This window comes from Equus quagga, chromosome 1 (genome assembly GCF_021613505.1).
Source record: "Equus quagga isolate Etosha38 chromosome 1, UCLA_HA_Equagga_1.0, whole genome shotgun sequence".
Lineage (NCBI taxonomy): Eukaryota > Metazoa > Chordata > Mammalia > Perissodactyla > Equidae > Equus > Equus quagga.
The window spans coordinates 185,991,710-186,059,293 of NC_060267.1; the positions used below are offsets into that span (position 1 = coordinate 185,991,710).

Genomic DNA, 67,584 nt, shown 5'->3' on the forward strand with positions numbered 1-67,584 from the left:
GATCCTGGGTGCGGAAATGGCACCACTTGGCAAAAGCCATGCTGTGGCAGGCGTCCCGCATATAAAGTAGAGGAAGATGGGCATGGATGTGAGCTCAGGGCCACATAAATAAATAAAGGAAGTGAAGCCTGAGCTTGTAATAAACAGTCTGCTCTCTAGAAGAAGCAGAAAAATGATGCCACTAACAAGGATGCTTCAGTGGTGAAGGACATGTCCTAAAGACAATCAGACAAAGGCTGGAAGCATGATGGTGTAGAGAAAATAATAGGGGCTCTAAATTCAGGAAGACGTAATTTGAAATCCAGTTCTGCCACGTACTAGCTGGATGATCTTTTGAAAATTGTTTAACTTCTTTGAGCATCCATCTCCTCATCTATAAAAATTAGGTGTCAGAATACCTGTATCACAGGATTATTATAAATATTCAATGAAATTATGTATATAAAGTGTTTCCCACAGCACCAAACTCAATAATCCTTTAAATTTATTTTTTACTTTTTTCTTTTGAGGAAGATTAGCCCTGAGCTAACATCTGCTGCCAATCCTCCTCTTTTTGCTGAGGAAGACTGGCCTTGAGCTAACATCTGTGCCCATCTTCCTCCACTTTATATGTGGGATGCCTACCACAGCATGGCGTGCCAAGCAGTGTCAGTCTGCACCCAGGATCCGAACCAGCGAACCCCAGGCTGCCAAAGCAGAGTGTGTGAACTTAACCACTATGCCACTGGGTTGGCCCTAATAATCTTTTTTACTTTTTAAATATGAAATCTGGAGTTGTCTACCAATAACCGAAAGAATACAAAAGCTTGATAAGGTCTCAGAGGGAGGAAGACGGGGAGAAAAACAGCAATACAAAAAGAAAGCTGAGGAGGAGCTATCAAGGCTCCTTGTGGCAGGCCCTTGGTTGGTTAATGCAGTATCCATTCCCAAGCCCCTTCTCCCTTGCCAGCACCATGCACTCTAAGGGATAGAAAAGCTAAATGGCTGCTTTCCCAGCCTTCTTTCCACCTAGAGATGGCCATGTGACAACAGAATGTAAGCAAAAGTCTCCTGAGCCTTCTGAGAAAGTTTTTGCTTTCTTGATAACAGAAAAAGATGTAGCTGGCACCTTTCCTTTCCCTCTTCTGCCACCTTGAATGCTATCTGGAGCTACAGCAGCCATTCTATGCCATGAAGAAAGGCCAAGAGAATCAGACTCATCTAAACTATGTCACTGAGCCAGGGAAGCAATGCCAGCAGCCTCCGACCTCCAGAGTTCTTGTGACATGAGAAAAATAAACTGTTTATCAGGTTAAGCCACCACTGGTTGGGGTTTCTCTTACTTGTCACCAAACTCCTCCAACTGTAATACAACAGAGTTATTTATCCCCTACTGTTCCAATGTTCTTTTTCTAACCCCTTAGCTTGCTCTTCTCATCACTGGTTAGTCACTATTATTAAAAACCATAAAATCTAAGGAAAAAAAGACACCAGAACTATAGTCTAAAATTAATAACTTCATAACATACTAATATAAATTTGTATCAATCAATAAACAAATTGCATAAACCAACAACACATCTAGTATTGCGTAAGCAGGACTGGGTCACGAAAGTTAATGAGAATAAAAATGAAAATAATAAACAGTAACTCACTCTGGTTTTAATTATTACCAAAGTGAAGTACTGAACTATATACTGAAAACAACAAAGAACTTAAAATGACCCATAAATGACACGTGAGTTTTTTAAGGACTGACAAGAGAAATGATCCCTCAGCATTATTTTTACCTAAACTCTTAATGAAATCATTTATGATTTTGGCAATTGTGAAAGCTTAAAAATACAAATATCATGGGACATATAGATTATAAAATAAAGAAAAAAGTAGAATGAAAAGAATAAATTTTCAAAAGTTCCATTCTAGAAATATATATATACAAGCTAAAAATGAGAGACTTACAAAATCATGGAGGTGTTATAAGCGCCTACTATATTATAAGATTAAAATGAGTTCAAGGCATTAAAAAAAAAAGATAAGTGTTCTGACATTGGAGTCAGGGGAAAAAGGCAACAGTTGGAAAAGATGTAGAATATTGAGTAATGCTATGTAGCCAATGATAACACTGAAAGAATAGAGAGATGATAAACGTAGGAAATGAATATACATAGAAGCAATAAATCCATGCCAGACGGTAACATGACACTACAATTACATCCTAGTGCAAGAACCTGTTAAATGAAAAAATACTACTAAATCTTGAACTACCAAATGGATTTCCGCAATGTCTCTTATTAAAACATTATTGAGGGGTCGGCCCGTGGCCGAGTGGTTCAGCTTGCATGCTCCACTGCAGCGGCCCAGGGTTTCACTGGTTCAGATCCTGGTCGCAGACATGGCACCGCTCATCAAGCCATGCTGAGGCAGCGTCCCACATGCCACAACTGGAAGGACTCACAACTGAAAACACACAACTATGTACTAGGGGGCTTTGGAAAGAGAAAGCAAAAATAAAATCTTTAAAAAAAAATAAAAATAAAAATAAAACATTATTGAGAAGCCAGCACCATGGCAGAGTGGTTAAGTTCTCTCACTCTGCTTCAGAGGCCCAGGGTTTCCCAGGTGTGGATCCTGGGCATGCACGTAGCATGGCTCATCAGGCCATGCTGAGGCAGTGTCCCACAGGCAGAGCTGGAAGGACCTACAATTAGAATATATAACTATGTACTGGGGGGTTTTGAGGAGAAGAGGAAAAAAAAAACATTACTGAAAGTGAAAAAGAAAACATGGCAATGGAAAACACAAATTATTATTTTTTTTACATTGTACATCTTGCCTGATTCATAAAACAATAGATCTTACAGATTGCTGGAAATCAGAGAAGGTATAAATTGTTCAGCGCTAAGGAACACAGTTCAACTGTGATCTAAATCTGAACCACTACAGAAAACAGTTTTGAGATATTTCACAACGTCTGCAACGCAAATTTGTGATTCCACCATTCTAGGAAACTAAATCCTTTTCAGATTCCTTTTTGAGCAGGAAGACAAGTGATTATGGAAATGTGGGCTGTGCAACCACTTTCCTTAAATCCTATGGATGTGTTACTTTTAAACCAAGATCTTAAAATATACTCATTGATCTAAAATACTATTTAAAAGTTACTAATGTGAATAACAAAATGATGCACTGCTTGAGATAATACCTGTCCGAAGCGAGAAATGATTAACTGTCTAACGCTCACCATAACGGCTTCTCCCTTCTGAACTTACCAGTCGAACACTTCTTAGAAGTAACATCATCCCAGCTGCGGCCATTACGGTGCTGATGTTCTGCAAAAAGAGATTTTACGATTAATTCTAATTATTATTCACATAAAGTATTCACATAAGGTATCAAAGTACTAATTAGAGGGGGAAAAGAAGACCGTCCCCCCATATCTAACAGTCCAAATAAGGCACATCCTTCAACTAAAAGCCCCTTTCTTCCAAACGCCTTTCTTCACCGCCCGCTACTCCGGAGTCTTCTCCTTTCCTCCCACGCGGCTGCGCCTCCAGCAGCCACGCCGCCAGCCTCCTACCCCGGACACGCCTCGCGCGGCGCCCACAGCCCGCAGCGGGAGTCTGCGCGTTCGCTAGAACAGACCACCACCAACACCTTAAGGGGCAGCCCCGCGGGAGACACGTGCGGGTGAAAAGTCGGGAAAGGAGCGATGTTTTTAAGATGAAACAGACCCAAAAGGTTAATTAGAAACAGGAGCTGCGCAGCACCCTCCCCAAGAGCGAGCCTCACACGCTTTCCTTCCAGGAACAGAGCCAGGCACGGGGGTGACACGCACGGGGCCGCCCCGGGCTGAGCCGCTCGGCGCTGACGCGTCCCGACCCGGAGCCCCGAGGCCCCGACGCGCGCTGCGATCCGGCGTCGCCTGACCGGGCGACCGGCCGACCACCCGGTCCCCGGCGGGAGGGCGCGGCGGCCCCGTCCCGGGAGACGCCCCCCGCCGGCCTGCCGCGCTCGCGCCCGAGTCCCCGTCGGAGCCCCGCGCCGCGGCCCGCCCCGCACGCTGCGCCGCGCCCGGCGCCCGCCGGTGCCCGGCCGTCTGTACCCGGACCAGGCGCAGGTGGTCGTCCGCCCACTGCGACACGCGCGCCACCGCGTTGGGCGCCGCCGCGGCCTCGCCGGGCTCCGAGGAGGGAGCCGCGGAGCGCGCCGCCATCTTCCCGGCCTCCCGCGCGCTGGCGCCGCGTTCCCCGCCCCCTGCCCCCTGCCCCCTGCCCCCTGCCCCCGGCGCACGACGGCGGGGGCGCCGCCGGGGGGCGTGGGACGGACGACGGCTGGGGCGCCGCCGGGGACGTGGGACGGACGACGGCTCGGGAGGGTGGGGGTCCTCTAGGCTACAGACGACGGAGGGCTCTTTGCGCCGTGGGCGGGTGGGGGCTCCTGCCTGGCGGACAGAGGCCCCTGTCCGCGTTCTCGGCGGGGACAAACGCCCCCTGTCGCTCCTGCGGTCGCCCGTGGCCGGGCCTCCCAGGCGGCGGTGGGTCTGGACCACAGGAGCCCCGAGCATCTGTGCTGGCGCGGGGGCCCGGCCGCGCTGGCGGGAGTGTCCCTCCGTGACTCGGTTCACCCGGCGGCGCGGGCTCCTCGGCGGTGCCGCCCCCGACCCCCACGTGGCGCGGGTAACCGTGTGGGCTTCTCGAGTTTGAATCCAGTTTCTGGATTGTCGCACAAAGGCCCCGGAGGCTGATGTCAGACGCTGTAAATCTTGGAACTGTTCCTTGATTGAATGTAGGGAACTGCTGTCAAGAAATCAGTACCTGGATAACTTTATGGTGATCATTTTCCTGTATATACATATATCAAATCACTATGTTGTATACCTAAAACTAACACGTTATATGTCAATTGTATCTCTAAGAAAGGAAATCAATACAGTTAGTATATTTTAAAATAAACAAAAATAGAGTGGACAGTGCAAATGATACAGTAACACGTGTATGTAAGCAAAAATGTGTCTGAACCATGAAAGTTATGCAAGAAACCTGTTGCGGTGATTGCCCTGGAGAGAGATGGGGGCCGGAATGGAAGGGAGGGTCACTACTGGCCGGCTCTAACCGAACATTTTGCAATGATGCACCGTCCAATTTCATAGCCATGTGTGGCTACTATGTGCTTGAAATGTAGCTAGTGCAACTGAGGAACAGAGTTTTTAATTTTATTAACTTTAACTTAAATAGTCACATGTGGCTAGTGGCTACCGTATTGGACTGTGCAGGTATAGTGTTTGAATTTTTTTTTTACCTTATTCATATATTACCTTTAAAAGTCAAAACAGAGTATGTTGTATTTCTCAAGACCATACTATGAGTAGTGCCTTCAAGGAACGTATAGTCTTGCTTCTGCAGCCAATGGAAAGTAAACGATAGGGGCCTGCCTGGTGGCCCAGCGGGTACGTGTCCATGTTCTCCTTCGCTGGCCCATGGTTTGCTGATCCCGGGTGCGGACATGGCACCCCTTGGCAAGCCACGCTGTGGTAGATGTCCCACATATAAAAAGTAGAGGAAGATGGGCAGGATGTTACCTCAGGGCTAACCTTCCTCAAAAAAGAAAGAAAGAAAGAAAGAAAGTAAACAATGATAGCTACCACTTAGATCTTGCTTACTATGTGCCAAGTGGTTCACTGTTCTAAATACTTTTCATATAACTCCCTTAATCCTCACAGCAACTTTATGAGGTAGACACTATTATTAATCCCAATTTTAAAGAGGAAAACCCACACAATGATTAAGCCAAAGGCCAAGGTCACCAGCCAAGAAGTGGTGAGCCAGGGTGTTGTGCTGGGATTCCACTCAGCCAGGGGGCTATGTCTGTGCACTTACCCACAACACTGACTCCCATAAGGGCAATCGCTAAATCACATAAATCCCTATTAAATGTCCAGTGAGGGTGCAATTCAAATGATATTGGGAGACTCCACCTAAAAACATGCGCTAAAACCGAAATTTCAAATAAAAACAAAATTGTGTATATTAATAGATTTTTAATAGCTTCAGTTAGTAAATGGAAAGAAGATTTCTTGATGGGCAGTTATATGCCTAATTCTGCTGCTTTTGGTTTTCCAATGTGCTGTATCTCTTCCCTCTTTTCTGCTCCCACTCTGACTGTCCTAGGTGAAGACAGCTCAGTTCGTTCTCCCTACTTTCCATTCCAAAGTCTTTTTGTCTAGACCCCATGTGAAATGATTGTGACAACTGCCTACAACCTTAATCCCTCTTCCCTTTTATTCTCCCTGCCCCACCCTCACCACCACCACGCTGGCTCCTCATCCTTCAGGTCTCAGTTGAAATATCATAGCTACAAAGAGCTCTTTTATAAACACTCTATCTCAAGTAGATTCTCACCATACACAACATTACATTTAATTTGTAATTTTACGGACTTTCTTTTCATTCTCTTCCTGCCCCACTAGCCAACAGGTGAGGGACTGTGTGTCCCTTACTGTCTGTGTCTATGACTGAACAGCCACTGCTGAGTGTAGTTCCGGATTCACAGGAGAAACTTGCTAAGTTCTAGCTGAAGGAGACATACCCTTTTCAGTTCTTTACCTCTCCCCACCTCCTCTATTTTGTCCTCCTCCTTTCTGTTTTCTTCCAGACCAATTCAGTCCTGCAGCCATTAGGGAGTAGCATGCACCCCAAGTTCACAGGAAGAATTATAGAGTACCAGTAAAGGCCGTTACATGGATAAATATAAAAAGCTATATATGGGCCCTCCTGGTGGCGCAGCAGTTAAGTTCGCACGTTCTGCTTCAGCGGCCCCAGGTTCACCAGTTCAGATCCTGGGTATGGACTTATGTACCACTTGTCAAGCCATGCTGTGGTAGGCATCCCACATATAAAGTAGGGCATGGATGTTAGCTCAGGGCCAGTCTTCCTCAGCAAAAAAGAGGAGGATTGGTAGCAGACGTTAGCTCAGGGCTAATCTTCCTCAAAGAAAAAAAACTGTACAAATGCATTTTTGTTTATAATTCTTTCCTTGTATGATTTAAAAGACAACTGGATAAAGCAGTAATCACAAAACTATGTTGATGGACTTTTAATATATAAAGATATAACTTGTATGACAATAGCACAAAGGAGGAAGGACAGGAACAGAACTATATTGGAGCAAAGTTTTTGAATACTATTAAAGTTGATTTGTGCACTTCACTATATGTAAATTATACCTGGATTTTTTTGAAATGGGGTGGAGGGAAGAGTTTGAATAGTATAAGGACACTTGTAGAAATTAGGAACCCTGGAACCTCAAGCCAATTATCAGATGATGACCAGCAATCGCAGTAGAGCTAGGTCTCATGTGGGGAATGTGGTCTGGGAACCAAAAAGTAGTTCAGGAGCTAATATAGCTCCACTGAGTTAGCCACCAACACTGCCCGCTTCCTCAGCAGCAGAAGTGCATTGATCCCTACAAATATTACTATTAATCTAGCTCCAGCAACTCGATTTCTGCCTCACTGTGTATTTCTTGCTCTCCTTCCACGGCCAACACACACTTTGTGTCTCCCCTACACAACCTCCTCAGAAACTCTGATCAGTCCAAGTATTATCATCCTTATCAAGCAGTTTTCATGCCAAGACACCTAGTGGACTGACAGCTGGCCTATAAATTGCCCATCTTTCAGTCAGGAGTTCACCCCTCTAGCACAATCGGCTGAAGTCTGTAGGACAAGGTTAAGTGGCCCAAAATGCAGCCATTTAATTTTAAGGAAAAAAGCTGGTGTTGCTTTGCTAAGCCTGGGTCCCTGTGTGTGACATCTGCTGTCAGAAAGGATGTGAAAGGCACATCAGAGATGCAACCTCCTCTCCAGAGCATTCTCCTAAACAGAATTAACCTTTGTCTCCTCAGCCCTTTCATCGCCCTTTCTTTGCAGTAAATTATGAATCTCTAAAGGAGAAAGACATGTCAAGAAATTTTTATTCTTTCCACAGTGAACATTTTGCAGAAAAGATAATCAGCGAATTTGTTGAATCAAAGTAAGAATCAAAGACTATAAGAGAGTCACCAACATAATAAGGACAACCTATAGATACTTTAATGTAGCTTGTAGTCTTTATATCATTCATTTAAGAATTAAATATCCATACAGTATTGTCCTATTTGTAGTCCATTGCTCTGCCATTCCATTCTCCCATGTAATAAGCCTAATTTAGAAAACTGCATGGTAAAACTCGGCACTGTTTCCTCCTGGGGTCACCACTACAGTGCTCAGCGCTTTTTAAATTTATACACACAGTTTACCTTCACTTCAGGGTATTTCAGTCTGGCAATTAAGTCTATATAAGGAATTTCTGGCAGGTCATTGCAAATTATATACAGACAAAATCTGAACTATATTAACATACATTGCTTGTTTTAGCCTTTGTGGTCGGACAATAGTTGTTTCAGTTGAGCTCTTTTGTTGGCCCAGAGCAGAGCTTTGCGTTGTTTCTTTCCAGTCAGAGAGCTGTGCAAGTGTTAATGTCTGGAGCAGAAGTGGGAAAGGGGGGAGGCCCACAGAAAGGGCCCTGCAGCTTTGGGAATCAGTCTTCAGGGATCCGTGACTCCTACTGCTCAGACTTCACCACATGACCTTGCTTTTTTCCCTTCTTCCATCTACACTTTCCTCCTTTTTTTCCTTCCTACTGTGAGAATGGCTTCCTTACCCTCGTCTCTATCACTAAGGTGACCAAACAATTTAAGATCAAAACCAGGACATTTTTCAGTGTAAAAATGTTCTAGTAATAATTTTGCTTGGCCCACAAACATAAAATTCTATTGCTGTAGAAACACAGGAAATTCAGTAACTCTGTTATCTGCCTCATTGTTTAGGCCTATCACAGTTTGTGCCTCCTTGTAACTTCAGCTTACTCCTGTACCAAAAGCCTCCGGGATCTGCTCAGCCTTCACTCATGCTTCCAGGCCCAAAACAAGGTCAGTCTCAGCATAACCTGAGTGGAGATACACAAAACCTGTGAAAGGAGGAAATATCTTATTCATGGAGAAAATTAGAGAACCAGGCGTTAATGTACCAGCAGGGACTGGGAAAACCCTGTGGGAGTGAATCTTATAGGTGTTGGACCAGGCAAGCAGATTATATGGCCAGTGGGCATTCTTGGAAGGACACCTAGCGCCAGCTCTACCATGCAAGTGGGATGGTTCCTTAAAGCAATGAGACAAGGGTAGCTAGAGTAAATGAGGTGCTGGAACTGCCTTGGCAGAATACTGAGGAATGGATCAAAAGAAAGATTGGAATGTTAGAATAGAGTCACTAAATAAAAACAGAGAATCCACTATCTGAATATGTTTCCTAGGAGGGCCCACAGGATACTACCTTCACTAAAACAATAGGAATGTGATCTTGGAGGAAGAATGGATATTCAACATCACTAGCCATTAGGGGAAAATGCAAACTAAAACCACGACGAGAGTTCTGGTTCAAGATGGTGACATAGGAAGATCCTGAACTCACCTCCTCCCATGACACACCGAATCTACAGCTACATTTGGAACAATTTCCTCTGGAAAAAAAAAACTAGCTGAGCGACTCCTACTCATTGGGCAAACAAGACAAAAACCCACATCAAGGCAGGTAGGAGAGGCTGACACAGTCTCACCATAAACCCCACTCCCAGCGCAGCAACCTACAATTGGAAGGGAACACAAAACCCGGAACTTCTCCCTGAGGAGCAAAAGGTTTGAACCCTACATCAGGCACCCCATCTTTTAAACCTGCACCTGAGAGATGAGGCCCCAAAACATCTAGCTTTGAAAGCCCACCAGGCTCACATCCATGACACCCACAAGGCTATAGCAAATTGAGAAATGGTTTTGAAAGGGGCTTTGAGTCTCATGGCATCAAATTGACCTCCACAGGGACTGGAGATTGAGTTCAGCTAAGTGGACAGTTAACCATGCAGTCTCCATAAAAACGCTGCACACCAAGGCTCTGATCAGCTTTCCTGTTGGCAATACTCCATGCCCATCATGCACATCACTGCTGGGAGGGGTTCATGCTGTCCATGATTCCACAGGGACAGGACAACTGGGATCTCGACTTTTAGAACTCTTCTGGACTCTGCCTCACGCATGTCTTCCCTTGGCAGATTTTAATCTGTATCCTTTCCCTGTAATAAATCATAGCCATGAATACAACAGCTTTCAGTAAGTTCTGTGAGTTCTTGAATTACTTCTTGAGGACCCTCAAACTGTGCAGTTGGTGTCAGGACAGTCTTGTGGATTGTTCCATTTAACTCTGCATGGGTGTATATTACCCAATCTACTTATATATGTGTTTAAGTATTTCCATAATAAAATGTTAAAAATAATTTTTAAAAACATCCTTTATCTTACAGAGGGCAGCTTAACTACATATTGTAGATCGGTGGTTTTCTTACCGGTACAAATGACATTGGTGTACCAGACTCATTTGGGAAGTTTAATTTTGCTCTCCAAAATTACACATGTCCAAATAATGTGTGTGCACACATGTGTATGCACATACATGTTTGAAGGGTATCTAATACAATGAATGACTGGGGAACTGCTCCACATGAAATTATTATTCTTACACCCTAGTATGTTTTCTTGAGTGAAAAATAGACAGTAAAACAGCTAGTCCTTCAGGAATTAGAAATAACACTGGGTATGCTCTTAGGAGTGAATGTCTCATGAGTATAGAAATATCTTTGAGATCTACTGCCCTAGAATCTCTTGGTCCCACACCCTTGTGCTGTATCTATAGGGCCAACTAACCATGGCTAGCTCCCTCCACCACTGCTAAGGCATCCCTCTTGAGATTCCAAGAACGGCTGGGAAAGTCAGAAAACTAGACTGACTAGTCCCACCTCAGACTTATACTATCTGAACTCTACACTTAGCCTCGATTGATTTCCAATTGGTTTCTCAGCACTTATCCCTATCTCAAACATTTTCTGTTGAATCTTCTCAGTTTTTGGTTTCTTTTTGACCTTTTATTTACTTATATCAAAATACCTGGAAAAAACTAATTTTGACTTCTCTCCCCTCTCCATCAACAAATTCTTAATTTTCTCTCATATTCTTCTTTTCTCCAGTCTCAGAGGATGATATGTGTCTTCCAGCAAAAACTCTTCTCTCTGCCAAATAATTATCTTCAATAAAAGGCCACTTTTAAGAGGAAAAGGATTTGAAGTATAGGAGATGGCATGAACCAAGGAAATTGGAATGTTGGTTCAACAATGAGGAGCTCCGGGGCTGCTCTGTGGCCGAGTGGTTAAGTTCATGCGCTCTGCTTTCGTGGCCCGGGGTTTCGTTGCTTCAGGTCTGGGGCGTGGACATGGCACCGCTCGTCAGGCCGTGCTGAGGCGACGTCCCACATAGCACAACCAGAGGCACTCACAACTAGAATATACAGCTATGACTGGGGGGCTTGGGGAAAAGAAAAAAAAAAAAAAGATTGGCAACAGTTGTTAGCTCAGGTGCCAATCTTTAATTAAAAAAAAGAAAAGAAAAAAGACTGAGGAGCTCCAACTTTTCCATGAGGAATTGCATCATCATTTCAGGGCTAAGAGATATGGTGCAAAAGATGCAGGACAGAATAAGGTTGAGCTGTGGGGTGGGTGAGTCGGTATTGGGAGCGCAGTGTTGGCAGTCAAGTGATTTAAGAGTGTGGGCTCTGCAGCTAGACCACCTTGGCTGGAATCCGACTCTGCTACCTCCTTAGCAGTCTGACCTTGGACAAATCCCTCATCTTCTCCATGTTTCTATTTGCTCTTGTGTAAAACAGGAATCACCATGATACCTTCCTTTTAAGATTAAATGAGCTAATTTACGTAAAGAGTTTAGAATGTATGTTGAATGAAGACAGCATCAAATAAATGTTGGCTGTTATCATTATTACTATTCTAGGAACCTGCTGTGATCTCTGTCTATTGTGGTTTTGGTAACTGTCCAAGGCAGAGCCTTTCTTTGTTTTCTTCTATTGAAACTGTCTGGTCCTGCGGACAAGGGAGTGAATAAAAGCCCACTGCTGATTTTAGAGGAATGCCCATGGGGCATTGCTTTGAATTAGGAGGGTGAGTTTACAGTGTTCTTGAAATCTGGAATTCTCTTACTGTGGCTGGTGTATGGAATATCCAATGGACAGTGTGTTGGAATATGTGACAAGATCATGAAGGTTACTGATTTTGTCACTTAGGGGAAGCAATTTGTTCTAAAGAAAGGAGTTCATAATTTCTAATTGCATTTTGGAAGAACCCTATAATAATATCTGTAGTGAGGAATATAGACATAAGTTGGAAGAACTGAGAGTAAGGAAGAATCATCAGAAGGCTTTTGTACAATTCTAGATGAGAGGCAATTAGCATCTAAAAAATACTTCGTTATTCACTATGAGGAAAATGAGTGTATACAACAAAATGCCAACTCTTGACTTCTGTTTTTATTTTTATTGGGACTGGAATAATGAAGAATATACCATTAAATTTTTTACAGTAATGTTAAAATTTTTTAAAGGACACTATTATCTTCATTCTGCCTTCTCCAGAACTTTGTCCTGCAAATTGCCCCCTTTCTCCTTTGCACCCTTACCAGCCTCATTTCCCTGACTCACTAACTCAAAAGAATACTCAAATCTCAAGTCCTTAGAAAAAACTTGAAACGAGTCTCTATTCACACTCATCCTACCATCTTCTGATGAAAACTGCCTTCTCTTCCAAAGCTGCCCCTCTGCCAACATTCCTACGATCACCCACTCAAAAGCTCACGTCCCTGCCTCCTGCAGTACCCAACTATCCTTGGAGCTCACCTTCACAAGCTCCAAATCCATGTCCTTTTCCTTTTCCAGTACTGCTATTCTAGTTTAGATCATGTTCACTCTGAAGGCCTTTAACTGATCTCTCCTCCAATTTCTTTATTAGAAACTGACAGTAAAAAAGGAAATCACTAATAAATCAATGTTTATAATCTGCAAAACCTTAGCTTTTGCACACTCTGCCTATATACACATTATGACCCACGTATATTAGTGCAGATAGTATCTGGTCAGCAATGGAAAAAAAAAACATTGAGGGCTGGAAAGAAATGAGTTTTTAAAAATCCTCTTTTTTTTTTATGAGAGGAACTGTCGTCTGTGGGGTCCCCAGTCCCTCCTTTCTCCTCAGAGGGGACTCGTTTGCTCCTGAGTTTTCTAATTTTTTTTGAAGAGTCACGCTGAGCCAACATCTGTTGCCAATTTTTCTTTTTTCTTCTCCTTTTTCCCCAAAGCCCCAGTACCTAGTTGTGTATTCTAGTTATAAGTCCTTCTAGTTCTACGTGAGCCGCCACCACAGCATGGCTGCTGACAGACGAGTGGTGTGGTTCCAAACCTGGGAACCGAACCTGGGCCACTAAAGTGGAGCACTGAACTTTAGGCCATGGGGCTGGCTCCTCTACTTTCTCTTTTGTCAGAAGTTATTAATTTAATAAAAATATTCAAAAAAGTGTAAAAGTGTTATTTTGAAATGGTTTCACTATCTTTTTTCTTTTTTAACCCAGAGTCGTTTCTTTCTGCTTTTGTAACCATTTTCATTTCCCGAGAGGGTCTGATTTCTTCATATAACCTTCTAATTTTTGCCTCAACTCACACCTCACTACTGAAATAGATTTACAATTTCCTCTACCCACAGGAGTGGACTTTATCATCACCTTGAATTGAATTACTTGGGTACTTTGCCCCATTTAGGCTAGGAGAAGAGGTCTAATCACCTGAGACTGAACTCTGTTCTAAGACACAGGTTTTCATTATTCCAGGCCTCTGACCATAACACAACCAAAAAATGTGAATTAAACAGAATACAATTTCAGGAAACATCAGAAAGAACATGTCTGTGAAGTTCTGTGTACTGATCTTGTACTGAATGTTTGGTCTCTGGAGCAGGTGGATTTAATTATTGCTCCCTGAGGACAATCAGGCTGGTTCCCCAGCAGTCCACTCCTCTCCCGTGTGAGACTGAGCAGCGCCAGGCCAGAGCAGCGTACCAGACCAAGAGCCTACAGATCCTGCGGTTTGTACTGCAGGTGAGGAACCTCATATAGGAGTGTCTGTGGCCATGTAGGACAGACGCACAGAACCCTCCTTTCTTCCGGAGAAAGGAAGGGAAATTTTATCTCCTAATGTAAACAAATTCTCCTTGGGAAGGATCCTGGGTTCCTACCCTTTGGAATGTAGATACATGTTGTTAGAGGGGAAGACAAGACTTGAATCTCCAGATTTACAACCCAGAGGTCTCCAGGGTCCCAGGTCTCACCCTCCCTTGAGATGTGGGTACTGGAGAAGTAAACATCTCTGCCATGGACTGAACTGTATCCCACCAAAATTCACAGGTTGAAGCCCTAACCTCCGACATGACTGCATTTGGAGATGGACCTTCACGGAGGTGATGACATATAAGTGAAGTCCTAAGGGTGGGCCCTAATCCAACAGGACTCACATCCCTCTAGGAGGATGAGACATCAGGGACCTGCATGCACAGAGGAGAGGTCATGTGCAGACACAGCAAGAAGGTGGAAGTTTCCCAACCGAGGAGAAAGCCTCAGGAGAAACCAAACCTGCCACCACCGTGATCTTGGACTTCCAGCCTCCAGAACTGTGAGGAATAAATGCTGTTTAAGTCACCCAGTGTGCAGTATTTTGTTACAGCAGCCGTAGCAAACTAATACACTCTGGATGGGTTCCCACTATATTCAGTCAATTTAACTCTGAAGGCTTCTCTTTCAGCACAGGTCCCAAGTTTCAGTAAAATTTTCTCAGAAAACTTGTGGAGAAACAAAATATTTTCTCTATAGTCCCAAACTGTCCTTTAATTTAAAGAAATTCTTCAAAATTGTTACTGAAGAAGCCAATATCCAAATACAAATGTTTCAAAAATAAGAGGTTTTGCAGTCAAGTTTCCCAGTGAAATTCTTGATGACTCCAGACTATCCCTACATTATCTCCTCTTGAAGAACACAGTGATGGGCCTCTGACTGGTCTCCTTTCACCCAGGCTACCAACAGAAGATAGTAACACAACCAACAATTCAGGCTGGCTTCAATAAAAAGGAAAAAAGGGTTTGGTGGTAAGTGTACATAACTTGAAATTACTGTATTTGCTTTTAATTATATAATGCCAATCTAGTATAATGTTAACATGAGTGACTTGAAGGGAAATTTGGCTATTACTTAAAAATGAAAACAAGAATACTTCATTAACGTTTTATTTTTTAGAGATTGTTTGTAAAGCAATCATTTTGAGGATTTAAGTAATCCTTTATATAAAAATCTGAAGAATGTATTTCAAATATACTCCAAATATTTAAACATTGCATAAATATCAAGCTTTAATGTACATCTTTTAATAAACTAACCAAATAAACATTTCACATTACTAAAAGACTTAAATAATGATAAACTATCAATCTTCCAAAAATGATAATAGAAATGGTTTTGTGCTGTGCATTTTTAATTCACAACTGTACATGGTGCAACAATTTCATAAAGACCTCAATGATCACAGATTTCAGCATTGAGTATTTTTTTTAAATTTTAGACATTCTTGCAAAGGCAAAATCTGAGGACAACAATAGATATACACTCACTGATATAACTTGACAGTGGTAATCTATCAATTTATCAAATACGCCAAACTTTTTAAAACATCAAAATTTTGTCCCAATTTTGTGTTTTCCTACATTTTATAGATGCATGTGATAAAAAAAATTCAATTTCATTAACTATTAGGCTATAAAAAGTAAACTTTTCCCAACATTTAAGGTAGTTTTGATGAAAATAAGAGGCCTTAATATTTATATTTTATAATAGTGACATTAATTGTAACTGACTAAGGTACTAAATTTTAGAGACTTATGATAATTTCCCCAGAATTATACTAGTACCTTGTTCATTTCAGTTATGCTATTTAATCATTCTTCACACAAAATTGTTACAAAATTACATCTATGTTGACAATAGAAAACATGTAGCAACCTTCTCAACACTTCAAGACTTCATCTAAACTATGAAATTAATATGGCTAATATTTTAATATGATCTTGTAAGTTATAAACTTGGCAAAATTTTTTAAAGAGGAACTATGATTAATCATAAAATTTTCATTCTGCTACATAAAACTATCTTCTCCTATAAAATGTGTGCCCCCTCCACGATTAAAAAAAAAAAAAACGTCCTTAACAGCAATCCTTATAATCCAATAGCCAACAAAAGTTTCTGTTTGCTCAAGGCAGAGGGCATGAGTCCCGTCTGTGAGCCACTCTGCCTGACACAGGGCCTGCCTCTACCAAAGCAAAGTTCGGGGAGGGAGACCGCGCTCTCCACGCCCACTCTGCCTTACTAACAACTCAGAAAGGAAGACTCCGACAGCAGTTTTGACAGAGAGGAAACAGAAAGGCCCTCAGGCTGAAACTAAACAGCGATTACGTTAAAATCTGGCACTGTCCGATCCGGCAGAGACTAAGCTGAAGTGGAAAAGAACCAAGTCTATAATCGGTCCTTTAAATCTTCTAAGAGAAAATCAAATAACTATGCCTCACTATCTACCAAAGACACTGGTTAAAGAGTCTTGTAGTTACAATACACCTCATCACCTTCCCTTCTGTGACTAAAATGGCGATTAAGTATATCAATCCTAGTTATAATGGAATTTTTTAAAGTTTATTTTCTGTTTCCAATGCTAAGGTAAAACACATTTTGGAAATCTGCATGGAATGTTCCCAACGTGTTGGCTCTTTATTTTTAGCAGGGTCTGTGTTATATACTTTTACTCATTCTGAATACGAAAACAAATCTGGTCTTCTGTTTTATTAAATAATGATCACAACCCTTTAATATAAAACCATGTCTACTGTTTTGGGTTTCTGTTAACAAGGCAAAATAGAAGTCATTCACAGAAAAAAGGATTAAATGACTAAATTATGTCTTTTGTAGGATATAATCCACCCTTATGTCTCTCTTCTACCAGTTAATGTCTCATCTGCTCTAATCCCTTCAAGGTTCAAGTGCAATGCTACAAATGCAGAGACTGTCCAGTTTTCATCATAGATTTTTCTTTTAACATTGTTTTCAGGATGCTTTAAATAATTAGTTTCACAACTGTTATTTCAAGTGCATTACAATTCACAGTACAGCCCACATTTGATAAGGCCATGGCTTTCACACTTTTTTGGATCACAGTCCATTTAAGATTTTATTTTATTTTTTTGAGGAAGATTAGCCCTGCGCTAACATCTGCCGCCAATCCTCCTCTTTTTGCTGAGGAAGACTGGCCCTGCTCTGTGCCCATCTTCCTCTACTTTATATGTGGGACACCTGCCACAGCATGGCTTGACAAGCAGTGTATAGGATCCGAACCAGCGAACGCTGGGCCACTGAAGCGGAGCATGTGAACTTAACCACTGCACCAATGGGCTGGCCCCCATTTAAGATTTTAACAAGAGCTCTTGCCATAAAAACAAAAAGTTAACATATCCAGAGTTTTGCAAGCAATTCAGGGGTGTCAAGGCCTCACTGACATCGTTTTAGAATAAAAACGCTTACAATGAAGGGATGAAATCAAACAGTAGTTTAGATTTCAAAGGTTTAATATATAAAATAGAGAAATCTATTTTAGAGCTTGAACACATTTTTTATGATTGATCAAGCAAAATTAAAATATTTACAAAGGAGGGAGTTTTTAGTCTTAGTCTTACCTAATCTTATAAGAACTTTTCAAACTTATATGAGATGTATGCAGGCTGCAACCAACGTACACAGGGAGATACTGACATAAAGAGATGTATGTTCACATCTGGTATTAGCCAGTATGTACATAATACCTTAACTGGAGGAGCGAATGCTTATACTGGAGGGTAGAGTTTATCAGGATCTATCAGTAAAGAAAACACACACAAAAATAGGTAGTGTTTTCTGATACTACTGATGTACAAGGAACAGACTCTCAGATTCAGGCAGACGGTCTGTAAGGAGCCATGAGTGGTCAGTAGACACTCTGTGGCTGCACGTAGTATTAACATGTCCTTTTTGGCATGCATTACAACCATGTGCCCAAATAACCAAATGACCACAATTCAAACAACTGCTCATTTCTAGAACAAATGCAGCTAGGAGCTTTCATCTTATAGTTAAAGGCTTAAAATATGTCTTAAAAGTTCAAGTCATTAAAGATTTACAGACTTCAAACTATATTTGAAAGTATGTATAATTTGTATTATGAATGGGGAAGAAATAAAAGGTAATTATGGCAATGTGAGCTTCTTAATCCAAAAATTAAAAGTCAAAATACATTTCACATGTAAGAATTAAGTGGGTTTTTTTTTTTATTCAAGTAACATTTTCATTATAACACAAGATAATAGACAACCTTCGTGGCACAGTACTGCAGTCTGTGGCTGAGTGTGGCTGCCTCCTCTCGGATGACTCTTGAGGGCATTCTTCAGGATGTGACACCGACGCCCACAGAGGCCTTCCAAGGGCAGTGCGTGAGTGCTAGAGACCACCACGTCGTCTTCCTTCAGACGCTGTGCCATTTCCTCCCACCCATTTTATCCTCCATAACTTATAAAAACCCCACTCTACAATTCAACCTATGTTATAAAATTAACAAAATCAGGAGTTAGTACATATTTGCCCACAAAGACAAAATTACTAAGTAAGACTCAACTTAATCTCTCTTTTTCTCTAACTTTTGAAGGAATTCTATAATCTCTAAAGAGTCAGAGTAATACACAACACAAAATATGCAAAGAACCTTACTACCAGGTATACATTACATGTTGGAAGCTGCTAAAGAACTCAAAAGCTTAATTCTCCTGGGACAGCAATTCTCCACTGGAAACTATAGTTTATAAACAGAAGGTTGTGTTTTAATAAGTGGAAATACAGTACCTGATTTGGTATAAAGTAATTGTGAGATCTTTCTCACTAGTAAAGTGCTTAATTAAGAAACATTCTTCCACCACATGATTTAATTTGTCAAAGGCACAAAATGTCTTTGTTTCTCTCTTTAAAGCATTAGTTTCTACAATTACGGTATTACTCATGTAAATTTTAATTAATCGAAAAGCTTTACTGTTTTTTCTCAGTAATAAAAAAAACACTACTTGAAGAAAAACGTTTTTTATTTTCAAAACTTTGCCATGAACATACATACCACACTAAATTTGATCCCTCATGAGCTGTCTGTGTGCCACAAAGCACTTATGACAAAAACATATGTAAGCTTTAAGGTAACAAGGAATCAAAATATCTTCCAAAAGAAAGGAGGCAGGGGAATCAATAAATTAAAAATCACAGCTTTCATTTTATAAAAAATAAGTCTGAATAATCTTCTTATAAATCTTTAATGCTTACAAAAGCAGGAAATACATTTAAAATAGTCTTTTTAACAGATTCATTAGTACAATGTGGTTATGGTCTGAAAAATAACTAAACTGGCATTTCAGTAGCCTACACAGAATTTCACCAATTTGCAATTCAAAATAAGATTTAATGGCCAACAAGGGCAGACTACTTGTAGCTCGTACCTGAACATCAAGCTCTATTCCATTTAATGTATTTTACCAAAATTTCAAATACAGCTCAACGTAGGTACTGATAACAATACTTGACTGCATGGTTACCCCCCATGATGACTGCAGTGCAGCTTAAAACATACTTTGGTCAGTAAATTAAAAACACATAAATCAAATAACAAGGCCAGAAGAGTTGTTTTAGGACCAATTTCCTGACCTTAAGTAAACTTTAAATATATCAACAAGGCAAGGAAAAGTATAATCAAATACACAGAGAGGTCTCTATTTTTTAACCATTTGGCATTTTATATTGATAATTTCCTTGTTTAAAATAATATTTTATACTCCTGTGCACTGACTCTTACAGCTCTCTGAATTAACCCAGAGTATGGTTACCTTTCTAGAATGTCCAGCAGTGAATGCACTAATTGCTCCTTTTGCACTTCCACGAAGACGGTCCTTCATCCTGTAGCTTTTTAAATTTTGGACCAAGAAAGAACCACCAACCAAATCCAATAAAAACACAAATAATGGACTCCACATAATAACCATCCAATGCTGTAACACACGAGCCACCAAGTTTTTTGCAAAGCTGTAAAAGTAAAATAATAATTATTCCACAATTTCAAAATGGAAGTATTCAGCAACTTATATGTTTTTACTTTGTAATTTAAAGGATTAGTCAAAATACTTTTGTTCAAACACTTTAAGGGGCTGACCCTGTGGTGGAGTGGTTCAGTCCACTGTGCTCTGCTTTGGTGGCCCAGGTTCATGGGTTCAGACCAACACCACAGGTCAAGCCATATTGTGGCATCGACCCGCATACAAAAAATAGAGGAAGATTGGCACAGAAGTTAGCTCAGAGAGACTCTTCCTCACCAAAAAAAAGAGAAAAAAGAATCAACATTTCATCACTTCAAATGGCAAAACATCTTAATGTATCTGAATCTCTCTAATACTACTAACAGGATGAAAAACCACTTTCAGCTCTTGCTGTACAAAATACTCATTTTCAAGATACAGCTTTTCATATTTGGAAATGTGAAGAAGTTTCCAATGAATCTACTCTAGAGGTGGGCTAATGTTACTTTGAAATAATTTATCAACAAACTACCAACCATTTGGTTCTAGTTACAATTGTTATATGAATAGCTAATGGAATTTCTCTTTTTCTATCATTATAAAACTTAGCTGTTAATTATGCTTTTATTAAGTGCCTATGGTGTAGGACAGTGACCCTCAAGGTGGAGGAGAGATTGCTCCTCCTATGCTAAGAAACACCTTCAAGTGAGCTACTGTTTCTTTTTTTTACTTAAAAAAAAAGATTTTGTTTATTTTTCCTTTTCTCCCCAAAGCCCCCCAGTACATGGTTTTGTATTTTTAGTTGTGGGTCCTTCTAGTTGTGGCATGGGGGACGTCGCCTTCAGCATGGCTTGATGAGCAGTGCCATGTCCGCGCCCAGGATTCAAACCGGCAAAACCCTGGGCTGCCAAAGCGGCGCGCACAAACTTAACCACTTGGCCACGGAGCCGGCCCCCATGAGCCACTTTCTGATCTGAGTGTGTTACAACCCTCAGTTATGATAGGAAAGGAAAAGATATGTAGATTTCTACACTAGAAACTAAGGGCAGATGTGATTTTTAAAAAAAGATATAGTATTCTAGAGGTGAAACAAGAAAATTAATATCTTAATATTGTCTAAAATTACAATGCACTTACCTCAACAGCATCAGGTGTTCGACAGTTCTGGTTGGATGCTCCTACACACTCCTTCACTGTGAGGGGATCTACCAGCCAGAGAACTACTGTAGAAGGCCAGTTTCCTCCCAGATTGGACACAGTATTTAAAAGGGTCATGTATGTTCCTCCAATAAGTGGATCACTAACTTTCGCATTGAAAGCCATTATGGAAACATACATGCTGTACAATGTAACCTATGGGGAAAACAGAAGCATCTTTAGTGTGATGAGACTTTGTAAAGCTGTAGTCTGAATTAAGGACACGGAAATCATAAACCTGAAAATAAATTTTCATGACCCTTTTTAAACTCAAGTCAACAAACATGTATTGATCACCCACTGTAGGCCAGATCATGGCAATACAAAGATAAGTAAGACACAGTCCCTCTGGCCCTTGAAGTATTTATTTCTTAGGCTTGGAAAATAGGGAATAAATAATTATGATGAAATGCAGTAAGTACTGTAAATAGAAGTATACACATCATGTTACTGGGGCCTAAATAAATGAGAGTTAATTCTACCCAAGAGGTCAAGGAAGGCTCAAGAGAGAAAATGACAGATGCAGTGGCATTGAGGGATGCATATAGCAATAAGCAAAACTCCATATTTGTATTATACTTAAATATACCATATGCACATGTATGCAAATATTTATATGCATGTATTATACATGTAATAAATATTCAAAGGAACATGAATATATAATTACATTTATATATATAATTTTCTTCTACATATATAGAAGAAAAATAACATTTCAAAATTTATGTAACAAACTGAAGAGACAGTTCAGAGGCAAAAAGTGCTTAACAGGCAAGAATTAACCTTCCGTGGGAACATGGAAACAAGTCATATTTCCAAAATAGCACTCCTTTGAATACTGTTCCATTGATGGTCATAGAAAGAAGAGTTCCAACATTAAATAAGACTCAGAAACACTAAGCTACACAAAATTAAACAGGTCCCTCTCACTGCAGGCCTTCTGAAAGCCTCTATGATACAAATTCCTTAAGGGCAGGATTTGGGCACGATTTATCACTGTCATATTTTAGTACTTAGAATGGTTTCTAGTTTGGAATCGGTGTCCACTTAATGTTTGCTGAGGAAGTGATCAAGATGATGCATAAAAAAGGGTTATGTCATGTTTCATTTCTCCAATTTAGTTGGTCTTGTACCTTTTTTCACAAAGCATCTGGTGATATGAGTTTCAATGACTACACTTTGGGAAATTCTCTAATGGAATCCAAAGCCAAACTCATGATTTTTGGACTACTCCATCATAGTTTTCCTTCACTTACACAGATGGTACAGTATTTACTAAGCTAAAGCACTTCTTTTAACTTTATTTGGTGCCTAGCATTAACTAAGTATGTGCAAAACAGAAAAAATTATATTTGACACCTTAGCCTCAATAATTTTACAAACATACAGTTAGTCAGACATAATCCACTATGGAATTCTCCTAAGTGATATAATTGTACGCAAAAAATTATTGAGATTACCTGGTAGCCATATTGTTACATTTCAGTTAAAAACAAAGTGAGGAGTTGGTAAATCTAACTTTCAAAGAGTTTAAACTAGGTTCCATGGAAACATCCAAAGTGAAACACGTTAGCAACAACTGCAGCTGAGAACAACGGTTAGTGCGGGGCATCTGCCATCCACTCGAATCACACGCCCCAGAACAGAACTCCATTCTGCAACAGTGGCCTGGGCGAGGCTAGGGCAAAGTGGAGATCCACTTCTTTTAGGGATTACGAAGATATTTAATAAAGAAAGAAAAAGCAGATTAACACATATCTTCCAAAAGCACAAAGACAAGTCATAACTTTCAATACAGAATCTAAACCAAAAACCTGGGACTTCTAACCCATCATTATTTCTCAATACTTTCAGAAAGAAAAAATATCAGGGATAGAAGAAAGAACCCAAATCTAGAGATCCACCGATGGATACTTAGCCAGAGTAGAGTTACTAGATTTGGAATAACTTCTAAAATGTAACAAATACTTGTTGAATGACCAAAACAACGAAATGAATGAAGAAGGAACTCTTCCCATAAACAGAACTCATGAAATCAAAAGCCACAAGGTTTAAAGTTCACCACCAAATAATTTCTTCAGTGTAAGACTAGTACTTCAATCTTAAAATTTATTATCATTATTTTAAGGCAACTGTGGAAAAGTTTCTTCTTTATTTTACATAGAATAGTTTCCTTCTTGAGAAAACCACAGCACGCTTACCTGATGTAATGCGTAACTCAGCAGCACTACAATGTAGTAATACGCAGGGAATCCCCCTTGATGCTCTACTTTAGGAGTCCACCAGACCAGCAGAGCATATTCTAATCCCAGCAACAATCTGCAGAAAAAGAAGGAAACATGAAATTGACTTCCATTTAGGTTAAAAAACAACAGCAAAAACAGAAATCTGTGTGCCTACTATCTGAAAGAAGCCTGTATCTAAAACCTGTTAGGAGGTTAAACAGAGATAGAAGTACATATAAATGACACTGAAATTAAAGATGCTTTTCAAGCCTTTTTCCGTATATACTCTACATACATTAGTGATACTGATGAACGTTCCTCATTTAACCTTTCTTATTTAGTAATGCTTTATTTTGTTTTTACCTGTAGGGCATGGCTTTGTAAAATATGTTTAGTGGCTGGGGACCTGCAGTGTATTTGCTGATAATCAGAGGCAATATTATCTGCAAAGGAACCATTGGAACTGCCAATAAGGCTAAATGTTCTTTGGGTACTCCCTCTTCTACCAATTTCAGTCCTGTTACTGCATCTGCTGCTGAAAAACCAATCTGCAATATAAAAACAAAAAAAATATTTTAATTTGTGACTTATGAAATATTTTCCTCAAGCACATGTAAGTTCTTCAAGAACCTCAATCTCATCACTGACCCGTGCCAGTTATAAGTAAGTGTCACATTATCACATCTGGGGCAACCACTGAGTTCCAGAAGGCACACTCTGCCCTATCATCGACCGACAATATTCAGTGAACACAACTGAATTCAGCACTCTTAGGAACTGCAGACAGCTTTAATCACAACTAAACTTCCATTCCGAGAAGTTTAATCTGTTCTGATAAACAGTGTCCAAATCCAAAATTACTGATTTGTATGTTTTAAGTTTAAAAGAAAAGCCTTTGACTCCAAATAACTCTGGTTAAAATGAAGAATCACTGCCACATATACACATTTTTGATGATTTCAGACTGGTGATAATTTCAAAAGTAAATCTGAGAAAACACTGTATCTGAGAAGTTGAATGAAATGCGGGGAAGAAAGAGTACAGTTAGATCAGTACTTAAAAATAACAACAAAGGGTAAGGATACTCAAAGTAGTGGGTAAAAGTTTGAGGTGAAATAAAATACTTGGTCTCAAAGTGTCTCCCTATAAATTAGTTTTTAATTACAAAAGGAAAAATAGTAACTTGATAATGGGTGAACAAAGTAATCAAAGTTAACAATAACAGTTAATGGGCTATAAGGGGACATGATATGGCTCCTGACCTAATTCCCTGAAGGTGTCACCATTTCACTTCTGTGGTATTCCTGCCACATATGCATACCCTGAACCTAAACATACAGAAATATTGGACAAACACAAATGGAAGGCCAGCCATTCTACCAAACAATTGGCCAGTATTCTTTAAACACGTACAGGTCATGAAGGACAGAGAAAGGCTCATACCAACTAAATGCAATGTGTGATCCTGGACTGGATCCCTGGCCAGAAAAAAATAAAGTTATAAAAGTTGTACATTATAATTAAAGATAAATCACTCTCAAATATTTCAGAGGAAATGTGTAATAGAGCACAAATTTGCAGAATAAAGAAAGTGGAGATAATGTTAGCAATTAAAGAATTTGGATAAAGACATAAGGGAATTCATTCAACTACATAAGTCAGTTTTCAGTAACTGTGAAATTATATCAAGTTAAAAAGAATTTTTTTAAAAAGAAACGATAAATACTATATACTTTAACTTCTTGGAATGGAGCCAAAGAGCTCCAAATTTCACCGTAAGAAAAAAGTTAAAGGTCAAAGATATTTCACTTAAGTCCAGAAAAGAATTTCACTTATATTTCACCCATTCTCTTTGTAAAAATTAGATATACAAACTGACTTCAACATTTACTTAGTCTTAAAAGAGGGAAAATGGGGGGCTGGCCCCGTGGCTGAGTGGTTAAGTTCGCGCACTCCACTGCAGGCGGCCCAGTGTTTCGTTGGTTCAAATCCTGGGCGCGGACATGGCACTGCTCATCAAACCACGCTGAGGCAGCGTCCCACATGCCACAACTAGAAGGACCCACAACGAAGAATATACAACTATGTACTGGAGGGCTTTGGGGAGAAAAAGGGGAAAAAAAAAAAAAGTGGGAAAATGGGAGATATTTATAATACACATATCTAACAAAAAACTCATATCCAGGATATATAAAAAATAAAAATCCTACAAATTTAAAGAAAAAGGCAACTCAGGACATTCAAATGGCCAATAACCATATGAAAAGGTACTCAACTTCTTTAGTCATCCAGGAAGTGCAAGTTATAACCATAATGAGATGCTACAACACACCCACTAGAAAGACTAAAATTGAAAAGACAAGATATGTGTTTTCGGGGCCGGCCTGATGGCACAGCGGTTAAGTTTGCATGTTCTACTTCTCGGCGGCCTGGGGTTCACTGGTTTGGATCTCAGGTGCAGACATGGCTCCACTTGGCAAAAGCTATGCTGTGGTAGGCATCCCATGTATAAAGTAGAGGAAGATGGGCATGGATGTTAGCTCAGGGCCAGTCTTCCTCAGCAAAAAGAGGAGGATTATCAGTAGTTAGCTCAGAGCTAATCTTCCTCAAAAAAAGACATGTGTTTTCAAGGCTGTGAAACAACTGGAACTCTTTGACATTGCTAATGGTGGGGAAAACTGAAACATCACTTTGGAAAACTGCTTGGCAGTATATACTATGCATTTCTTATGACCCAGCAATTGTACTCCTAGGTATTTATCCATCAGAAATGTGCACCTATGTTCACCAAAAGTAATGTACATGAATGTTCACAGAAGCACTATTCATAATAGTCCCAGAGTAGAAATAACCTAAAAATCTGTTGAAAGAATGGATAAATTGCAGCATATGCATACAATGGAATAATATAACCAATGCAATAAACAAACTATTGCTATAAATAACAATATGGATAAATTATACAAATATAATGTTGAGTGAAAAAATACAAGAGCCAGACATAAGAACATATACTGGGTATTCCATTTATATAAAACTCAAAAGGAAGGAAAACTAATCTATGGTTTTAAAAGTTAGGAGAGGCGTTTCTTTTGGTGAGGCTTGGTTTAAAAGGGGAGCACAGCATTCTAGACTCTGAAATTGAAGCACCTCTTTATACGTTGCTGTAGATAGCATAAATTATCATAATCTTTTAGAAAACAATTTAACAATTATATTCATTGATCCACTAAATGCCCATTTAATAATTTATTGGAAGGAAATATTCAGAGCATTCAAGAAAGATTCATGAACAAAAATATTCAATAGTGAATTTTTATAATTAAAAACCATAAGCAAATTAAACATACAACAGAAAATGATTGAGTAAATTATGGCACATCTATACACTGTGACAATTATACAGCTATTAAAAAATATATTTTCAACTATTATTCAATGATACAGGAATACGGAAAAATAAGACAAAAACAGATAAAAAATTACATATGGTCTAATCTAATTCTACTTTTAAAGTATTTGTGTTTATATAAATAATACATATTATTAACATTAATTTGCTGATAATTTATTGGTTGTACTTACATATATAAAGTATATGCACGCACACATGCACGCATGCGCACACAAACATATATATAAAGGGGGCTGGAAGGAAATACACCAAAAATGTTACCAGTGGCTACCTCTAAAGGATGTAATTAGATATTATCTTCCTTGAACCTTTTAGCATTTCATAAACTTGAATCTTAAGTTCCTAAGTTTAAACCTTCCTCACGTTTTTTTTAAAGTTTGATCCTCTCTATCACTAGAGAGGAGGAAAATCTCACTACTGCAAAAATGAAGCTACGACTTTTACTTCAGGGTTGTCAAAAGACAGACGTAAAGTGTTTATATAGATAGGGTCAATATGTAATATGAAAATCTTGTAAATGATTTCAGATTTTAGGAATATTAATTCCAACACTAGCAACAGCTCACTATACCAGAATATACTTACCTTCCTTCTAGTATAATGTCTTTAAAATGTTTTAGAACTATAAAATTAGGACATCTTAATACAGAAAACATACAGAACAAAATAAATATCACCAAAATCTTTGTTTATTTCTGATATATTTCCTTCCAACATTTGAAAAAATAATTCAACTGATTTTTAAATAGACTTCTAACATTCACAAATTTTCATATTTTTGTAAATCACATTCTAAGTAAATAATTTTACTACCTCTGACATTAAATGAATACTCATTATAACAATAGAGAGCTATTATTTTTTCAAGGCATTCATTTCCATACCAAGCATTAATAGCATTCATTAAATAAAATTCAGATTTATTAGAAGTACTTCAAGTTGGCACAATTCTTTTCAAGACACCAAGACATTAAGCTAATTTTGAAATTATATCTGATATCATCACACCTTTAAAACACATTTAATAAACTGAAAATACTGGTTTTTATTGCTAAATTCTAATAGTAGTGGGAAGGGACTTATAATATGAAAAGGCAAGGAAAGTATCCCCTGATATTGGTAATTATAACAGAACGCTAAATTTGCTTTATAAATCTCTTACCTTTGAAGTTAGAATTAGAAGGCAAAATGTCAGAACTGCTGGCATTTTTACAATTGCAAATAGTAGCTTGTAAGTATCTGAGATCCCCTGGGTTTCTTCTTTTTCAACAGATAATTCTTTGTTTTCTTTCTTCAGAAGAGCAACTAAAGTTGTTGTTATCAAAAATACAGTTCCCCAGAAAAAAAGGAAATCTGAAATTAAAAATGATTAAATCTGTAACTTTTGAAATGACATATCTTCATTGATACTAAGTAATTCTGTATATAACTTTCACTCAAGTAAAATTTGTGAAAAGAAAAAAAAATATTTTCTTGGTGGTGACATCAACAACATGGTGGAGTGAGCTGTTTCCTTTATCTCTCCCCCTTCGAAATATAACTAAATGGACATTCGCTGATCAATGGAAGATACCCACGCAGCACAACAGGAGGCGAGAGAGACCCATGCAGCTATACATCTGAAGGTGGATGGACTACCCCCGGGAGAAGGTGGAGATAGGTGAGCACTCTCTGGCCCCCTGGCAGCCCTGTGCAAACATGCAACTGCTCTCCTTGCTGGAGTGCCCCTAGCACCACTGTGGCCCCGAGGGTGGGAGAGTGCCTTGGCATGACTGTGGGAACAGGTACCGGCAGCCCTGAGCCCCTGCATGGCCACTTTCCCACTTGGTGGGAGAGCACACAGTGCCGCCACAGTCCCAAGGAGTGGCTCAGGCTCAGATGCAGTGGGGAGGCATCCCCTACCAAGCACAATGGCCGGTGCTGCCTAGGAAGAGACGATGGTGGATCTGTGCACTCAGGTGAACAAGTTCCCAGCTGCTGAGAACACCCATAGTACTGCTGCAGCCTCAAAGGTAGGAGCACGGTTTGCCGGGACTGTGGGAGCAGGCAGCAGCAGCCCTGAGCCCCCCCATGATCGCTTTCCCATTTGGTGGGAGAGCCCACAGGGCAGCTGTGGTCCCAAGGAGTGGCCCAGGTTCGGACAGGCACAGCTTCCAGTGACCACAGCAGGCTCAGAACACACAGCTCCTGCCCTCCTCCCTAGTGGTGGCAGGTGGAATCTGCGAGCAGATGCTATCACTATTCAAAGGCATAAATCAGTGCCATTAAATAGTATGAAGAGGTATGTTAATAATCCAGACCCCAAGGAAAAAGAAAAACACCCAGAAATCAAACCTGAAGACACAGAAATTTACAATCTAAATGACAGAGAATTCAAAATAGCTATCATAAAAAAACTCAATGTGTTACAAGAAAACTCAGAAACACAGTCCAATGAAATCAGGAATAAAATTAATGAACAAAGAGAATTCTTCACAAAAGAGGTTGAAAAACCATAAGAAATGCTAGAGAGGAAAAACACAATGAACAAGATACAGAAAAATCTGCAGTGCTTAAACAGAGCTGATATTATGGAGGACAGGATTAACAGCCTGGAGGACACAAAAATAGAAATGCTCCAGGTGGAGGAGGAGAGACGATTAAGACTAAAAAGAAATGAAGAAATTCTCTGAGAAATATCTAACTCAATCAGTAAATGCAACATATGCATTATAGTTATTCCAGAGGGAGAAGAGAGTAAGAAAGGAGCAGAGAGCTTGTTCAAAGAAATAAGACAGGGGAACTTCCCAAACCTGGGGAAGGAGCTAGAATTACATGTAAATAAAGCTAATAGAATTCCTATTTACATCAATGTAAAAAGACCTTCTCCAAGGCATATATTAGTAAAATGGGCAAAAGTAAATGACAAAGGAAAAATATTAAGGGCAACAAGAAAGAAGAAAATAACCTACAAGAAACCCCTATCAGGCTTTCAGTGGATTTTTCAGCAGAAACCTTACAAGCTAGCAGAGAATGGAATGATATATTCAAAATTCTGAAAGACAAAAACTTTCAGCCAAGAATACTCTATCTAGTGAAAATATCCTTCAGATATGATGGAGAAATAAAAACTTTCCCAGACAAACAAAAGCTGAGGGAATCCATCATAAGACTCCTCCTGCAAGAAATGATCAAGAAGGCCCTCACACCTGAAAGAAAAAAGCGTTTACAAAGCCTTAAGCAAACAGGTAAATAGGCAGAAAAACTCAGAAAACTGCACCTTTCTATGAGAACAGGTCAGGAAACAATTACAACATAAAAGATAAGAGGAAGGAAAGCATCAAAAATAACTATAAACACTTCAATTTAGTCACAAACTCACAACAAAAAACAGAATAACTTATCACAACAATAACTCAGAAGAGGAAGAGGAAAGGGATGGAACCTGCTTAGGCCAATGGAGATCAGAGGCTATCAGGAAAATGGACTATATCATCTACGAGATCTTTTATACAAGCCTCAAAGTAATCACTAAACAAAAAATCAGAGCAGAGCCACAATTCATAAATAAAGAGAAAACTCAGATAAACATCACAAAAAACAACCACCAAACTGAAATGGCACTCATAAATACAAGGGAAGAGAAACAATGGAAATACAGAACAACCAGAAAACAAGAAATAAAGTGGCAGTATTAAACCCTCAAATATTAATAATCACTTTAAATGTAAATGGATTGAATTCTCCAATCAAAAGACACAGAGTGGTGGGACGGGGTTTCAAACTTTCTTTTTCTTTTTGGTGAAGAAGACTGGCCCTGAGCTTAACATCTGATGCCAATATTGCTTTTTTTTCCTCCCCAAAGCCCCAGTACACAGCTGTATATCCTAGTTGTAGGTCATTGTATTTCTTCTATGTGGGATGCCTCCACAGCACAGCTTGATGAGTGGTGTGTAGATATGTGCCCAGGATCTAACTTGTGAACCCCAGGCTGCCGAAGTAGAGTGCTCAAACTTAACCACTCGGCATGGGGCCAGCACCTACAAGATCTTTTATAAAAACCTCACAGTAACCACTAAACAAAAAATCAGAACAAACACATAAATGATAAATAAGGAGAAAACTGAGAAAACCATCATAGAGAGGAACCAAACTGAATTAGCAGTCCAAAATACACAGGATGAGAAACAAGGGAAATACAGAAGCCAGAAAATGAGTGATAAAATGGGAGCATTAAGCCCTCATACATCAATAATCACTCTAAATATAAATGGACTGAATTCAACAGTCAAAAGACATAGAGTAGCTGGATGGATTCAAAAACAAGACCCAACAATATGCTGCCTCCAGAAAACACATCTCAGTTCTAAAGACAAACACAGGGTCAGAGTGAAGGGATGGAAGATGGTACTCCAAGCTAAACTCCAAGAAAAGAAAGCAGGTATTGACAAACTTATAGCAGACAAAGTAGACTTCAAGATAAAAAAGACAATGAGGGACAAGGAGGGGCAGTATATAATGATGAAAGGGACACTCCATCAAGAGGACATAACACTTATAAATATATATGCACCCAACACAGGAACATCAAAACACATAAAGCAATTCTTAACTGACCTAAAAGGAGATATTAATGACACAATAACAGTACAGGATCTTAACACCCCGCTTACATCAATGGATAGATCATTTGGACAGAAAGTCAACAAGGAAATAATGGAATTAAGTGAGAAAGTAGACCAGATTGACTTAGTAAATATATATAGAACACTCCATCCAATAACAGCAGAATACACATTCTTCTGAAGTGCACGCGGAACATTCTCAAAGATAGATCATATGTTGGGAAACAAAGCAAGCCTCAATAAATTTAAGAACATTGAAACCATATCAAGCATCTTTCCCAACCACAATGCTACAAAACTGGAAATCAACTACAAGAAAAAAGCTGGGAAACAGACAAATGTGTGGAGACTAAACAACACACTACTCAACAATCATTGAATTAATGAAGAAGTCAAAGGAGAAACTAAAAAATACCTGGAGACAAATGAAAATAAAAATACAACATACCAATTCTCGTGGGATGCAGCAAAAGCAGTCCTAAGAGGGAAATTCATAGCAATACAGGCCCACCTTAACAAAGAATAATAATCTCAAATAAGTAATCTTAAACCAAATTTAACAGGAGCAGAAAAAGAACAACAAACAAAGCTCAAAGTCAGCAAAAGGAGCAAAATAATAAAAATTAGAGCAGACAAAAAAGAAATAAAGGGGCCGGCCCTGTGGCCAAGTGGTTAAGTTTGCACGCTCCACTTCAGTGGCCAAGGGTCTCACTGGTTTGGATCCTGGAGCAGACACGGCACTGCTCATCAGGCCATGCTGAGGCAGCGTCCCACATGCCACAACTAGAAGGACCCACAACTAAAATATACAACTATGTACTGGGGGGGGTGGGCGCGGTTTGGGGAGAAGAAGAAGAAAAAGAAATAAAAGAAGATTGGCAACAGTTGTTAGCTCAGGTGCCAATCTTAAAAAAAAAGAAAGAAATGAAATAGAAACCAAAAACGACAGTAGAAAGAATCAATGAAACTAAGAGCTGGTTCTTTGAGAAGATAAAGTTGGCAAACCCTTAGCCAGACTTATTAAGGAAAAAAGAGAGAAGCCTCAAATAAATAAAATTAGAAACAAAAGAGGAGAAATTACAACAGATGTCACAGAAATACAAAAGATTATAAGAGAATACTATGAAAAACTAAATGCCAACACACTAGACAATCTAGAAGAAATGGGTAAATTCTTAGACCCATACAAACTCCCAAAACTGAATCAAGAAGAAATAGAGAATCTGAATAGATGAATCACAAGTAAAGAGATTGAAACAGTAACCAAAAATCTCCCCCCAAATAAAAGTCTTGGACCAGCTGGCTTCTCTGGAGAATTCTATCAAACATTCAAAGAAGATTTAATACCTATCCTTCTGAAACTATACCAGAAAATTGAGGAAGATGGTACAATTCCCAATACATTCTACAAGGCCAACATCACCCTGATCCCAAAGCCAGACAAGGACAACACAAAGAAGGAAAACTACAGGCCAATATCGCTGATGAACATTGCTGCAAAAGTCCTAAACAAAATATTTGCAAACCAAATACAGCAATACATTAAAAAGATCATACAACATGATCAAGTGGGATTTATACCAGAGACAGAGATGGTTCAACATCTGCAAGTCAATCAATGTGATACACCAAATTAACAAAATGAGGAACAAAAACTTCAGAATCATCTCAATAGATGCAGAGAAAGCATTTGATGAGATACAACGTCCATTTATGATATGAACACTCAATAAAATGGGTATAGAAGGAAAGTACCTCAACATAACAGACACCATATATGAGAAACCTACAGCCAACATCATACTCAATGGGGAAAAACTGAAAGTCATTCCTCTGAGAACAGCAACAAGACAAGGGTGCCCCCTCTCACCACTCTTACTCAACAGAGTACTGGAGATTTCGACCAGGGCAATTAGGCAAGAAAGAGAAATAAAAGGACTCCAAATAGGCAATGAAGAAGTGAAACTCTCAGTGTTTGCAGGTGACAAAGTTTCACTTCTTCATTGCCTATTTGGATTCCTTTTATACCTTTTTCTTGCCTAATTGCTCTGGCCAAAACCTCTAGTACTGTGTTGAATAAGAGTGGTAATTGTGGGCATCCTTGTCTTGTTCCTGTTCTCAGAGGGGTGGCTTTCAGTTTTGCACCATTGAGGATGATGTTGAACCATCCCTGTGTCCCTGGTATAAATCCCACCTGATCATGGTGTATGATCCTTTTAATGTATTGCTGTATTTGGTTTGCAAATATTTTGTTTAGGATTTTTGCAGCAATGTTCATCAGTGATATTGGCCTGTAATTTTCCTTATTTGTGAAAATTGTCTGGCTTTGGGATCAGGGTGATGTTGGCCTTGTAAAATGTGTTAGGAAGTGTTCCATCTTCTTCAACTGTTTGGAATAGTTTGAAAAGGATAGGTATTAAACCTTTACATATATTGTTCTATTCACAGCAACATGGATGAAACTTGGGGTATTATTTAAGCAAAATAAGCCAGAGAAAGACAAACACTGTATGATTTCACTCATATGTGGAAGATAAACAAATACATGGACAAAAACAGACTAGTGGTTACCAGGGGGAAGGGGGTTGGGGGGTGGGCATAAAGGGTAAAGGGGCACATATATATGACAAATAATAAATAATAAAGTACAACTGAAATTTCACAATGTTATAAAGCATTATGACCTCAATAAAGGAAAAAAGAAAAAAAATCAACACTTAGGTGACTATCATGTTCAAGGCACCGTACCAGGCACAGCAGATAAACAAGACAGTCCTGGCTCTATGAAACACACACTACATAGACCCAAAATAGACAGGGATGTTTAACAAGGAAAAGACAAGGGTTACAGACATTAAGTCTGTGTGAATGAAGTGAGAGGAATGAATCGGTTGAAGGACACAAGTCTATCACGTCATTTATTCAAGGAAAGTGCTAGGAGTGGGAGATGCTTTTCATATCCCATAAGATCCATTAGTCCTATTTCTTAAGCACCTAAGCCATTTCAGTTCTTTATTATGACAGCTTACACAACAAATAGATGATCATTCTAACTTCTAACTTTTATTTCTAAACTTACTAATGCTTTTAATCTAAGAATAGCCTTTTCTTTTCAATACTGTGACACAGAAGCAATTTCCTCATACACGTAGGTGCAGAATAGGGACACAACAAGAGTACTGTTTGGGTTGTTTCAGTGAAACATAGCTGGGCCACTAGCCATAATTTTGAACAAATTAAGCCAGGGAAGTCAATAATGTGCTGGAAAATTCTGCATAATAGCTAAAAATAATAGAGATAACAGAGACACCATTTATTGAGCGCATACCATGTGCCATCAGTGTGCTAAGCATTTTACATTCATCAGCTCCTTTACTACAACAACCCAATAGACCAGGTTATTTCTAGCCCCAATTCACAGATGAAGAAACAGGCTTAGAGAGGTTACCTTGACTGAAGCTACATTTTAAGTCAGTGGTAAAACTGTGATTTGACGCCTAATTCAACTAATTTCAAAATCTGGATCCTTAACCATTGAGAAACGCATCTTAGTTCGCCACTGCAAAACTTACTGGATAACCCTGCCTCAGTTTCTCCACTTGTAAAATAAGAAGAGTTGGCTAGAAAATCCCAGACGCTTTTTAGCTTTAACATTCTAGAATTGTACTCAGTTTTATATGTGTTTACTTTTTATTTTATTGCTCATCTAGCACAACTGTTCATGGAGCCTAGTCACCTTTTGTCAGAAACAAGTTCTTCAGTCAGAACGTTCCTCAGTCAGGATTTTCCTTTGTGTTTGGTCTTGCTCTGCTGCTCTGCTGGCTGGAGCTGATGACTACAGCTCGAACCTCATTTACGATAGAGGCATATAGCATGATTTGTTCAGACTAGTTTCACTCGTGTATAGACCAATTTCACCTTAGTATTTAAATGCTCCTCTCTTATATGTCATCTCATTTGATTTTCATAGCAAACTTGTAAGGCAGGCAAAAAAGACATTATTACTACATAGAGACGAGGAAAAGCAGCTCAGGATATTTAAATCTTTGCCAAATGTTAAATTATTAAGAAGCAGAACTTGAACCTAAATCTTTTTAATTAAAAAAATTTTTTTTTTCCTTTTTTCTCCCAAAGAGAGAAACAAGAGCCGTGCCATGCCCACGCCCAGGATTCAAACTGGCAAAACCGTGGGCCCCCGAAGCAGAGCGCGAGAACCCAACCACTCGGCCACGGGGCCAGCCCCTGAACCTAAATCTTCTGAATTTGGGGTTCATACTCTTTCCATTATTTTACACTGCCTATCTAGAGTTTTATTTTAATTAATGTTGAAACAAGAATCTACTAGACTGGCTAATTATTTAGCCTCCATAAGCCTGACCAAAAGCAAGGTTCTGCTATTCAAATTATGCAAATTCAAAAAGCCTAAATGCTTTTAAACATAAATGGAAATTTGTATTCTAGGTGAATTCTTTTCTCCACCAAGGGAAATTTATAATCAATTTTAGATATCAGAAGAAAAACATGAAACATTCTCAAATGCAAAGGTATCCATTTTAAAATACAGTAATATATACAAGTCTCACGATTAAAGTTCATCAAAATACCATCATAATTTCTAATGTTAATATAACAATTTAAGATTATTCTTATGAGGCTAATGTTATTTTTGCATTCTTAATTTCATCTGTGAAATGTGACAAATAATGGCTTGTTTACAGAATTTCATCTAGAATATTGTTCTCATTGAGAAAGCTTTTGTTTATCATTTGATTTCAATCTGCTGTTTAAAAAATCTGAAAAAAACTATATTACTTTTACTGTCACCAGAAATTTTCAATTAATGGTCTCTATATAAACGTTCAGTAAAAATTAAAAGTTTTCAGTTACATACTACTTTAAGGGTTCCAGTTCTCTAAGCAAAAAAAAAAAAAATTTAAATTTGCTTAGTATATTCTCCCAAATTTAATGAACATAATCTTCATCTAGAATTTAAAGTTCTTGATACCAATACCAGGAGAAAAAAAGAATAAGAACAAGTTAAACAGGTTTCAGTATTGTTTGCAGATTATTTCTAGTTTGCTTGTGCTTTGAGGATAACGTAACAGTACACATGAAAGAACGAAGCAGTGACAATGCATCATTCAGAACTCTAATTCAAAGGCTTTCCATAGCTCACAAGGACAAGAATGAAGCCAAGTGCAAAAAGAGAGGCTTAGCCACTACCACAAAATATATTCACAAGTTTTATGAATGCAATTAACATAAAACTGACCTTTAGACTACTGGCTATTGTTTATTAACATTGCTTTTATGCTAGAGAACATCCATAGACTGATATACGAACTACTATAAAGATATCATTACTGAAATAATCTAAATGTTTCATTATTAACATGTGGTTAATTTTGATTTATATAATTTATCTATAAAAGCATTATGCTGTATGTGTATGATCAAGATGTCAAAGTTAATGGTGAAGTTTCATAAACATGATTTTTTGAGCAAAGACTTGTCAGACAGACTAAATATTCTGAAGTGGCTACCAGATCTTACTTAGTACTCCCATGAATGCAAAGATTAAGAGCAAGTAACAATTCACCAATAACAAAGTAGTACATAAAATGAAATATGATAACATCAAATGCTAGCAAAGATGCACAGAAACTGAATTACTCATATATTGCTGGTAAGAAGATAAAATGGTATAGCCACTCTGGAAGAAAGTTTGGCAACTCCTTTCAAAACCAAAAGTGGACTTTACTATAAACCAGCATTTGCAGTCTTGGGCATTTATCTCAGAGAAATACTTATTTTCACGTAGCAAGTACCCCAAACTGGAAACTACTCAAATCTCCTTCAGTGGATGAGTGGTAAAATAAGTTGTGGTATGTCTAACAATGGAATACTTTTCAGCAATAAAAAGAAACAAATCAGTGATATATGAAACAGCTTGGATGAACCTCAAAGAAATTATGCTGAATGAAATGAGCCAATGTCCACAGGATACACACTACATGATTTCATTTATGTATCATTTCTGGAATAACATAATTATAAAGACAGAAAAGAGATTAGTAACTGCTACAGGTTAGGGATGGAGAGGAGGAAATGGGTACAGCAATAAAGAGGCAACACAAAAGAGTCTTGTGGTGATGGGGCCGTTGAGTGTTTTGCTTGTGGTGGTGCTGTCTATGCAAGGCTACACTTGTGATGAAACTGCATAGAGCTACATATGTGCACACACAAATAAGTACATGTATAATTGGTGAAATCTGAATAAGCTGTATGGAATGCATCAATATTAATTTCTTGGTTTTGATATTGTTAACAATGGCGGAGGCTGGGGGAAGGGTGCATGGGACTTCCCTAAACATTTCTTTGCAACCCCACGTGAATCTACAATTACTTTAAAATAAAAAGTTAAAAAAAATTAATGGGAAATTTAAGAATGCAACAGTTCTAAGACTGTGCTAGAAATCAGAAGTGCAAATCTCAAATACAAGACAATATAAAACAATCAAAAGAGAGAAATCTTTAGGTGTGCTGAAATCACATATTCTAGATTTAATTGATGACCACCGGTCTTCAGCCAGTGAGGAGTGTGTTGAAAAGTGAAGGGAAAGAATGAAATTTAAAAAAAAAATTCTTAAATGACACAAAACCAAGGAAGAGATGGTGGAAGGTAAGAACATCTTGCTTTTTAAATATGCATCTCATCCTTAAAAATGTTTCAGCATGCACTCTCACATATAATTTACATATTTGTGACCTCCTATAGAAACATATATGTATACATTGTAAAATATAAACCCAAAATTAAAATTTATGAAATGCTTTTTAAAAAAGAATGAAATTAAAGAACATGTATAACATGCAAGATTTATCCAAAATTATGTTTAAAAGAACAGGTGAAATCAGAGGTTTTATATTTTTCATTTTTAATCTTCTAGGAACAGAACATCTCCTTGTATGAGATAAATCTATTCTGCATTCTCAAATTAAATATAGTTTTCAAGAACGCTATAAATGAAAGTAGGAGACTGCTTGTAATTAGTGAGGCTCTCTGATTTTTTCATTGGTATTTACACAGTGAAGGCTAATTCAATAGGCCTCTAAATAAATTTCAAAAATTAGAAGTAAAATTCAGGGTAAGAAATATGCCAAATAAAATCAAATAATTTTTTTGGTTTACAATGTATTTTATAAATTGACTTTTCCACACAAATGCAATTCTGCAGTTCTTTACTGGACAAGGAAAGTACACAGTACCATTTCTCCTTTGCTTTGTTTTAAAAAAGAAAAAAGACTTTATGACCTTCCTTCGGGAGGGTGTGGGCTGCAGTTTTTGATACCTAATTCCTCCTGAAGTTACTAGCCCAACTTGTCCTCCACGTGTTTCACTTTACTACTAGGACCCAACATTTGAAAACAAGTTCAAATTTGCTCCATTTGTCTATATTGAGATGCAAGATCCACCAGATTTACAAACTTGTTCCATTCAAGGCAAAAGGGGAGCTAAACTCAAGGATTTTACATCAGAATCTTTGTATATTTACCCAGAGATTAGCTTTTAAGGTAATTTTTATTTTTATAAGTCTTACTTTTAAAATTATTATTCAGTAACACTAAATTTTTTTGGTGTACAGCTCTATGAATTTTAACACATGTACGAATTTCAAATCACCACCACCATAATCAAGCTACAGAACACCTCTATCACCTCCCAAACTCCCTCATGCTAACCCTAACCTTCCCTCACCCACAACCCCCAACTACCGATCTGGTCTCCATCTCTATAGTTTTATCTTCCAAGAATGTAACGGGACTGTTTAAGCCTAAATGTAGATGCTAAGGAACGTACTACTGCCTATATAAGAATAACTGGTCTATCTAGAAATGGGTCACTTAGTCCTGTCCAAATTCCAAGTAGCATTTCTGGTAGTGACATAAAATGTATTAATGAGTACTGCTTTAGAAAGCAAGACAAAAAAATTAGTCACTAAGTCAGAATTAATGGTCCTGCTCTCTTCCTAGCTCAAAGCATGAATGTCTTACAAATACTGTTTTTAAACTATTATCATAGTTTGATTAGTTCATACTTAGGGCATCTGTTTTTCCAAAGCAACACTTGCCTTTTCTCCAAGTGACTCCTGTTAAGTGTATGCTTTTCTATAAACAAACTGATTCATAAGCCCTCAGATGTTCAGCTCTCTTCTCTAGCATCAGACTATCCTGCTTCCTGTCCCCAAACCCAAAGATCCTGCACCCACCCCAGTCACTTTGTTGTTGTTGTTGCTGAGGAAGATTAAGCCTGAGCTAACATCCGTGCCAATCATCCTCCACTTTATATGTGGGTCACCACCACAGCATGGCTGATGAGTGGTGTAGGTCTGCACTTGGGATCTGAGGCCCTGAACCCGGGCCTCTCTGAAGCAGAGAGCGCTGAACTTAACTACTATGCCAAGGAGCCGGCCTTCCATCTCAGTGACTTCTGTTCACTATTGTTACCGTTGCTTCTAGAGAAGTGGGCCTCAACTACCAGTTCACAGGCTGGATTTGACCTAAAGATACATTTTATGAGCTAATACATGTTTTCAAAATTAGACAATAAACAAAAAAGGAATTTCCAGCTTCTCTTGAATACTCGTAAGATCTAGCAATCCTGGTATCCTATTGCCACAAGACAACAATGTACCGGAATTGAATCTCCCCACCTTTAGATGGGTATGGGTTTTTTAGGTCATCTCTACCTTTCCAATCCCTAGAGTCTTGGACCAGCTCACTTGACTCTTTTACATTATCCACCCCTCCATCATTTTGGTTTGCACACTTCCATACAGACTATAAATTCCTTGGGAGCAGAGAATTCCCAGGTCTTATACATCAAATTAGAACACCAATCACATGCCTACCACCAAACAGGCACTCAGTGCTAAGCAAATGAATGATATGAGTCACTCAAAAAAACAAAAGACCTTTAGTCTGTCACTTCTGGGCATCGGGCATTCCAGGAGCGGGCTGGTGTTTTTAGACATCAGCAATCAGAGTGCTACTTTTCCCTGGTAGAAAAGCCCAATCAGCACATATTATACTAAGGTTTTAAGGTTTTCCTTGAGGTATTTCCTGCCAACTGCAGGAAAAACATCAGATAAGGAGTCAGGAAACCTAAGTTGTAGGTATGTCTCTACCTCTAGCCTCTTGACCTCAGTTTCCTCATCTGTAAGAATGAAGGAGCTGAAACATGTTTTCAAGTTTATGTTCTTTATGGTCTAATCTCTATGTTCTCCTGGGTTACTTTCATCATTTCTTGCATCTCTTTTTGCTACTAAAGAGGCTTGAAAACCAAAGGAGGCAGGACAGAAAAAGCCCACTTCTGAGTTCAGGATGGTCCTGGATCCCCAAAGGTACCAGAAAGCCAACCTTAGTGTAATCAAGGTTTTGTTTCTAAGGGATTCTATTCTCATCCTATTCTTCCTGTTCTAAATTTACTATCTGTATTAATGCTTTCTGGAGGGTAAAAATTGCTCTTTCTCAATATATTCCATCTCCATGTATCTGTAACACTAAAAACAAAGTGTTAATCACAAGAACATATTTCAGAATTTTAAAAAATAAATATGCTTCTTTTTAATTTTCTGATTTTCTAAACATCTGTCTCAGTGTCTGGCTCTTTTATTACCTAAGTAATTATACTTCCTTTATGATTCTTCCTGTGCTCTTTAAATTCCTTGGAACTGCTGATTTTTCTTAGTTATACTCTTACTAAGTTCCAGAAAGTATAAGGCTATAAATGTGATATCTGCAGTCATAAAAAGGTGAATGAAAACGTTAGAACTCTTCTACTCTTAACGTACAGCTATTCAAAACAAGAAATCAGTGTAAATAAAACTCCAATGGCACAATTTTGATCTTCCCCTTGGGGAACAGTTGTTGCTAAGGGAGAATATAATTATACTGGCTCCTGAATGCATAACGGCATTCCCTAGAATGATATTTTTTCAATCACTCTTACATCATACTTAAAAGAAAACTCTAATTTACTTAGTAATTTAATTTCCATAGGCTCTTAAATCTTGATTCTCTACTGAGACTTTCCCATGTTACGTAAGACCCTATTTCATTAGTCCTTACTTGATATGAACAGTCCCAGTACAAAATGAAAAGCAAAACACCTAAGAAGCAACAACATGCTGATATGATACACGCACAAAGCATTTCAGGCAGAGAATTATCCACAGAGCAGAAGTGGGACCCCAGAACACTCAGAGACAAATCTGTCTAGGGGTAAAGCAGTATCTCTCAACCATTTGCGGCCTCAAACCAACTGTGGAAAAGCATAATCATCATTTCACCTGTAGCAGTGGCTCACCAGCAGTTTGAAGAGGTAGAATGGGGGTCCCTTACAGGGTGCAGGGGTGCGCAGGGGGTATGTAAGATTTCACAAGACGAGTAGCACAGTTGTGAGTTTCCCCTCCACTTTCCGAAGATTATGATATAACCCTTACACTTCCCTCATCACACATCTACCCTTCACATTTACCCTGTTGGGACTCTCCTAGTACTGGGAAGATGAGAGAAATTTTAGCTGTTTAAATTTCCAAGGAGAACCACCTAAATTCATCATCACTACCAGAATGAAGAATTCTACTATATTCCTGATGTTGGTTATTCCTGTTATTGGCGATTTTACTTCTGTGACCTAGTTGTTAGGAAAGTTAAAAAAAAAAAATACCCTTGGAGCACCTTACAGGGGCATGTATTTTACTCACGCAGAAAAAGGGGAAATTTTGTAGAACTTACACTCAATTTCCCACTTGATAAACTTCAGACTCTTTTTCACAGCAATTACAAGAAAATCTCACTAATTTGGCCACAACTTTTCTTTCAGACCATTTCCCAAACTCAGTCCCCACAGTTACGGCTTCAGGCACTTTGGGCCTCTAGGCACTGTCCGTATCTTTCTGTACTTGGCTGCCTCCATGCATTTTCACCTGGCGTTTTGCAATCTGGAATGCCACTTATCCACTTGAGGGAATCTTATAATTCAACAAGGTCAAATGTTACCTGACTCTCACAACCAGTTGATGGCTGGCAACACTGAGCTCCCTTAAAATGTGCATCTCTCCCATTCCTTGTGGGCCAGACTCTGCTTTATATACAGGGGTCCCTTAGAACTCTGTCACTTAGTCAACTCATTAATGTTTGAATGAATTAACCGTGTTCTATTCACCAAAAGGCTAGATGAGGACTCTTAGTATTAGAGGCAGAAATGGACCAGAATGATGGAGCTAGACATCTCAATTCAACAAAAGACAAAAGGAAAACGTAAACCACAGGAGTCAGGCTGTGTTCATGTCTTCACACTAGCCAGGCTTGTAAAAATGTGCATATGAGTATTAGGCAAGTACCAAGCGACCCCTGAGTTTTGTGTGCCCCTACACGACAATGTCACTGGATGGCTGCCTCTCCCTGCTCACTGCTGAGTGCTGACCCATTACGATTGCTCCAATGCAGTCATTCCGGTTGAAGTTCATTTTAGCGAATGGAAAACTTACCTCGGATCATCTCCCCTAAAATGATTTGTAGTAAACAGTGAGCTTCCTTCCAACGTCACACACTTAGATGAAAGGAGTCACAAACGTAAAAGAAATCTAACAGTATAATAGTTTAAATACACTACCTGAAAGAGTAACGATTCCCCTGGGTTGAGGCTGAAACCGCAAATATTTGTTACAAAAGTCAGCAGATTCCAGGGCCAAAAACAAAACATTGCCCAAAAAGTAGCCAGCTGTTTGGCCCACTGAATTGCAAGTAGAAGCATAACCCACGTTTTCCCGGGATAACATAGTTAACGCCCAGCCGTCCACAGCGATGTCCTGAGTGGCGGCCAGGAATTCAAACAAAAAGAACGCCACAGTGAGAGTAAACACATCGGGGGTTCTGCCATCAGTATTCCCGAGCAAACGGTCCACCTGAGTGGACAAATATATCATGAAGAGTCCCAGAACATACTGGGTCGGGACAAGCCAAGATTTGCGGCGACCAAAGTTCCTAAAGTAAACTGCATCAACCAAAGGGGCCCAGAGCAACTTGAGACTGAAGGGCCAAAAGACAAAACTGAAGAAGGCTTGATCGGTATAGCTAACGTTTTTACTCTGCAAGATGAGGGGGATGCTCCCCGCCAGGCCCAGCGGAATGCCCTGAAGCACGTAAAGAAAAAGCAGCAGCAGAATGCTGCTTAGTTCGGCCCGGCAGCTCCGGGAGGGCTTCGAGAAGTCCCCAGTGCCGGCGCCCTGCAGAAGAGCTTCTTTGTCCCCTTCCCCGCCCGCCAGGTCCGGGGGACTGTCATCCCAGGTGCCCGGCGGCAGAGGCCCGCTCCTCATATCCAGCGCGTGGGTGAAAGTCCCCGGGCGGCGCTGCCGACTGCTGTCCTTGTGCGAGACGGTGGGCGACATCTCAGAGACCATGCAGAGCCCCGCCTGCGGGCGGCCGGGGCTGAGCGTCTTGGCTGCGTCTAGCCCGGCCCAAGGCTGTCGCTCTGGACCAGGGCCTCGAGGGTTCAGGGAGGCGGCAGCGCGGGGCCACCAGCGCGCTCCTCGCTTCGGCCCGGAGCGCCGGGGCCGGGAGCCAGCGCCTCGGCTGGAGGTCCGGGCGATGCCCCGGCAGGTGCCCCCGGCAGCGGCGTGAAGGAGCCTGAGGCAGCCCGGCGCCGCCGCGTCGGGCTCGAGGCTCGCGGGGCCGTGGTGCTGCGCGGGGAACGGCCCCTAGCGGCGGCAAGGCCGGACGGCCAGCTTCCCAGCACCGCGCTGCCGCCGCCACCAGCGCGGCCGACAGCACTTGCTCCAGAAGACTCCGGAGAGACCGGATAACTTCCGGCCTCGCTCTTCAGGAAGTGGTCCAGGCTCAAATGAGTCCTCTCCCCGCTTCCAGAGGGAGCCAATCAGGACAGGTTCCCATGGCCGAGTTCGGAGACGACTCGCGGCAGGAACCCACATGACTAGCCGCTGGGATCTCCCGGGAGGATTAACGCGGGCGCACCGCGCGACGCGGGCTCTGTCAGCGCATGCGCCCGTCTGTCCGGCGTGGGCCTCGCTCATTGGGCCGGCGTGGCCACGTGAGGCGGTTGGCCGGGCCTGCGCGGCAAGTGCTCAGCGGGGCGGTGGGGCGGGGGCGCGGTGTTGCGCGTTGCTGTGGGCGGCCGGCCAACTCCGGAAGATGAGTCCTCACGCGTGCGAGCCGGCCGTGTCGGCGCCAGGGCGCTGTGTGCCCGTGAGGGAGGCAGGGGCCTGGCTCGGCTGGGCAGCGCGCGGCGCGGACGGGACGGCGCGCTCGGGAGGGAGGTCTCTCTGCGGTCCGCGTCCCGGGCAGGCGCATGGGGGCCGGGCCCGGGGTCGGGGGCGCTGGTTGGGCTCCATGGGTCGGAGGAGCATTGGCTCGTTACCTCTCTCTGCTTGTGAGCTGCTGTAAGAGGTCTTGTAAGAATTGGGTAGTAAGGTTTTAGGCCATGTTAACTCAGTAGGCGGGCGTTATTGAAATATAATAACCGCGGGGAACCGAAAGCATTGTGTGTGGTGTATGCAAAATACCTGTAAAAAGCTGTGTGTATATATGTCAGTGTATGTGTAATGTGTATATTGATTTGCACTGGATACCTAAATACTAAAAACCAAAAACCTGTAAAACCTGCCAAGCCTCATGCCATTTAAGAGAGAAAACACGTTATTGCCGGCCTCTCACAAATACAAATATTGAAATAACTGTTCTCCATCTCAAAATCATTGAAAAAAAAGATTGGTTTCATGAAGATGGACATTAAAATTTGAATACAAAAAGTTACACATTTGTTAAATGTAACCTAGAGTTTAGACAGGAAACCAAACTATACAAATAGCACATTTCTGAAAGCTAGTTTTATGCAATATTTCAGGAAATTTTTTGCAACTCCTTAAGGAATGGTAGTTCTAACTTAGAAGTTCTATTTGTGTGCATCAAAGGTCAATGAACTTGCTGAAAATTTTTTTAAGTAAATATGCATAGTAAGTTACAAGTAAATAGTTGAACGATGAATTATGTATTTTAGGAAGTTTAATACTAAGCTATGTATGTGGAAATTATTTCAAGACTAATTTTACAACATATATTACAGATTCTCATTCACACTGTCTCTGTTCATTTAGACAACTTAAATATTGCAAAATAGCTTTTTGTGTACTCTTTTTCTTACTCCTAAAATCTTGGTGTAGTCGTGGTTAAATTCTATTCCATTCTTAAAAGGTTGGAGAATTTCTTCCATTATTTTTGAAAATAGGGTGCCATAGGTAAACGGAATCTTTGCCTGTCCAAAAATTGTAGTTGTTCACTTCCAGCTTCCACTATCACTGATAAGAAAGAAATATTCATCTACTTTTGTTTCTTTTGTAAGAAGCTTGTTCTTTCTGTCTGATGCTTGTAAGAATTCTTCTTAATTTCTAGATGTGCTTTTTTTAAAAAAAAAATCTTCATTCTTCCTGGGTGTATTCATTATCGATTGCTGGGTTACATATTACTCCAAAGCTTAGCACCTTAAAACAGTAGACATTTTATCTCACAGTTGCTGTTGGTTAGGAATTCAGAAATGGCTTGGCTGAATGGTTCTGGCTCAGTATCTCTCAGGAGGTTGCAGTGAAGTCAGCTGGGGCTTCAGTCCTCTGAACGCTTGACTGGGGTTGGAGGAGTCACTTGCAAATGTCACACTCACATGGCTGTTGGCAGGCAGCCTGCGTTCCTTGCCTGACTAGAGCTGCTTGGATGTCCTTCTGACATGGCAGCGGGCTAGTCCCAGAGCAAGTGGTCTAAGAGAAAGAGCAAAGAGGAAGTTATAATGTTTTTACAACACAGTCTCAAAAGTCACATACTGTCACTTTCACCATATTCTGTTCTTCAGAAGCAAGTCACTAAGTCCAGCCTACGCTCAAGGGAAAGAGAATAAAGCTCCATCTCAAGGGGAGGTGTATCAAAGGATTGTAGACATGTTTTAAAACCACACTGGGAATCAGTGAATCATTTCAATCCGAAGATAAAAATCTTTCTCCAGGGAAGTTTTCTTGTATTTTAAAAATTATATGTAATCATTTATCTGAAGATTTTTTTTAAGAGTTTTTTTAAAATTGAAGAATTTTCATGAAGGAAGTGGTGCTCTTCTGGCTTAACTTAGGTGAAGGTGCCAATGGAAGGATACTGGTATAAATCTTTTGAATTACCAAAGCTGTTGTATTTATCACCTAAACCCTGTAGGTTACTATTATAGTTAATATTAACTATCGTTATATGTATTATATAATTATATATCAATTTATAACTATAGTTATGTTATTATAGTTAATATTCCTAGCCCCTACACTGGGTATCTCTGGACTCTGATAATGATATGGTTACTGTTACTGATGTTTCTTAGAACCTCAAAGAAACTCTAGGGACATCAAGGATAAAAAGGATCATGGACTAATGAAATAAACTGTAGTGGAATTATTTTCTTAGGTGTTCAGAAAACTATAACAACTAAATACTAAAAAATTAAATACAAATACTAAAATTTATAACAAAATATATTTAAGTCCACCCACACCAACTAAATTCATACAGTAATTGGTACCCATGGATTACTGTAAACAAAAAATTTGGGTCTCCTTAGTGTAAACCCTCAGGGCTATTCTTGTGTATTCAGATGACGTTTGTGTACTTCCCACATCAACCATGACCTGTACTTTGGACAGGTCATCCTGCCTTTCCGAGTATTTGAAACAAACCTTCCAGTAATTAATAGTTTTTAAAAGCCCAGTTAACTTACCAGGAGGAGTCCAGGACACGGGAGTCTACACTAGCTAGAAGTTTCTTTCTTTCTTTCTTTTTTTTTTTTAAAGATTGGCACCTGAGCTAACATCTGTTGCCAATCTTCTGTTTTCTTTTTTCTTCTTCTCCCCAAAGCCCCCCAGTACATAGTTGTATATTCTAGTTGTGGGTCCTTCTGGTTCTGCTGTGTGGGATGCTGCCTCAGCATGGCTTGTGAGTGGGGCTGGGTCTGCACCCAGGATCCAAACCAGTGAATTCTTGGGCCACTGAAGCCCAGCAAAGTGCATGAACTTAACCACTGAGCCACACAGCTGTCCCCTGGCCAGAAGTTTCTAAACTAAAATATGGCCACAGTGACTGTGATACAAATAACAAAACAAGAAATTCAACAGACTAAATTTGTTGTCTAAAATCATCCAAAATAATACAATTCACCCTCAACTATTTACAGGCCAGCCAAGAAAGTCTGTGCAATACCTAATACATCTTGTACCCACCAAAAAAAGATGAAACGATTTGTTTTGTTTTTTTTTAAAGGCTGCTTGGTTTACTAAGGTTAATCAAACTGATCCTTGATATTTATTCTGGTTAAGCATAGGCTGACTAAAAAATTAAATATAAAATAGTTTCCAAATGTCTCATATTTATGATTGTCCTCATTATGCCTTCTCCACCATCTGCCAGAGGTTTAAATGTTTCTACACGGCTCTCCAGAGCTGATGTTCAACTGACAATACTGCAGCAAAAGAGACCAAGTCCCTCTTGTTCAAGTCCTCTCCTTGGGAGCTGAATTTTTTTTTTTATTGAGTTAACGATAGGTTACAATCTTGTGAAATTTCAGTTGTACATTCATGTTTGTCATTTGTGTTGTAGGTGCACCACTTCACCCTTTGTGCCCACCCCCCCACCCCACCTTTCCCCTGGTATCCACTAATCTGTTCTCTTTGTCCACATTTTTAAATTCCTCATATGAGTGGAGTCATACAGAGATTATCCTTCTCTCGCTGGCTTATTTCACTTAACATAATTCCCTCAAGGTCCATCCATGTTGTTGCAAATGGGATGATTTTGTTCTGTTTTGCAGCTGAGTAGTATTCCATTGTATATATGTACCACATCTTCTTTATCCATTCGTCTGTTGATGGGCACTTAGGTTGCTTCCACGTCTTGGCTATTGTAAATAATGCTGCAATGAACATTGGGGTGCATAGGACTTTCGGAATTGCTGACTTCAAGCTCTTTGGATAGATACCCAGTAGTGGAATGGCTGGATCGTATGGTAGTTCTATTTTTAATTTTTTGAGGAATCTCCATACTGTTTTCCATAGTGGCTGCACCAGTTTGCATTCCCACCAGCAGTGTATGAGGGTTCCATTCTCTCCACAACCTCTCCAACATTTCTTAGTATTAGATGTAGATATTTTTGTCATTCTAATGGGTGTAAGGTGATATCTTAGTGTAGTTTTGATTTGCATTTCCCTGATAATCAGCAATGATGAGCATCTTTTCATGTGCCTATTGGCCATCTGTATATCTTCTTTGGAGAAACGTCTGTTCATGTCTCCAGCCCATTTTTTGATCGGGTTGTTTGATTTTTTTTGTTGTTGAGTTGTGAGAGTTCTTTATATATTATGGATATTAAGCCTTTGTCAGATATATGACTTGCAAATATTTTTTCCCAGTTAGTGGGTTGTTTTTTTGTTTCAATCCTGTTTTCATTTGCCTTGGAGAAGCTCTTTAGTCTGATGAAGTCCCATTTGTTTATTCTTTCTATTGTTTCCCTTCTCTGAGAAGACATGGTGTCTGAAAGGGTCCTCTTAATATGGATGTCAAAGAGTGTACTGCCTACGTCTTCTTCTAGAAGCCTTATGGTTTCAGGTCTCACCTTTAGGTCTTTGATCCATTTTGAGTTTATTTTGGTGAATGGTGAAAAAGAATGGTCAATTTTCATTCTTTTACATGTGGCTTTCCAGTTTTCCCAGCACCATTTGTTGAAAAGACTTTCTTTTCTCCATTGTATGCCCTCAGCTCCTTTGTCAAAGATAACCTGTGCATAGATGTGTGGTTTTATTTCTGGGCTTTCAATTCTGTTCCATTGATCTGTGCACCTGTTTTTGTACCGGTACCATGCTGTTTTGATTACTGTAGCTTTGTAGTATGTTTTGAAGTCAGGGATTATGATGCCTCCCGTTTTGTTCTTTTTTCTCAGGATTGCTTTAGCAATTCGGGGTCTTTTGTTGCCCCATGTGAATTTTAGGATTCTTTGTTCTAATTCTGTAAAGAATGTCATTGGGATTCTGATTGGGATGGCGTTGAATCTGTAGATTGCTTTAGGTAGAACGGACATTTTAACTATGTTTATTCTTCCAATCCATGTACATGGAATGTCTTTCCATCTCCTTATGTCGTCATCCAATTCTCTCAGAAAGGCCTTGTAATTTTCATTATATAGGTCCTTCACTTCCTTAGTGAAATTTACCCCAAGGTATTTTGTTCTTTTTGTTGCGATTGTGAATGGTATTGTGTTCTTGAGTTCTTTTTCTGTTAGTTCGTTATTAGAATATACAAATGCTACTGATTTCTGCAAATTGATTTTATACCCTGCAACTTTGCTGTAGTTGTTGATTACTTCTAAGAGTTTTCCAATGGATTCTTTGGGGTTTTCTATATATAAGATCATATCATCTGCAAACAGCGAGAGTTTCACTTCTTCCCTCCCTATTTGGATTCCTTTTATTCCTTTTTCTTGCCTGATTGCTCTGGCCAGGACCTCCAGTACTATGTTAAATAAGAGTGGTGATAGAAGGCATCCTTGTCTCCTTCCTGTTTTCAGGGGATGGCGTTCAGTTTTTGCCCATTCTGTATGATGTTGGCTGTGGGTTTGTCATATATGGCCTTTATTATGTTGAGGTAGTTCCCTTCTATGCCCATTTTGTTCAGAGTTTTTATCATAAATGGCTGTTGGATCTTGTCAAATGCTTTCTCTGCATCTGTTGAGATGATCATGTGGTTTTTATTCCTCACTTCGTTGATGTGGTGTATCACGTTGATTGATTTGCGAATGTTGAACCATCCCTGTGTCCCTGGAATGAATCCCACCTGATCCTGATGTATGATCCTTTTGATGAACTGCTGGATTCTGGTTGCCAAAATTTTGTTTAGAATTTTTGCATCTATGTTCATCAGTGATATTGGCCTGTAGTTCTCTTTTTTCGTGGTGTCCTTGTCAGGTTTTGGTATCAGTGTGATGTTGGCCTCATAGAATGTGTTAGGAAGTGTTCCATCTTCTCTAATTTTTGGAATAGCTTGAAAAGGATAGGTATTAAATCCTCTCTGAACGTTTGGTAGAATTCCCCAGGAAAGCCATCTGGTCCTGGGGTTTTATTCTTTGGGATGTTTTTGATTGCTGTTTCAATCTCTTTCCTTGTGATTGGTCTGTTCAAATTGTCTGCCTCTTCTTGAGTGAGCTTTGGGAGATTGTAGGAGTCCAAGAATTTATCCATTTCCTCTAGGTTATCCATTCTGTTGGCATATAGTTTTTCGTAGTATTCTCTTATAATCCGTTGTATTTCTGCAGAGTCTGTTGTTATTTCTCCTTTTTCATTTCTGATTTTGTTTATTTGAGCTTTCTCCCTTTTTTTCTTTGTAAGTCTGGCTAGGGGTTTGTCAATTTTATTTATCTTCTCAGAGAACCAGCTCTTTGTTTCATTGATCCTTTCTACCGCCTTTTTCGTTTCAGTAGTATTTATTTCTGCTCTGATTTTTATTATTTCTCTCCTTCTGCTGACTTTGGGCTTTATTTGTTCTTTTTTCTCTAGTTCAGTTAGGTGTAGTTTAAGATTGCTTATTTGCGGTTTTTCTTGTTTGTTAAGATGTGCCTGTATTGCGATGAATTTTCCTCTTAATACAGCTTTTGCTGTATCCCATATGAGTTGGTATGGCATTTTATCATTTTCATTTGTTTCCAGGTATTTTTTGATTTCTTCTTTAATTTCTTCAATGATCCATTGCTTGTTCAGTAGCGTATTGTTTAGTCTCCACATCTTTGTGCCTTTCTCAGCCTTTTTCTTGTAATTAATTTCTAGCCTTATAGCATTATGATCGGAGAAGATACTTGTTGTTATTTCAATTTTTTTAAATTTGTAGAGGCTTCCCTTGTTTCCCAACATATGGTCTATCCTTGAGAATGTTCCATGTGCACTTGAGAAGAATGTGTATTCTGCTGTTTTAGGATGAAGTGATCTATATATGTCTATTAAGTCCAATTGTTTTAGTTTTTCATTTAGCTCCACTATTTCCTTGTTGATTTTCTGTGTGGATGATCTGTCAATTGATGTGAGTGGGGTGTTGAGGTCCCCTACTATTATTGTGTTGTTTTTAACATCTTCCTTTAGGTCTGTTAATTGTTGCTTTATGAACCTTGGTGCTACTATGTTGGGTGCATAGATATTTATAAGTGTTATTTCTTCTTGATGAAGTGTCCCTTTGATCATTATATACTGTCCCTCTGTGTCTCTCTTAACCTATCTTATTTTGAAATCCGCTTTGTCTGATATAAGAATTGCAACACCTGCTTTTTTCTGCTTGCTATTATCTTGAAGTATTGTCCTCCACCCCTTCACCCTGAGTCTGTGTTTGTCCTTGGGGCTGAGGTGTGTTTCCTGGAGGCAACAAATTGTTGGATCTTGTTCTTTAATCCATTTTGCGACTCTGTGTCTTTTTATTGGAGAGTTCAATCTGTTCACATTGAGAGTGGTTATTGATGCATGTGGACTTAATGTTGTCAATCTGTCACTCGTTATCTGGATTTCCTGCATTTCTTTTCCTGTGTGCTTTAGCCTACCCATTTAATACTGCAATTTCTTATGCTGGGTTTCTTAGATTTTTGCTTATTTATGTTTTGTGGCTCTGTTCTGTTTTTTAGTTTAGCGACTACCCTGAAGTTTGTATTTAGAATCTCATGTATAATATAGTCTGTTCTCTGGTGGTCTCTTACTTACTTGGCCTAGACTGATTTAGTCCCTTTGCTCTTCCCCTCCTAAATTATTATTTTAATTTCTTATTCCAACTTGTGTTATGAGTTTGTAGTTAGAGTGATAAGATTGTCTTTGCTTTGGTAGTTTCCTTACCTTTATCCTAATGCTATAGTTGAATATTTGCTATCCTATTCTGGTTCTATCTGTCTGTCTCCCTACTCTGTGGTTTGTGACCCCCTTTCTCCCTTTTTTCTTTTTTCAGGTATGAGAGCCTTCTTGATGATTTCTTGTAGTGGAGGACGTTTGGTTACAAATTCCCTTAACTTTTGTTTGTCTGGAAAAGATTTAATTTCTCCCTCGTATCTGAAGGATATTCTTGCTGGATAGAGTATTCTTGGCTGAAGGTTTTTATCTTTTAAAGTTTTGAATATGTCACTCTATTTTCTCCTAGCTTGTAAGGTTTCTGTAGAGAAATCCGCTGAAAGTCTGATAGGAGTGCCTTTGTAGGTTATTTTCTTCTGTCTTGCTGCCCTGAGTATTCTTTCTTTGCCTTTCATTTTTGCCATTTGTACTACTATATGCCTTGCAGTAGGTCTTTTTACAGTGACAAATCTAGGAGATCTGAAAGCTTCCTCTACACACATTTCTCCCTCAATCCCTAGATTTGGGAAGTTCTCTTCTATAATTTCATTAAGCACACTTTCTGCTCCATTTTCCTTTTCCACATTCTCGGGAATTCCTATGATCCTTAAATTCTTTCTCCTCATTGAATCGCTATCTCTTGGAGATTTTCCTCATTTTTTTAAACTCTTAGTTCTCTTTCTTCCTCTGTCTGGAGCCGTTCAGACTGTCTATCTTCGATTATGCTAATTTGCTCCTCTGTGGTGTCTACACGGGCATTCAGGGAATCCGTATTCTGTTTTCTCTGGACCGTTGTGTTTTTCATCTCAAGTAATTCTGTTTGATTCTTCTTTATGATTTCAATCTCTTTTGTGAAGTAACTCCAGAACTCGGCTTGTTTCCCTGTCTTTCTCTCTACCTCATTGAGTTTTTTGATTATAGCTACTCTGAACTCATTTTCACTTAGTTTACCTATATCCAAGTCCTCAGGACTTAATTCTATGTTTTTATTGTTTTCCTTCTGGTCTGGGGCTTTTATAAATTGCTGGATGGTAGAGGAGCGGTTTTTTCGCATGGTGGTAGAATTCGGTTGCAGTTACAGCCTGTCGCCACTGGATGGGGGTTGAGAGCTGCGTGTTCTGAGCTCTCTGCCCTCAGGCAAGATGGCCACACCCAGCCGGTTTGCTGGGGGAAGGGGCTGTTTTTCTCGGTGCCTATCTGGGTTTGGATCAGCTCTGTTCTCTGGCCTCCTGGGGCCCTGGGTTTATGGGGTCCCCACGGATGGAAGCTTTCCACAGTCAGCGGGTTTCCACTGTACCAGTGGCGGGAGTGCTGGACGATCCCCCAGTCACACAGCCCCTCCCCTGCTCCTTCCTGCACCTGGGGCAGCGATCCCAGTCTCTAGGGGAGGGAGCGAAGTTCTCTCCTACCCCATTCCAGTTCCTCCGAGAACAGCTGCAAGGTATCCGTCCTTTGTCTTTTTGGTACCGTAGGTCTCTGATGTCCTGGCATTAGGTTTATTAGCTGAAATTCAGTTTTCTTCCAATCCTTTGTTGTAGTTTGGAAGGGAGAGAGTCCCAGGTCGGCTCACTCCACCATCTTGCTCCGCCCACTCCTCACCTGGGAGCTGAATTTTGACCAAAAAAGCAGATTGGGGGTGAGGGAAGGGTCAGGAAATTCTGATGAGAATATGGTGCATTCTTGGTTTAACTACACTAAGGTGTAGGTGGCAATGTAGTGTGATGCCAGCTGGTCATCCATCAGGCATACTCCACATCTAAACTCTCAAGGCCTTTTAGAGGATCCATAGGTAACTGAAGTTGCTTTCCCTGAAACTGACGTACAGTTTTAAAACTTAGCTTCCAAATTCTTTATCACTTTGTCCTTTGAGAGGTGGAGTCTGTGTCCCTTCCCTTGATGACTGACCAATGGAACACAGCTGGGGTGATGCTGGAGTAATTCCAGGCCCCAGTCTGATGAAGCTGGCAGTCTCCACTTCCTGACTCTTGAGACAGTTGCTCTTTGATCTGAGTCCTGTTCACGAAGGTACCACTGGGCAAGGAGCTAAAGCCTGTGGCTCTCAGCGCTGGCTGAGCTCCCAGTCAGCAGCACTAGCTGTGTGTTTGAGCCGTCTTGGAAGTGAGTCCTCCAGGCCCAAGTTGAGCTACCCTTGCTGATGCCAGCAGAGCAGAGACAAGCCTCCATGGCTGAGCCACCATGAACCAAAGTGCCGGTTCCTCTTCAGGAGCCCTCATGGTAGTCTGTGGGGCCGAATGAGACACTCCTCTGCAAACTGGGGTGCTCCCCCAGGCCCTCAGGGTCCCTCAGCCAACGTGCAGGAGCTGTCCCCACCACTGAGAACAAGACTGGTGCTTCGTGGGACCTTCAGCCAGTATAGTCAGGAACAGCTGTTCATTTTGTACACTCAGTGCCCTCACTTCTGTTAATATCATTCTCCCTCTCCTTTGGGAAACTGGTCTCCCCTGACTGATGTGTTCTTGTGAAGCTGGTGAAACTGCCAAACACAAAACCCTACGGGTGGTGGCTGTGGAAATTAGTAAAAGAAACCCCCAACTAACCTGGACTAGGGAAGTCCTGCACTAGGAGCTCTCACCCCCATCACACATGGTCAGTTACACCAAACAGTAAGAGAGAGAAGCTTGCATCTCAGACTGGAAGTAAAGCTACTTTACCATTGAAGGAAGACTTCTCTCCCCACCCAGCAGCAGCCCAGACAGTGAGAAATGCTGCAGCTCAGCCAATGAGAAAGGCTCCAGCTCAGCCAATGAGAAGTGCTCCAGCTTAGCCAATGAGAAATGCTGCAGCTCAGTCAATGAGAAATGCTGCAGCTCAGCCAATGAGAAACACTGCAGCTCAGCCAATGAGAAAGGCTCCAGCTCAGCCAATGAGAAATGCTGCAGCTCAGCCAATGAGAAATGCTCCAGCTCAGTCAATGAGAAAGGCTCCAGCTCAGCTGATGAGAAACACTGCAGCTCAGCCAATGAGAAAGGCTCCAGCTCAGCTGATGAAAAACACTGCAGATCAGCCTTTGAGGAGCTGTTGCTGCCCTGAACTGTTACTCTCCCACAGTGGGCTTTCCTTTAGAACAGCTCCTCACAGTTCCTGTTTTTCTTTATAAAAGCTGCCCCATTATTTATTTTCTGGATTTGCCTATGGTTCACCATAGCATGCACTTCCCAAATTACAATTCTTTTGGCTATTCCTGAATAAATTTGTTTAGAGGATAAAATAACAGGGAAATTTTCTTTTTTTCTTTTTTTTTTTTTTGAGGGAGATTAGCCCTGAGTTAACTGCCGCCATTTCTCCTCTTTTTGCTGAGGAAGACTGGCCCTGAGCTAACATCTGTGCCCATCTTCCTCTACTTTACATGTGGGATGCCTACTGCAGCATGGCTTGCCAAGCGGTGCTGTGTGCGCACCCAGGATCCAAACTGGCGAACCCCCGGCCACCAAAGTGGAACGTGCACACTTAACTGCTGCTGCACCATGGGGCCGGCCCCATGAATTTGCTTTTTAAGTTGACTTTTTTTCCTCTTCATTAACTTCTCCTGGAATTCCTAGTAAACTTTTAGCTTGTTTACTGGATTTATCTTTAAAATTTTCTTTCATAACTTTCCTTTTTCTTTTGCTCTATGTTATTGGAAACTTCTAAACTAGGTCTTTCAAAAACAAATTGGAGTTGTACAGTTAAAATTTGTGCATTTCACCAGGGATTAGGGGCAGGGATGGATGAATAGGTGGAACCCATAAAATGTTTAGGGGGATGAAACTACTCTGTATGGTACTATAATGGTAGTTATCTGTCATTATATTTTTGTCCAAACCCATAGAAGGTACAACATGAAGAGTGAACCTTAATGTAAACTACAGACTCTGTGATTATGTGTCAATGTAGGGTCATCAATTGTAACAAGTGTACCACTCCAGTGGGGGGTGTTGATAATGGGGGAGGCTATGCATGAGTGGGGACATGAGGTATATAGGAAATCTCTGTATGTATTTTCTGCTCAATTTTGCTGTGAACCTAAAACTGCTTTAAAAAAGTAAATCTACTTTTTAAAAATCTGTGCATTTAAAAATATGTTAATTTTATCTCATTAAAAAAATGATTGTAGAGCCAGCCAGGTGGTGCAGTGCTTAAGTTCGCACCTTCTGCTTCAGCAGCCCAGGTTTTGCTGGTTCAGATCCCGGGTGTGGACCTATGCATTGCTTGTCAAGCCACACTGTAGCAGGCGTCCCACATATAAAGTGGAGGAAGATGGGCACAGATGCTAGCTCAGGGCCAGTCTGCCTCAGCAAAAAGAGGAGGATTGGCAACAGATGTTGGCTCAGGGCTAATCTTCCTCAAAAAAAAAAAAAAAATGATTGTAGAAAACTATTTGCATGGGTGTTGGGGTGGTGGAGGTTTGATGAACTAAGAATGGCAGATTATCAATGATTATTGAAGCTTGGTGATAGTGCATTGGGGGTTCATTATACCATTCTGTTTATTCTGTATATGTTCAAAATTCTCCATGATGAAAAGATGAAAAGCAAAACAAAAACAAATTGTGGACAGCCGTTATTCTGCTATTCAGTCTGTTTCAGGAAACAACAAAAAAAGCAGAGAGACATAATTTTACTGGAAGGATATTTATGGCCTCCCACAATCAGTGAAAGGCTGGGAGTCCTGACGTAGCAAGAACACAGAAACCAATTTAGCTCAAGGCTAGACAGCAAGTGTTACAGCTATGGATTTACAAGAAATTTTCCAGAAAACCTGCTCCACTCCTAAGCCTGTGATCTCTGAGCATTAATTTTTTCCTGGGCTATATTACAAAATTTAATACCACTACTTAGTGGCTCCTTCCTATACCAAGTGTGGCTGCAGATTTCTTGCCTGCTTTTCCAGTTCATTATCAACCTCAGAATTTTAATTGCTTTTTGGAGGAGAGTCAGATTTACTGAGGTATAACTTACATACAGTAAAATTTTATTGTACAGTTCTATGAATTTTGACAAATACCAACTATTTTGACAAATAGTTGTGTAACCACCACCTCAATCAAGAAATAAACCAGTTTTATCACTCCAAAAAATTCCCTTATGCGCATTTGAAGCAACGCTCTCCACCCATCCCCCAGCTCCAGGCAACCACTGATCTGTTTTCTCTCCCTACAGCTTTGCCTTTTCCAAAATGTCATATAGATGGAATCTGGCTTCTTTGAGTCAGCAGGATGCATTGAGATGCAATCCCCTCTCTACCCCACCCTCCTTTTACGGTTTTTGGCTGAGTAGTATTTCATCACGTGGATGTACCAATGTGTGTTTATCCATTCACCAGTTCAAGGACATTTGGATTATTTCCAGTTTTTGGTGATTATGAATAAAGTCACCATAAATACTTGCGTACAGGTTTTGGTGTAAACATAAGTTTTCATTTCTCTTGGGCAATTACCTAGGATATGATGGCTGAGTCAGATGGTATGTGTATATTTTACTTTATAAGAAACAGCCAGGGGCCGGCCCCGTGGCCAAGTGGTTAAGTTCACGTGCTCTGCTTCGGTGGCCCAGGGTTTCGCTGGTTCGGATCCTGGGCGTGGACATGGCACCACTCATTAGATCATGTTGAGGCAGCATCCCACATGCCACACCTAGGAGGACCTACAACTAAAATATACAACTATGTACCTGTGGGATTTGGGGACAAAAAGCAGAAAAAAAGAAAAAAAAAGAAGGTTGGCAACAGTTGTTAGCTCAGCTGCCAATCTTTAAAAAAAAAAAACAGCCAAAATGTTTCTAAAGTGGTTATACCATTAAGCATTTTTTGCTACTCAAATATATTTAATATAAATATATGTAAAATAAATAATATATAAATATATAATAAATGATATATAAATAATAAAAATATATTTGCTGCTTTAATACATGTGTGAAAATAGCTCAAAGCCCTAAGTTTAAAAATTCCATGTAAAGTGTTGATATCGACCCTGATATCAGTTTCCCCACATTAAACCCAGCGTATATGGGGTTAAAACCAAAACACTCATTCCCTGCTTACTCTCTGGCTTCCTGGCTCCAAAATCCATTATCCTCCATGGAGACAGACACCACCAAGGACATGCACCTGGATTATCTCCTCCCTGCAAAGAGATACAGGCTGGCGGGAAAGCTGCTGACCAGCAAGGTCACAGGCTCCCTCCTCTCCGCAAGTGTCTCAAGGCCAAAGACAGGCTGGTGGGAAAGCTCCGACCAGCAAGGCCATATGCTCCCCCTCCCCTACCTAAAACCCCAAATAAAAACCCTTCCTTTTAGCTTTTCGGGGAGTTTGGGATTTCAGCATTAGCTGCCCTCTCTCCTTGCTCAGTGCTGTGCAAAAATAAAATTTCTACTTTCTTCCACCACACCCAGTGTCAGAGATTGGCTTGTTGCACAACGGGTGAGCGAACTCACTTCAGGTTCGGTGTCAGTGCTATCATTATTTATACAAGAACAGAAAGCTTACTACATTTCAAAACCTGGAGTTTCATTTTCTTCACCCTCGCTGTTTTACGTTACCATGTTTCATTCTTATATTTTCTGTTTTTAATATATATGAAGACTCCAATAGCAGCATTATCCACAATAGCCGAGAGATAGCAGCAACCCCAATGTCCATCAACAGATGAATGGAAAACAAGATATGAATATATTCAGCCTTAAAAAGGAAGGAAATCCTGTCACATGCCACAAAATGGATGAACCCTGAGGACCTATGCTAAGTGAAATTAGCCTGTCACAGAAAGACAAATACTGTATGACCTCACTCACATAAGGTGTCTGAAGTAGTCACATTCATAGAAACAGAAGATAGAGCGGTGGTGGCCAAGGCTGAGAGGACAGGAAATGGGGAGTTGTTCCAGGGATGTAGTTTAGTTGCAAAATGGAAAAGCTATGGAGATCCGTTGCACAACAATGTGAATATACTTAGCACTACTGAACTGTGCACTTAAAAATGGTTAAGATGGTAAATTTTATATTATGTATTTTTTACCACAATTAATTGTATTATATAAACACTCAGTAAATTTGTGCCATAAATTTTGTCAAGGATAACCAATTCAAAAATCCATCAGCATCATAGCACTGCAAACAGATGTAAGAAACAATTAGTGGTCACAGTGCCATTGCTCTGCTTTAAAATGTGCCCAGTGATACTTGTGGCTTTAAAGATGATTTGCCAAAGTGTAATTTGAATGTTTAATAAACAATAAGAAGGCTAGAGCCAGTAGCCTGGTTTGAATCTTGGTTCTGTGGTTTACTGGCTATACAACCTTAAGCTATTTAATCTCTCTCAGTTTTCTCAATCATAAAAAGGTGACAAGGGGATAATAGTACCCATCTCACAGGACTGTTGTGAGGAGTAAGTGAGTTAATATACGTAAGGAATTTAGAATAGTGTCTTGACACAGTGCTAAGGTTTACTACCATTATATTACTACATTACTACTACTACATTATTAAGGTTTACACCACCACCACCACCACTGCTACAATAATAACAACTACTACTGCTAGGATTATTATTATTACAGGGTTTTTGCATCAGCAGTTTCAGAAACTTTCCAAAGACAAGACACCCACAGTTGTATCCCTCTTTTTCTTAGAGATGGAGAAAGGACAGGATTTAGCTGAATCAGTTCTCATCAAGCAGATGTCAGTTTGGCTCTAAGAGAAAGTGACCAAAATTTGAGAGTAATTGATGAAAATTTAATAGTGCTAATAACATTCAATGGTCTCCTGTTTTAATAAAACATAATATTCAAAAATATGAATGTATCATATTTGGAACTTGGCAATTATTTTTATTACATAATCATCTATTGCTTTATGAAAGGATTAACCATAAGATTTTTAAACAGTGAGATTTTATGGTGCATTTTTAAAAATTTTGAATTGATTTCAGACTTACAGGGAAGTTACAATAACAGCACAGAGAGCCCCCATATAACCTTCACTTAGAAAGGGCATTCAGTTTTGCCAACTATCCCAATAATATTCTTTATGGCAAAAGGTTTTAATCCAGGAGCATGTATTTCACCTGGCTGTCACGTCTCTTTATTCTTCAATCTAGAACCATTCCTCAGTCCTTGGTTGACCTTCAATTTTTTTAAAAAATACTTTATTTTTCCTCTTTCTCCCCAAAGTCCCCCAGTACATAGTTGTGTATTTTTTTTAGTTGTGAGTCCTTCTAGTTGTGGCATGTGGGATGCCGCCTCAACGTGGCCTGACAAACGGTGCCATGTCTGCGCCCAGGATTCGAACCAGTGAAACCCTGGGCCACGGAAGTGGAGTGTGCGAACTTAATCACCCCACCATGGGGCCCACCCCGACCTTCAATTTTTAAAGATTACTGTGCCTAACTGTATTTTCCAAGCATTGCCCCGAATTTCCAGTTCCATATGCTCTTCCAGAACCCTCTCCTTGAATCTGAACAACCCTTATGACTCACTCCATGAATAGAACACAGAGAAATAAACCTGTGCGACTTCTATGGATAGGTTAGAAAAGGCCACATAGCCTCTTCCTGGCTCTCTCTCTCTCTCTGTCACACACAGACACACACACTCCCTGAGAGTCCTGAGCTGATATATAGGAAATCCAGTTACCCTGAAGCCATGGTGATGGAGAGACCACATGGAGGTAGAGAGGCCAGATGGGCTGCAGCTGTTCCAGCCCTCAGCTGTTTGAATCACCCAGCTCAGGTGTCAGAGATGTGAGTGGGATAGCTTTCAGATAACTCCAGCTCCCAGCCTTTGAGCCACTCTAGCTGGGCTGTACCTGCTGACACATTAGGGCAGAGAAGAGCTGCCCCTGCTGAACCTTGTCTAAATTGTAGCAAAATAAATAATGTTTCTTAAGCCACTAGGTTTTAGAGTGTTAATTACAAAACAATAGATAACTGGAACAATTACAGACCCATTATTTTGTGGGAATGTGCCTTCATGTGGGTTTGTCTGACGTTTATTCATGATTAGGTTATGCATTTTAGGCAAGACACCATGGAAGTAATACTGTACTTGGTTCATGGCATCCATCAGGTGATACATGGTGTTGATTTGTTCTATTAATAGTGATGTTAATTTTGATCGTGGGAGTAAGGAGGTGTCATCAGGTAAAGTTACTCTTTTCCCTTGTATAATTAATTTTTTTTTGTAGAGAGATACTTTGAGACAATGTAAATAAAACCTGTTCTTGATCCAACTTTCATCCATGAGTTTTACCACGATTGATGTTTCCTGCCTGAATTATTTCTATGATAGTTGCAAAAAATAATTGATTTTCTAATTCAATTATTCCTTTGACCTTCATTAGTTGACATTCTATTATAAGTAAGAGTTTTATCTCCATTTAACCACTAATTTGTTTATATAATCATAAACTGATGGATTCCTAATTTAATCACTGGATAGAGTCTGTTTACCATCATTATTTATTTTGATATATTGTCCCAGATTTGGCCAGTAACATCCTTTGAAACTGATTTCTGTGTTCCTCTGATATGTCCCCATCATTCTCTGAGCACCTTCTTCCTGGCACAAGAAGGTGTTCCTGGTCACCTTGTCCCTGCCTCAGTCCTGAAATCAGCCATTTCTCCAAAAAGTTCTGGTTTCTCTTGCTGGGGAATGGTATTGAGAAAGCAGCATCTGGGTGCTAGGTTTGCTCATTGCTGCTGGGATGATAGTTTCCAGGGTCCTTCTGTGGACAAAGACAAGTAACAGGTAAATCTAGTAGAGGGTGGTGAACACTAATGAAAGAAAGGGTTATGGGAGCACAAAAGAGGAAGAGGCATCTAACCCAAGACTTGAGAGTTGTGGGAGGAGAACAGAAGTATTCTAGACAGAAGATATTTCTGTGAAAAAGGCCCAAGTCAAGAGAGAACACACCATGTTTAAGGAGCTAAAGCAGTTTAACATGACCAGAGAATAGAGTGAGGTGGGCAGTGGTAAGAGAGCAGGTGACAAGGGCTGGCCAAATCTCCAAGTACCTAATAGGCAATGTTAGAAGTTTAAAGTTTATCCTGAGAGCAATGAAGAGCCATTAAGAAGATTCTTAGCAAGTGATCGATGATCAAAAATTACTTTATAACAGTTGTCTTCAGTGTTTTTTTAACTCACATAACATCCTTAAAGGATTTTGAAAAACTATGTACTTCTTTATACATTTTAACTTAACATCTAATATCCTTAATAAGTTTAAAAGTTAATTTTTTTGTTAATGGGAGATTTAAAATAGTAAACATTTTGAAAGATGAAATAAGATGACCATGGGTTATACTTGAAATATTTTACAATGTGATACTCACCAAATCTGAAAAGTCACATAAAATTTCTATCTGGATTTTATCAGATGTTTCTTGAAAAATGTATCAGTCCCCAAGCCACACAATTACATTCATAAGAATCAGCATCACTATTCTATGTTGCCTAAATTGTTCTGAACTCAGGGCAATCTTCACCCTTCACAAAACTATGTATAAGATAGGTAAAGGAAGGAAGACATTATGGGTTAAAGATGCTCCAACTAATCATTAAAAGATATTTCCATCTTCTGCTGAAGATGGAGTAACAGGAACTGGATTGACCCTCCCACCTGAAACAACCAAAAACTTGGACAAAATATATGAAACAATCATTTCAAGATACTTATATCAAGCATCAAAGGACTGTGACCCCTGAGAGGAAGGAAACAAAAGAGATGAGCCTTTCAGTTGCCCAAGCTTATTGCCTTGAGAATTTCCAGATTATAGACATAGACCTAACCATGTCAATAATCACATTAAATGTAAATGGTCTAAGCACTCCAACTAAAAGACAGAAATTGGCAGGTTAGACACAATAGCAAGACCCAATTATTTGCTGCCTACAAGAAACACTTTAAACATAAAGACACAAACAGGTTAAAGGGTTGCAAAGGATATATCATGTCAAGAACCAGTCAAGGAAGCAAGCATGCATTTTTAATACTGGACAAGGTAAATGTCAGAATAAAGAATATTACCAGGGAGAGTGATGTCAGCATCATGGCAAGGTGAGTTTTCCCTTAGTCTCTTCCCCCTAAATTACAACTAAATGGACACTCATCAACCAACAGAGGATTCCCTACAAAGCACAATAGGACGTCTGAGAGATCCATGCAGCCATACATCTGAAGGCAGGGGGACTGGATCCCCAGGAAGCAGTGGAAAGAGATGAATGGATCCCTTCTCCTCCCCAGCGGCAGCCATCTAGGTCACACAGCACCTGGTGCATGACTATAAGATGAGGTGGGGGACAGCCAAGCCCGTGTGCTAACATTTTTGCTTTGGTAGTTGCAACTCAGCTGTGGGAGCAGCCACTGTGCCATGGCAGTCCTGCCCATGGGAATGCTCTCCACTGAATGGCATGGCTCAGCCCCCTGAAGGAGCCCCCACTAAGTGCAGCAGCTCAGGCAAACTGTCCAAGAGCACAGAGCTGGTTCTCACTTATGAAAGAAAGTGCCCCTCCCCTCCTGCCTAGTACACCACCTTGCCCAATCCTCTGCCAAGGCAGGAGTCCTGCACTCAAGTGCCTAAGCGTGTGTGTGTGACCCACTAAGTGGCTTCAGCCAGTGGGAAAATGCTGGGAGCCATGGCTACATCATTTGATCGGCTGTTTGACAGGGTCCAGCCAATTAACGCCGAGGGGTGCAGGGTCGCCCCTTGGTGAAGAATAACCGGCCAGCCCCTCACATAGTTCTGAAACCTGTGCTGCTTCTAATTGCCCTTCATTCCTTTTCCTTTCTTAACCTCCAGTTTTCACTCCTTTGGGTGGCTGCTTGGGAGGCACTACCTCCTGGGAAAATTAGATACAGTAAGAGAATGTGACCACCTGCAGGTAACTTTCAAGATATTTTTCAGTTAATTAATGGAGGAGCACACAGTCCCATTTGAGACAAGCAGAAAGGAATCCTGCCCAGATAAGATATCGAATTAGGTTTATGGCCTCCATCTGGTTAATGTTTCCTTCTCCCTCCAGCTCTTTGTCTAAATATATATATGCATCGTCCTTTCTAAGTTTGTTGGTTAATTGGATGATCAAGAAGTATCTATATATTATTCTTGACCTTCTGCTTTCTGTTAAAATGTTATAGAGGTTTTCTCCTAAAAGCAATAAATAATAAATAATTGATGAGTAGAAGGGCCGAGGGGTGCAGGGATGCCCCTCGGTGAAGAATGGCTGGCCGACACCCTTGATATTTTCTGAATTATATGCATGCTTTCTATCAAGGTTATGTCTATACTTATTTCTGTTTTTTATTCTTGAAGATATATAGTTTAGCTTAGCTTTTCAGCCCTTTACTTTACTAACAAAATGATACTTTCTCCAGCAGTGTACTTAAGGGACTGTTAGCTCTACAATCTAAAAGACAAAGGAATGCTTCCACCCCCTAAAGGGCGCGAAAACGTAAAGATGTTTAACTGCCCACTGAGAATGCAGTGAAAGCATTTGGCAAGATTCAGTACCCATTTATGATAAAAACTCTGAATAAAATGGGTATAGAAGGAAAATGCCTCAACATAATAAAGGCCATATATGACAAACCCACAGGCAACATCATATGTAACAGTGAAAAACTGAAAACCATCCCTTTAAGAACAGGAACAAGAGAAGAGTGCCCACTCTCGCCACTCCTATTCAACATAGTACTGGAGGTTTTGGCCAGAGCAACTAGGCAAGAAAAAGAAATAAAAGGAATCCAAGTTGGAAAGGAAGAATGGAAACTCTGGCTGTTTGTGGACATATGATTCTATATATAGAAAACCCTAAAGAATCCACCTGAAAGCTATTAGAAATAATCAACAACTACAGTAAAGTTGCAGGGTACAAAGTGAACTTAGAAAAATCAGTTGCATTTCTATACACTAATAACAAAGTATCAGAAAGAGAGGTCAAGAATATAATCCCATTTATAATTGCAACAAAAAGAATAAAATATCTAGGAATAAATTTAACCAAGCAGATGAAAGACCTATACACTGCAAAGTATAAGACATTAAAAGAAATCTATAAATAATACTTCTACACAAACTCTTAACTTTATTCTTTGAGGCCAGCATTACCCACATACCAAAACCAGTCAAAGACATTACAAGAAAACTACAAACTAATATTCCTCATGAACATAGATGCTAAAATTCAAAACCAATATTTTAGCAAATCCAACACATAAAAAGGAAAATACATCATTATTACTTTAAGTTTATCCCAAGAATTCAAGGCTGGTTTAACACACAAAAATCAATGTAATTTACCATATTAACAAACTGAGAAAAGAAAAACCATACAATAATCTCAACAGACACAGAAAAAGCATTTGGCAACATCCATTCCTGATAAAAACTGTCAGCAAAATAGTAATAGAAGGGAATTTCCTCAACTTGATAAATGACATCTACGAAAGACCTACAGCTTATGAGTGGAAGACAATGTTTTCCCTCTCCCTCTCACTAGTAAGACTGGACACAGAAATTTGGGAAGTTTTGTTTTGGACTTGTTGATTTGGTCCAATACACCATTGAACATCTAACTGGGGATGTACAGAGTAATATGGATCTGGAGCTCAGAAGAGAGCTGTCAGGACCTAGAGCCTATTAAGGGTATTTTTAAACATGTGCCCCAGGGAAATATAGGTAAAGAGTAAGATGAGAAGAGGTTTAGGAATGGAAATACTGAAGAAAACCAATACTTAAGTCTCCTCCTGTAGGACAGATTTAGAAAGAGGCGAGAAAAGGTGACCAAGAACAATCCTAGAAGTGAAAAGACACCTCTATGATGTACTGTAAGGGAAATCCAGTTTCAAAAAGGAGGAGTCAGTAGAGTCAAAGCTTGCAGAAGAAGTTAAGGTATAAGGATTCAGGTACATGCTGATATTTTTAGCCATAACCACAAGTGACCACTAGAATATATTTAAACTAGGCGTTATCTAATAGAGATGTGGTTTAGCCAGTCCTTAATGCTGGAACATTCCATTCCATTGCATTACAGGTGGATGTTGATCCAAGCTGAGGCTCTCCTATTGGTTATGTCGACGCAAATAATTGATAACCAATGTATAAATCAAAATTGGGTTGAATCTATTAAGAGCCAGGTCTCAGGACCATATAACCCAGAAGAGTCCTTTCACAAAGGAAGGGAGCACTAAACAAGTGAGGTGTCCGGAGTGGTTATATATCGTCGAAGAGCATGTCTCACATATGATTGGAATGTCCCTTTTACAATAGTCAGGAGATTGCTTGGCTGGCACAGCATTTCCGTGAAAGAGGTCTCAAGCTGGGTGAACACAGCAGGTCAGCAATCAATCCCTAGCCTAGGGAGAGAGGCTTATCTTAAGGAAATGCCAATGTAGGGGAAGTTACATCCTTATCTTTAGGGGCATTGTTCTTGTCTTTGGGACATGGTAAATACTTAAAGTAGATATACACTCCATGCTGAACAGCCCATGTCAGGCCATTTTGAAAAAACAAGTTCAGGCCAAACTAGTTTTACACCAAATGGCTTCCTCATATAGTCCAATATATATCCTATTGCTCATCATTTATTTATCAGTTACTACACTGTTCTCTGGGTTGCTCATACAGAACTACCAAGAGAACTCAGTATCCATGGCTTTAGAAATTTCATGCACCCATTTTTCAGCTCAAAAAAGGCTAAGTGAAATACTTTCGACGAGTCAGAAGCCCACTAGGAACTTTTGTTCCTATATTTCAACAATAAACTATCTATGCTTTCCCAGAGCAGGTATGCCTCACCTGGTAAACTGAGGGCCAGAGGCACATTACCTCTCAGAGCCTCAATTTTCCCATTAGTAGAAAGTAGGTGACAAGAGATTTTCACATATTGAGGTATACGGGGTAACTATTCAAGTTCAAAACTGATTGGGCTTGAACTAAAAAGCCTGAGTTACAGCCTATCAAACATACATTGTACATCTGCTTAACCATGAAAGTAAAGAATGCACTCTTAAAAGAATGCATAGTTATCCCCCTATGCCCTATTGGTAATGCCCAGATTAGTCCTTTTCCCAACACCATGGT

At 39.8% G+C, this 67,584-nt stretch overlaps 2 protein-coding genes across 3 annotated transcripts in view; both read right to left on the reverse strand.

The window, feature by feature from the left end:
* Positions 1–4,212, reverse strand: part of C1H3orf33 (chromosome 1 C3orf33 homolog) — a 14,575-nt gene extending 10,363 nt beyond the window's left edge. The window contains exons 1-2 of one of the 2 annotated variants that reach the window (XM_046646542.1): positions 4,085–4,212; positions 3,252–3,311 (exon numbers count right to left, since the gene is read on the reverse strand). In XM_046646542.1, the coding sequence (XP_046502498.1) occupies positions 3,252–3,311; positions 4,085–4,195 (171 nt within the window). In that variant the 5' untranslated portion in view covers positions 4,196–4,212. Of the gene's footprint in view, positions 1–3,251; positions 3,312–3,771; positions 4,049–4,084 lie in introns of those variants that run through there. The other variant, XM_046646548.1, reaches the window with a different exon arrangement.
* A 14,915-nt stretch (positions 4,213–19,127) lies between these two features.
* Positions 19,128–44,439, reverse strand: SLC33A1 (solute carrier family 33 member 1). Its single transcript, XM_046674485.1, has 6 exons — positions 43,245–44,439; positions 28,123–28,313; positions 23,909–24,093; positions 23,522–23,639; positions 21,258–21,473; positions 19,128–20,130 (listed from the first exon to the last, which is right to left on the reverse strand). Exons 1-6 carry the CDS (start codon positions 44,029–44,031, stop codon positions 19,963–19,965), a joined length of 1,665 nt encoding a protein of 554 aa, XP_046530441.1. The 5' UTR covers positions 44,032–44,439; the 3' UTR covers positions 19,128–19,962.
* Between the last annotated feature and the right edge of the window lie 23,145 nt (positions 44,440–67,584).

Bases quoted from the DNA above. Each gene is read 5' to 3' on its own strand.
- SLC33A1 (XM_046674485.1), bottom strand. From the start codon at position 44,031: ATGGTCTCTGAGATGTCGCCCACCGTCTCGCACAAGGACAGCAGTCGG. The intron at 23,640-23,908 runs GTAAAAACAAAA...CTTTTTCTGCAG, and splicing joins TACAAAGCCATGCCCTACAG to ATTGTTGCTGGGATTAGAAT. The intron at 20,131-21,257 runs GTAAGTGCATTG...TTACTTTTACAG, and splicing joins GAACACCTGATGCTGTTGAG to CTTTGCAAAAAACTTGGTGG.